Source organism: Microtus oregoni, unplaced genomic scaffold (assembly GCF_018167655.1).
Source record: "Microtus oregoni isolate MIOR12 unplaced genomic scaffold, Mior012 000032F_ref0000030, whole genome shotgun sequence".
In the NCBI taxonomy this organism is placed as follows: Eukaryota; Metazoa; Chordata; class Mammalia; order Rodentia; family Cricetidae; genus Microtus; species Microtus oregoni.
Genome location: NW_024543091.1, coordinates 12,298,871 through 12,370,589, shown reverse-complemented (window position 1 = coordinate 12,370,589; position 71,719 = coordinate 12,298,871). Strand labels below are relative to the sequence as shown.

At 46.7% G+C, this 71,719-nt stretch overlaps 1 protein-coding gene across 2 annotated transcripts; it reads left to right on the top strand.

The window, feature by feature from the left end:
• Positions 1-23,352: 23,352 nt before the first annotated feature.
• Onecut1 (one cut homeobox 1) lies at positions 23,353-59,366 on the top strand. 2 transcript variants are annotated; one of them, XM_041679347.1, is made up of 2 exons: positions 23,353-24,648; positions 52,175-59,366. In XM_041679347.1, exons 1-2 carry the CDS (start codon positions 23,544-23,546, stop codon positions 52,465-52,467), a joined length of 1,398 nt encoding a protein of 465 aa, XP_041535281.1. In that variant the 5' UTR covers positions 23,353-23,543; the 3' UTR covers positions 52,468-59,366. The 2 variants fall into 2 exon arrangements, with proteins under 2 accessions (XP_041535281.1, XP_041535282.1); XM_041679348.1 differs by lacking the exon at positions 52,175-59,366 and adding an exon at positions 27,559-27,679.
• The last annotated feature ends 12,353 nt before the right edge of the window (positions 59,367-71,719 follow it).

The window sequence follows — 71,719 nt, the reverse complement described above, 5'->3', positions numbered from 1 at the left end:
TGGTATTGTGTGTGATTGTGTGTGTGTGGCACATGTGCTTATGGGTATGCAGGTGTAAAGGCTGATGTGCACCTACAGTCCTGTTTATCACTGTCTGCCTTATTCCCTTAAATTGGGGTCTTCAGAAAATCCCAGCAATCTTCCTGTCTCCCACAGTGTTGAGGTCACAGTCATGTGCAGCCAAGCCTGGTATTTTTAATGTAGGATCTTGGGATTTGAACTCAGGTCCTTGGCTGCTTGTGCAGCAAATGCTTTTACTATCAGAGACATCTCCTCATACCCATGTTTATGAATTTCTATTGTGAATGTATCATGCAAACAACCAGCCCTAAGATAAAATGAGCCTGTATCCCCACAGACACAGTGAAAGACATCCACCAACCCATGGCATCCTTGTTAAACTGTGCTTAGGTGAGCAATAAACAGCAGTCTCTCCTCACAAAAGCATATTCCTCTTGTTTTCCAAGTATAAGCCTTTGTCTCCTGTAACAATATGATCAAATTGGCATATTAGAGCCCATCAACAAAATTCCCTTAAAACAATAAACAAATCCATTTAAATATAGTATCTTCCTTTAGCAAAATTAATTAGATGGGATATATTATATTATATATGAATTATATTATTTATATTATATTATTAATTATATTATATATATAAATTATATTTTTGCTTGAATGCTAAATGTAATGTTGTGAGTAGGGAGAAAGACAGAGTCTCATGTAGCTCAGGCTGGACTTGAACTCCAGATGAGTTTGTAGCTGAGGATGACCTTGAACTCTTGACCATCCTGCTTTTGCTTCCCAAGTGCAGGTGTTACATCATGAGCCACCATACCATGCTGGACACTGAGTCTCCGGGTTTTGTGCATGCTAGGCAAGCACTCTACCAACATTCCCAGCACAAAATGCAACTTTTGAAAGAGTATTTTTTTCTTCATTGTATTTATTTATTTATTGGTTAACAATCACAAATTTTTACATCTTGAATTTTGCAGGCAAATGGATGGAGCTAGAAAACATCATTGTGAGTGAGGTAACCCAGACCCAGAGAGACAATTATCACGTGTACTCACTCATGAGTGGTTTTTCAACATAAGGCAAAGAAAACCAGCCAACAAATTACAATCCCAGAGAACCTAGACAACAATAAGAACCCTAAGAAAGACATACATAGATCTAATCTACATGGGAAGTAGAAAAAGACAAGATCTCCTGAGTAAATTGGGAGCATGGGGACCTTGGGAGAGGGCTGAAGGGGAGGGGAGAGGCGGGGGGGGGGGAGCAGAAAAAAACGTAGAGCTCAACAAAAATATTTTTAAAAAATAGAAAAAAAGAGTTAAAGAAAAATCACAAATTTTCAAAAAATAATAATAATAGAGATTTAGGTTGCATACAGGTGCTGAAAATACTAACTGCTGTGCTTGCTTGAATTCAACAAAATGCCACTGCACAACTGACTCCTATGGCTTCCAGAAAAGAGTTCCCTACAAGACTAATTAATACCCAAAATGTGTGTGAGCAGGGAGAAGCTCAGTGCTCTGCCTACCAAACCCCATCCTCATCCAGTCCCCCTGAGAATCCAAGTTTCCAGGAGAGGCGTGCCACTGCCCACAGAAGTCCCTGGAACTTGACTCTTGTCCTGAAAATGATCAATTTCGTAACATAAATTTAAGTAGTGACATGTGTTAAATTTGGGTTTCTAACTTAAACAACTAGATACATGCCTCTAACCAAGTTGTCTATTGCTTTATATAGTTGATTCTGTTTTTATTCTATTTCTAGACTATAATTCTGGCTGGAGTTTTGAGTTTCAAGAACCCAAAGAGAAAGGCACGGCTATTTCAAGGGATAAAGTCGCTGTTTTCATGTAATTCAATCCTTTCATTTGAGCAGCCCAACTTTGTTTTAAATCGAGGGAGACCAGGAGATGCCATCGATGGGAAACGTGACTGGCGCCACTCAGGACACATCAGTAGTGATGGCCAAGCACTCTGGAACAGAAATAGCAACAAGAGGAAGAGGTGCATGGGCATATTTTTCCACATATTTAGGAATTTTACTGCTTATATCAAATCTGAGATGAATTACACTAATCACAACAGAAAGAAAATGATGCCATATGTTCCAGAGAGACGAGGATAAGTGAATCAGACTCGAGTGCAGGAGGAAACCCTACTGGTGTGCCTTTTGGCCAAGGTCATTCAGGGTGACCTTTCTACTGACCTTGTCTCATTCTTTCAGTGGAAGATCAAGTCTCCACCGCCATAAACTCCCCTGGAAGCAGGCCAGCCTCGAGAGTTGCTTGTCAGCCTGGGGAAGCAGATATTTTGCTATGGTTGGATCTGAAGAGCATCACCCAACACAATCTGAGTCAGCACATCCCCAGGTTGAGGCAGGACCGAGGCCTCCTGACAAAATTTCTTGACTCCTCACGGGAGCCTTACCCTCTCTGAGGAGCAGATGGAAGTGGGGTGAGGAAAAGGTGGGGGCAGTGGGAAGGGGAAACTGGGATTAGTATGTAAAAAAGAAAGAAAACCAAACTGACACTTTTGTGTCTTTTTAGGATCATGAAGTAACTTTGTTGACAGTGTAGCTTACAGATGCAGGTATCTCTCATGACTCCAACTATGGTGGCAAGGACAAAAGCAGTCTCTTATTTAAGAGTATGTATGTGCCCCTCGATGCAAATGTTCAGGCATGATGACACTGAGGACCTAGTGAGGTATTTGGAAGCTCCCAAAGATCAATAGTAAATCAACCTCATTTTAAAAAACATGAGAAAATCTAAAACCATTCCTAATGAGAAACCAATTGGGGGAAAAGTGACATAGAATAAAATTTTCGCAATTTTCATCTTGGCAACCAACAGATTCTGGGAGAGAGGGAGGCAGAGCATTCAATTGTGTGCCCACTGCTGAGCACCCCAGACTCCAATAAATAGTTTCAAACTGACGCCACTGTTAAAACTCAGTGGGACACACACACACACACACACACACACAAAACACCTCATACATACAGGAAAGAGGTTTACAGGGAAGAAGGAGAACTGGCAGGGGTGGGAGTGGGGTAAAAAAAAAGAAAGAAAAGCAATTGTAGTAATATTTTATAATTTTGTATTACTAACTTGGTACATCATATATATGTGTGAAGTCGTCAAAGGACAGAATTATAGTTCAGATAGGTAGTAAGAAATCATATATTCCTGTACATGATATACTAGAGAAAGGAAACCAACCAATATGCCTTGTGTATTACTCACTGGTCTCACTGCTGACCAAAGCAACTTACGGGAAGGAGAAGTCATCCCAGCTCGTGGTTCAAGGCTACCTTTGGTGGTGGCAAGAGCTGCTCACGCTGCGTCTGTAGTCTGGAAGCAGGTAAGTTGAACGCTGGAACTCAGCGCACTTTCTCTGTATTCTGTCCAGGACTCACAGCATGGACTTTCCTACCTCAGCTAACCGAGTCTAGAAACTCCCTCACAGGCATGCCCCGGGGGTGGGTTCACTGGGAAATAACACTCAGGAGTTTCTAGCACATTCCCAACCTTCTTCAAGGCTCTTGGGAGCGCTTTGTGTTTCACTGGGATATTGCCAGCCCACACTCTCAGGACCACATTGTCCATACTAAACAGGTAAATCAAGTGCATCAAAGAGTGAGAACAAGAGTCAGCAGATCTCTGGGAATTCAGAAACAGTTGATGAGTCCCAGGTCAGCCAGAGTTACAGTGAAACCTTAGCCTGCTTAACCACTCCTCTAAGGTCAACTTCTTTAAAATGGAGACCTGGGGATTGCAAAGATGGTGTCTTAGTTAGCGTTTCTATGGCTGTGAAGAGACCATGGCCACGGAAGCACATATAAAGAAAACATTTAATTGGGGTGGCTCGTTTACAGTGTATTACCATGGTGACAGGGAGCATGGCAGAGTGCATGCAGACATGGTGCTGGAGGACCTGAGAGTCCTACATCTTGCAGTCAGCGGGAAGGAGACTGTGACACTGATGGAACCTTAAGCAAGACTTCAAAGCCTGTCCCCACAGTGACGCACTTCCTCCAACAAGGCCGTAGCTACTCCAACAAAGCTACACAACCCAATAGCCCCACATCCCTTTAGGGACCATTTTCTTTCTTTCTTTTTTTTTTTTTGAGAATAATAAAAGGTTATTTATTTAGGGTAGACTCACAGATCACAGTCCTCTGCTTAAATGGGGAACAGCAACCAAATCCAGCAGCCTGGAAAGAGGCCAGATAAGTACTTTACATGGGCATATATAGTGTAAGAGGCCACACCCAAGTGGGTGGGTAACTTAAAGGCTACTGGGTAGGAATTCCTACAGCAGACAACGTTTGGGTGGAGGGGAGCATGAGCCAGAGTGGCAGGAGACAGGGTACAGGGAGACTGAGTTCTGAAGTCAGAAAAGGCAGAATATGAATGAAGATCAGTGGGCTTGGGCAGAACCTCACGTTGGCCTCTCTGCCCCCAAATGCTACCTCTGTACCTCTCGTGGGCGCAGCCTGTTGGTGGTAGATATGTTGGCAGGTTGTAGCCCTGGCATATGCTCTCCATGCCAGTGCTGTGGACTGACCATGGCCTGGAATTCAAATGTTGAGAAAATGGAGCCCTGATTGGGTCATGGTGTAGTCTCATGAATATTAAATGCCCCAGAGGGCTGGTCTGTAAGTCTACCAAGTAACCACTTGTTAAGAATGTGTCATCCACAAACCTGTGAGTTCTCATAAGACAAAAGCCTGTTTGTTAGGGACTATTTTCTTTCAAACCACCACAGAAGGCTTAATGGGTAAGAGCACTTGCTACTCTTGCAGAGGATCTGGGTTCAGTTCCCATCACCCACATGGACATTCACAACCACCTGACTCTAGTTCCAGGGGATTCAACACCATCTTCCGGCCTCCGTGCATACTACACACATGTGGTACACATACATACACACAGACAAACACAGATAACAGAATAAAATAAATCTTTTTTAACATGGAGATTTTTTTAAATCCCATTAACTGATAAAGGTTTTAAATATTAAAAGGTGTGAATAGGGGCTAGGTATGTAACTTAGTTGGTAGAGTGGTTACCCTAGCATGCATGAGACCCTGTGTTAGATCTCCCATAGGACATAAAACTGGGCATAGTGATACATGGCTATAATCCCAGTGATCTGGAGGTAGAACAGGAGGATCAAGAGTTCAAGATCATCCTTGTCTACATAGCAAATTCAGTACAAGCCTAGGCTAAGGAGACTCCGCCTTTTAAAAGAACAGAAGACATTTCTGCTGTCCAGGACCAGACTCTTGTCATCTTCAACTCAGAGCTCCTGCTTACTCTCTGCACCAGCCAGTCTTCCATCGCTTTCCCACTGGCCTTTCTCTCTGCGAACTTCCTATTAAAAGAAAAGAAAACAAAAAGGGAAATACAATTTGTACCAAAAAATTGAGAGTGTGTGACTTTACTGGGATATTTTCCCCACCTTAAACAAATATCTGTTGTGTCAGCACAAATGCATACATTACAATTGCACATGCTTATTTTGTGTTGACAAAAATAATAATTCTAGACTGCTATTTTCCAACATCCAATAAATCAATTCTGTTTTGTATCAAATTCTTTGACAGATGCTCTATGTGGGGTGACTCCCCAGTGTTCTGAACACTCCTGAGGTTTCTTTCTTTTCATGAATCTTCCCATCTCCAGGTTTTCCTGCCTGAGTCAGATCTTCCCAGGGAATTTTTAGTTTCTTGAGCCCTCGGTTTTGACCTGATTCCTGTTACCTAGGAAATGCAATGCCACTTCTGGAAACTTCCTAAACCACACGGGCTGTTGTATAAGGATATTTCAGTGGGTGGCAGCTTTCAAAGGCCTATATTCCAGTACCTGGTTTTGTGCTGCCTGTCAGTTTAAGCCTTCTAGTTTCTCCTGCTGCACATCCCAGAAACAAGGGACTTATGAGCCAGTCGCCATTTAGAACTGTAAAGTGCTGCTGGCAGGCAGAAGAGAGTGGGACTCCCTGGAGCTGGAGTTCCTGGTCATTGGGAGCTGGCCAGCATAGATGCTGGAAACTGAATTCCAGTCCTCTGGAAGATCATCTCTCTAGACTTAACCATCTCTATTTTAAAGGGGAAATTTAAGGCACTTAGGAAAGAGACTTACGTACCCAAGAGACCTCCTGCAAGTGAGTGCCATTGGACCGCAACTTGGATCCTTTGGGCTTCAGATTTCTTTTTAATACCACTCCCCACCAGAAAGACTAGCATAGTCCATGCTGGGAAGTTTATCACACATGATCTGTAATCTACGGTAGGATGTACCTTACTAAAATGTATACAAGGCCCTGGAGATATGGCTTAGTGCTTAGAGCACTTCCTGATCTTATAGATGACAAGGGGCCTTTCCCAGCACCTGCACGATGGCTTACAAGCATCCATAAATCCAATTCCATGGGATCGGACAATACCCTCTTTTGACCTCCATGGGCACCGTGCTCATGTATGGTACAAATATATATCCACAGGTTAAAAAAAAAAAGAACTCAGCCGGGCGGTGGTGGCGCATGCCTTTAATCCCAGCACTCGGGAGGCAGAGGCAGGCGGATCTCTGTGAGTTCGAGGCCAGCCTGGTCTACAAGAGCTAGTTCCAGGACAGGAACCAAAAGCTACGGAGAAACCCTGTCTCGAAAAATCAAAAAATCAAAAAAAAAATGAACTCATGTATATAAATATGAATAAATGAATAAAATTAAAACACATATAGTAAAATGTACATCCTAGTGCAGCCTCAAATGATTGACTTGCCTAGAAAAATGGAACAATCTGCCCTATTCTTAGCACAGTCGTATATAAAAACTAGACAAGGTAGAAGCCCCTGCCTGGTGAAGAGTGCTTAGTACCCCTCTCCTTTTGGGCTAAACAGAGCCTTTTCAGCAAGGAGGCTGTTAAGGTGGCATCGGGCTATTAATGGGGAAAGCATTTACTTTAGATCACTAACACTGTAAAGTAGATCGGAGGCCCTCTATGCCTGGCTATTAGAGATGTTAATTAAATATTTATAATATCTAAATTAGCATAGTGAAAGCTCAATTCATCAATTTGTTCTGGTCTGTTTGTAAGGGGGGAAAGAAATAACTCCAAATGTCCCTGAAGAAAGATGCTGTGTGGGTCAATAGGAAGATGACTGAACACTTGATTATGATTGTGGTAAACTTTTTATTTTGATTTTATTTAAAGGTACTTGTTGCAGCACCTCGCCTTAAATCATTTACCACAGTCGATAGACTGGAGTGCCATGCATTATTCATTACCTGGTGAAAAATTTGCTAAGGTACTTCCATGCTGAATGCCTGATTGACTAATTGATTACTTGATAGTTCTTTCCAAAAAATTGAGGCTAGATTTCATGCGGACAGTGGGACACTAGAGACTGGAGTCCTTGGTGTCCTCTACTGTTATCCAGGCTGCGGAAGACCTAGGTATTTCTACACCTTGCAATGGTACCTTGATAACAGAGCTGTTTTTAGGCTTCGTGGTTAGTAACTAAGAAGAGTAATTGGCTCTTCCATTGAATCTGTTAGGTAAGTGACTGCTTCTCCCTAGTCCTGTGTGGAGAAAACCAGTGTGAATGTCTAAATGCCCATGGCTTCTGGATGCTTAATGGGCATTATTCTTATGAAGAATACCAAGAATTCTTTATCTCATCTTTAGCAAACGGAATTTATTTATTTTTCTTTATTTGCCTGTCTGTATATGTGCATGTGAGTGTAGGTGTCCAAGGAAACCAGCAGGGGACATCAGATGCCCTAGAGCTGCAGTTCTAGCAGTTGTGAGCCACCTGACTCGGTATCCTCTAAGAGCAGCAAGTGCCCGTAAGTACTGAGCTAGTTCTTCAGCCCCTCTTTATCTCATTTAATTATGGGGAAGTCTAGAAAAGAAAGGCAACTGACATGTTTCCAAGTATAAAGGAGAGTCATTGCACAGGAGACCTCTTCACCAGAAGGAGCTGTCTGGCAAGCTGAGCTAATCTCCACTCATCCAGGTATGGGTAAACACAATTTAAAAGGAAGTTTGCAATTTTTACACACACACACGCGCGCACTGGTCTGACTGGATCACGATCATTTCATAGATATATTTCTTCTCTAAAATGAAAACTCTAATAAATAAGTAAAATAGTAAGACTTGGGGAGACCCTTGAGTTAGTCTGCTTTAGTGATTATTAATCTCTCTTCTAGGTATGTCGTTTGCACTTCCTCCAGATTAGTGAGCAGATCCCTTTATAGGACTACATCTGTCTCTCTCTCCCCACAATCTGTCCTACCCTAGGGGGAGGGCTGGCGGGAAAGGGTTAAAGGTTCTCTGGTCGAAATAGCCCAACAGAAGGGGCCCCAGCCCAGAGCTGAAATCTAAGTCTAATGACCGCTGCCCTTCACCTCGCTGCTGTCCACAGGCCGGACCTGCGGCCCGGTGGGGGCCCGGACCAGGACAGGACACAATGTTCTGCGTTTAACATTTGAACTTCTCCTATCCGAGGCAGCAGGCCGTTTTGTCCTGGGGTCGCTGACCCTCGCTCCCCCATCAGCTGCCCTGAAACCTTAATTGAATGACAGATGGTCATTTTCGGGGGCGCCAGAAGCTGCACAGGCCAGTGGAGGGGCTCAGGACGGGGCGGCCTTGCTCGGGCTCTGCCTGCCGGGGGGGTGGGCGGCCAAGGCAGCCGGTGGCCAGCGGGGCCTGAGGGCTCAGTGTGGATCTCAGCGGCTGCAGTCGTTGGCTAGCCCCTGCTCTAGGAAGAGGCCGCGGCCTCAGGGGCCGCTTAACCGGGTCCTAGCGCCCCTGTCTGCCTGCCAAGCTCCACGCAGTCCAATACTGGTTGGGCCTCTGGCCCTCCATTTCTAGGCCAAAGTCTGGCGTCCTGGGTCCTCTGTAGACAAGATCTGGCACGTGTGCACCCCAGGCTCAGTTCCAGGGCCAAGAGGCTCAGGCCAACCTGACTCAACCCGGATGAGATCTGCAGAAAGACTGACCCTGAGCTGTCTTCTCTGCGAACCTACCTCCAGATTTGCCAACCCCATGCAGAAACCACGAAGGCGTGGCAAGTCCCGGGTGGGGTTCAAGGCCTGGTAAAGCCCGGGTAGGGCTCCACCCTATTGTAGAGAGCTCTCGGAATTCTCTGGTTTGACGAGGTAGGTAGGTAGTTAGGTAGGTAGGTAGGTAGATAGATAGATAGATAGATAGATAGATAGATAGCCCCAAAGACTCCTGGAGGCACCACAATCCAACCCCAGAGCCTCCACCGCCCGCCCGCGACCTAGTGTCCTATTTCTTTAAAATAAAAGCTGCGAGCCCTACAATTACTGGGATTACAGTGAGCGGGTATTGATCTGCAGCCTGCATTGTAGGATAAAGCAGACTGGCGGAGGCAGACGTGCAGCCCAGCCACCACCACCCCTCCACCTCCTGGTCCCTCAAAGCTCTTTAAATACATGTGTGTGTGCAAGTGCGAGTGTGTGTGTGTGCGTTTCTAAACGTTTGATTTCAGACACACTATTAACACCTGCAGGGGAAAAAAAGGAGGTGGGGAAAGGAAAGGAAAGAAAAGAAAAGGGTCCAGTCGCCACACCTCCCTGGGGTGCCCTTGGGACTCTCAGGCCTGAGCCGGCTAGACAACCACCTTCAGCCTCTTTTTCTTTTTAATGCTTTTTTTTTAATTACTAGAAAAAATATACACATAAGCAAAAAAAAAAAAATCCTCCCGACAGGCGCGAGCGGGGGTGGCGAGCAGGCCGGGGAAGGCGGTAACGTAAGACTAATGCACAGATAGCTGACATCAACTTCCGTCAGGCAGCTCCGGGAGATCGAACCTTTCGATTGTAACTGGGACAATTTGCATAGTGATTCCCTTTCAGAGCTTTCTAGGGTCCGTAACAAGCGCAGGCAGCTATTCAAATGCAAGTTGCGTCCCCAAAAGCGCTGCTGGCCTGAGCAAAAGGAGCGGCTCGACGCTGGGCGAGCCGAGACCAGCGCTGGGGTTCTGGGTCACCTCTTTCCTCCCGGTTTCTTCCTCGCTCTTCGGTTCCTGAATTAGCTGTTTGTTTATGACTACAAACGCGTGTGAGCTAGAGAGACAGCGCACGAGGGAGGGAATTGATGTTTACCCGGACTCAAAGCTGAAGCCGAAGGAGTGCAGGGGATTTGGGGTTCTGAGTGGGATTCAGACCCTGGGTTCCGATGGGGAGCCAGTGGGCTTTCTTGCCCGCTACCCTAATCACCGCGACCTTGCAGGAATCCTCAGGACTGCGAGCAGCTTTGGAGAAAGTGATGGCCGCTGCGTCCCAGTCTTTAAAATGAACGCAAAGAAAGGTACCTGTGACGAACACTGGTTACTTTTTCCGGTTCTGCACCGGGGAGGGTGAGGGGTGATTTACAGGTGAGGGGTGGGATTGGGGGCTTAAAATGGGGCTCCTCGTTTCTTCGCTTCTCATTTGAAATTATGCAAATTGACTCGGGTTTCCCTCTCTCCTAGGAGGCAAAGCTGAAACCTGGTCGCGTGTCAGAGCCACCTGCCATGAAATCCACTAATGCGCACAGACTCGCCCTCCGCGGTAAGCCAGCCTCGTAGGTCTACGCCGCAGTGGACTAAGAACGGGGAGTCAGCGCAGCCAGGTGCTCGAGTGTGTGCCACGCGGGTCCTTTGCTGAGCTCGTGGCCACGCAAATAGGGTGGGAGCCGGGGGCGGAGGGCACTGCCCGCGTCACGCCCGGGGGAAAGGGGGCGCTCCCCTCCCAGACTGTCTGCCCGCCACCGTGGGTAACAGGTCCTCCCCCACGAGTTTAAAGCAGCAAATGAGAACCGAGAGCTGGCCTCGGAGCGGGGTGTAAACGCGGGTGGCGGGTACGCGAGCGCGCTGCTGAGCTTTGCACGCGGTTCTGTTCCCGAGCAGCGCGCCGCGGCCCCGTGCACCTGCTTTGTGCGTTTTGTACAAACGGAGTGGGCAAGATACACACTCCTTGGAGCGGACCCCCAACTAGAATCTGTCTATTCTTCCCCACTTCTAGTTGACGTTTCTACACCGCCCAGGTTACTCCGTTGTTCCTCGGGAATCTAACCCAACCCTTCTAAAGATAACCCAGCCAGTGACCTTGACACTCAGAATGTTGTGGCAAAAAATCACCTCATTCACTTCAGCAGTGGCTAAATTTATATTGTTTTGATTTGTTTTAAGACTGAAGGGGGGACGTAGGTTATTTAAACCTGCAGCATAGCTAAACACATTTTCAAATATTCTTCTCATATTGCTTCAGTGCTGAGAGCGGGCAGGGAGCTTAATGGTCCCTGCTTTATGCAGGATGCACGGAATATTTTTCTTGGTTTTTTGTTTGCTTGTTTGTTTGTTTTGATAGCTTTGAAAAAACGTAGACTGTTTCTCTGTTCTTTTCCTAACCGATTCTTAGGAATCTAAAACAGTAAAAGTAAACGTCTGTTTGAAATTGAACGTCGAGAAAAGCAGACAAGTTGGAGCAAATAAATTCAACATAAATTAAAAGCAAATTGGACATAGCAAGCGAAACTATGAAAAAGATATGAGCAATTAATATCTATGGGGGAAGCAGGTTTAAAGCTGAAATCTCTAGGTTTTACTCCCAACGCAAACGAAGCCAAAGGAATTGAATACATTGGCTTGCCCTTGTGCATCTAACTGAAGACAAGAGGCCTGCCCAAAGCCATCTTGATCAAGTGTACACTCCGAGGATGTTAAAAGACGGATTCACTGCGAGACACTTGCATACATTTTTAGTAAACTACAACCAATTAGGGGACCTTTAGTTCTGGCGGGAAACTATTTTAATTTTATATCTGCCTTTGGGGGAGAAGAAAAGCCTGGCAGTTATTACTCGTTCCTGAGGAGTTAATTTAATGCAAATAGTCAGTAGAAGCCCCGGGGGTCAGGAAGGGCCAGTCAGGTGGTGGAGAAGCCTAGCGGCTCTGGGGAAACAGACAGGAGACTCGGAACCAGCGTTGGGTTGGTTGCTTCTCTCCCTCTCCTAAAACTGTAACTCAAGATGTAAGTAAAAGTGTTTTCATTTTTTATTGATCCCACTAACATCTTTCATTATCCAGCATGTAGCCACAGCAAATTATTGCTCATTTGATACCCAGAATTCTATTGACCATGGCTTTCGTCGGGAGGGAGAATTCTAACTCCTGATGGCCCTGAGCTCAGAGCTGAGGCTGGAAACGCATAAATCCAGCTCTGACCTGCAGGAATTGATGGACGTGTGTGGGTGACATGGATCCACGTGGGCATGCATAGAAACCTGCTTTTTACTCTGCTGGCCTTGCCCCCATTCCGGCAAAAGGTCAGTCCCTTTGGAATAGACAGGGCTACTTGCAAGGCTGGGTATTCGTTGGTAAGTTCTTTCCAGCTCTAGCCAGCCCGGGGAAGAAAATGAGACAATGGAAGATTTCTCTTCTGGCTTTTGGGCGAAGCTAGCCCACAACAGAAATACATAAAGAAGCATTAAACCATTCCCCCTCAACAAAAGGTTCTTGATTTTTACATAAGAATATTATTTTTTTTTTAAATTTCATCCTCCTCCCACTCTTTCAAGACCCTACAACATTACAGAGAGGCTAGCATGGACTGAGCGATCTGCGATGAGTCTGGTTAGCCGTGGGCACCCATCCTCCATGACAGGAACCATGGCTGCAATGCCCAACTACGGTAAAGAAGGAACCTCTGCCTGACCTTTGACCCTGAAACTCACCGCCCCAGGTTGCTAGAGAGAGGCTCATCCCAAAATGAGGCCTGAGAAGAGGGCCTTGAGGGCAGTGGGGAAGGAAGCTGGATTTGGAATATGCCTACCAGATCTCCAGGAACTGATGCCACTCTGAATCAGGAGACCCGAAGACTTGACCTACCAAAGGCTGCCTGCCCATCTCCTTTATAGCCTAGTGAGGGACCTCCTCACTGCCTCCAAGTAGGGGAAAGTAACAATTGGATCCCTCCACAGAGCCTGTCCTATTTCCAAGGAACAAGCAATCTGATCCATACCCTTCTCCTTCAGCCCTGACACCTAGAGGGACCAAGGAAGAAGCATTCATTTCTACAAGTACCAGGAGCTACGCCCTCCAGGCTGATTTCGAGAAGGGCAACAATGTAAAGAAGCAATTAAAGGTTTTCTAAAAGAGCCCCAGCACGTGCGATACCTCCAAAGAGCTCTGATGCAAAACCTGAAGGTGCATTTAAGGGTGCTAAGGGACCTGGCCCCGGGATATTGTGAAAAGTGTGTGAAGCCACTGTCAAGAGGCCCTGTTGTTCCCGAACAAGGCAGTGAAAATGAAGGAGTGGGCACTGCAGACCACATGCAGAGCAGGGGGTGAAAGCGAAGAGACTCCCGAGGATTCTGATGCTCAGCTTGAGAATTTGGGGAGTGTAGAGGGAAATACACACTGTAGGCTCTTTTGTTTTTCTTTTAAAACACTTAAAAACGAACAGAACCCGGCTGTTGATGTAATTATGAGATGTTCAATGCAGTATATTCCTCACGGGTACCCCCAGCCACTACACTTATATCTACTAGCCTAGGCTGGTGTGGAAAGCAAGTAAGCAAACAAACATATACTTTGCCAATTCCAGCAGCTCTGAAAGCCCAGACAAACAAACAAACAATCACACACAGAGACCTAGGGGGAAGAGGCAGACTTCAAACAGTTGTTCCTCTACCTGTGGCTGGCTGAGTTCTGGAGCTGTGGAGTTCCAAAAAAGCAAAGTAGATCATCCTTAAAGCAGAAGTTACCTTGGGAAACAAAACTAGAGACCTGGGTTTGAGGTCACGTTGGGGTCACCCATCATTTCTTTGGAGCAAGACAGAACTGAGAGTTTTTCAATGGGACACAATTGCTTTGGATCTGAAATTGAGAAATGTCTTTTAGGAACCGCAGCAATGACTTGTGGGGGGGGGGGGAGTTAAAAAGTGCTCTTGCCTCTCCTCAGAGGACTCCTGACTGGGGCACTACACTTCCCAACTGCCTTATCAGCCCCCTCAGGGCTTTCCCAGGCAAATGAAACTCAAAGAACTCAATAGTAAATTATTTTGTTCAGCCTTCTGTCTTTTTATGAAAATAAAAGCCAACACTTTGTCATTTTTAATCGCATAAGCAGACAATAAATCTAATTTGGATATTGATTTTTTTCCAGAATCGAGTGTGTTTTTTTTCTTTTGCAGTCTGTTGTGTTTCTGAAAACACTCTTTGCTTGTGGACCTTGTGGGAATGAGGCCCGTGCATTCAATGTGTGTGTGGAGGGTGTTTCTATGAGACATGAACCTGACTGTGGACTTTTCTCCGTGGCAGGAAGTTCGGGGTTGTTTTAACCATCCGGAAACCGGTTTCAACTTAGCCACTCTTATGTTCTGAAATAGAGCTAAGGTTCAACTGTTGATTTTAGTGGTTATAACCTCTGCGACTAATTTTGATATCCTCCTTTATCTAATAAAATAAAGTAAAAGAAAAGCAAGCAGCACACAGAAGTCTTGCTAGTGTCGGGAGGTCGGCAAGGCATCGCAACTCTTCCCGACAAGTCCAGGCTCCAGCCAGATGAACCTTGGCAGCAACTAAAACCTAGCAGAGAAGCTTACAGCAAGGGACCACCGAAGAGCAGGTGATCCCTTTGCTCACCTGCCCTTCCTTCTTCAAAAACAAGATTCCTTAATGTTGGTGCTAAATGGAACTGGAGCCTTTCCTATGAAAGTCTAGAGGTGAGGACTGTAGCAGACCCCAGAAGAGGGGTAGTGAATAAAGCTAGAGGCACCAAATAAGACTAGGGTGGGAGGGAAGAAAAGTGGAGGAAGGACGGGGGCGGGAGGGGGTGGTTACAAGAAAGAAAATGGGAGAAGTTTAAGGGATGAGAAGGACTAAAGAATGATGGTGTTGGAAAGGAAAGAGGGAGAAAACAGAGGGAGGGAGTCTGATAGGCAAAAATATAAAATCACCCATATTTTCGGGGGCGAACATGATAGCCCCCACTCTCCCAGCACTGGGCGTCCTCTAGTCTCTTTCGGGGGCCACAGTAAACGTTCCAACAGCCCACTCTAACCTGAAACACTTGTCAGGACACGCTCCAGAACCGCGGCCAGGCCTGCCTGCCAGCAGGGACCCGCAGCCTCTGCACAGTCCTTCGGGTAGCTGTCAGGGTCACCACGACCTCCGCCCCCAGAGGCGGGTCTTCGTGCTGGAGGAGGGGACGAGGCGGCAGAGCGCCCAGCAAAGGGGGAGGGGACCACGGGCCTGCTACGGTCCCTCGGGCGCTGACCTTTTCCGCGCCCCCGCCGGGTCAAGACGTAACCTTTCGCGTCCCCGCTACACGCGTCCTCTCTTGCTGTGGCGTCGGCTAGGGGACAGTGAGAGGGACCGATGCTGGGACTGGCAGCCTCGGTGACCACAGAGGACACGATGTGGGTGAAGACCCGAGCCCGCCGGCTCTGCAGGCCAAGCATCATAGAGCAGACGCAGGCCAAGCCCCGTTAACCAGGCGGATGGCAGAGAGAGGAGGGTGCGAGGCCTGAGCTTCCTGCGGGGTCTCAGTTTTCCCGTCACTCAGGCAAGGGCGAGCCGGGCGCCACAGCCTTGTTCAGAGGGCCATGGGCCCCCGCGAGGCCGCAGCTTTTGATCCCCTCTTTGGTGACTGGTGCCAAGCCAACCAGAGGTAAAACCCAGGCCAAAGTCCCGACCGTAGAGGTTCGGCACCCGCCTCACGCCAATCCCCCTCCCACCCACTTCCAGAAGCTTCTGTCTTCGGCGCCTCCACCTGGCTCTCCCAGCGGGGAACCGAGCAGAGGGGCTGCACACCGGAGGCTAAGGCTGCTGCAGCGCACCTAGCTCCCCAGCTCTCCACTGCTTGGGGTTTTCGCGGTCTCCACAGCTGGAGCCAGGGCCGCCAGAAGCCAAGAGCTTTAAGTTCAAATGCATCTAGGTTCCGAAGTCGTTTATCCGGGTTTCATAAATAATTTTCTTCTTACACTTAAGACCGATTCCTGCCCCCTTCCCATTTTTATTGCGGGGGGTTTCAGTGGCTAAAAAGTTTCCAAGGGGGGTGGGCGGTTATTCCCCTTTTTCCATCATTAATGTCATTACTACGAACTATCAATAACCTTGTCGTTGGGAGCCGAGTTTCACGGTATTGATCCACGCAGCTATTCATCTCTGCCATGCAAGACACGGAATAATTTTCGCATTACAGTAGCTTGGATTTGCTTTTAATTCATATTTAAAGCTGCAACCGGCTCAGTGGAGCGCTCTGTGAAAGACTAGAGGCGCCTAATTAATAATAAGTCAGAAACGAAGGAAGGCACCGGCGAATAAATAATTAATACAGACATCTATGTCTCTTTGAATATTGCTCCTTTAAAAATTTAGACTTACCAGGACCATACTGTAAGTCTGCCATTTATATTGCGGGGATGATTTAAGAAAGCTATTTTTTCCCTTGAAATACAATAATAAATTATTTACGGTGTTTTTGCAAACCTAAGTTCCTTCATTAGCCAGCCCCTCTAGTTTGTTTCCTCCTGGTGAAAAACTCCAGATTTTAAAAATAATAATTACAATAAACTCCCAACAAGAACCACCAGCTAACGTTAGGTTCAGATAGTAAGGACAGGCACAAAAACGTGTGGGATCCCCGCTCTGGGAAGATGCTGGAATCTGCTACCTATGGGGTTTTGTCCAGGAGAGAAAAAGAAAACCCAGAATATTGTCCAGTGACCTTAGGCATTCACCTGGTGGCCAATGAGACAGGATTAAGAGAACTTGAGGTTCTGGAATAGCTTCAGAATAGAGGTGGCCAGGCTATAGAGTGCCTTCAGTGCCTCTCCCCATATATACCCATGTTAAAAGACTGGGGGAGGATGGGATTTTAGAGACCAGTATTGAAAAAGTTAGGGTTGATTTCCACAGCAGTCGGGACCTATTGGTATCCCCAGAGATTAACAAATTCAGGGGGATAGGAGTGGTTGAAAATCTGAGGTTTTTGTGTGAGATGGACTAGAATTTGTTTGCAATGTTGTTAGCAATATTGATTTTTTGTTCCTTGGATTAATGTATGTTAAACAGGAAAATACGGGCATTAGTCAAGCACATTCTAATCATTTATTTTTGAAAAGAAGATTCCTCTAGTGCTTTTGGAACCTGGGGCGCCAGGCATTTCCAAACAGGTGGTAACACTCTGGAGTGTTTGGGGCCTCTGGCAAGGTGGCAGGAAGGTAGACTCACCTGCAGTTTCATCTCCCACCTATGCCCTGCTTGTAGAGTTGCAGCCTTACATTTAACAAAACCAGCAACCTAGGTGCATCGGCTCCACTGTGGTTGCAAGTATTTGGGCAGCCTGGGTCTTCCAAAGTTTCTCACCTGCATGGACATATTCCCACAGGCCCTACTGACATCCTTCAGTGGTCTGGGACCTCATCTCGGGTGTAGGGAAACACATTAGTGTATCTAACCAGCTACACACACACACACAGAGAAGAATCCACATGTGAAATCTGTAAACAACTCAAGGTCAAGGCACAAGAAAGAGTCTGGAGACCTTCCAGACGGATTCATAGACCTTGGGATGGCCCTGGCCTAGAGAAGCCTGCCTCTGATAGGCAGTACCCTGTACCTTAACAATCCTCTGGCTTGGCTCTTCTTCAGTCCCACCGGCTGGCATACCCTATTTACCAGTCGGGTAGTGATGGGGTAATGGATGTGGACCAAAGCTTTTCTACTTTTCCTTTTTCCCTTTAGGAGAGGAGAGGAGAGGAGAGAGAGAGAGAGAGAGAGAGAGAGAGAGAGAGAGAGAGATCTGTGGAGCAAGACCCCTAAGGCATGCAAGACCCATGCCCTGGCCAAGGTCTTTCCCCAACTCCATAGAAACTGAAGGTCAAGCACGAGACACCTTGTGTCTTGGACAGGTTCTGAAAGGCGCGTGAGGGCCGAGGTATGGAGACTGGGGTGGACCAGCGGACTGACAGTGGTCCACTCCATAATACTACACCATCAGGCAAAAGGGCCAGGGCACAGAGTCTCTGGGTCAGAGATCGTCGAGGATGGGGACACACCGATAAGGTGACTGATTTGTGAAGGGCCAAGTCGGAAATGGGGGAGGGTGAAGTAGGAAAGTGAAGGACAAAGAAAAATATGAGTCCCTCCGCCGCGCCCCACCCCCACCCCCGTCTTGGTAAAACCAAAAGTCAAACCCAGCGCCCAGCGGAGCAGGCCGAGGAGGGAGGTGCAGGCAACAGGGCAGGCGCTCAGAACACCTGCGTTTTATTTTTAAATCTTCTAGGTGTCTGCGGGTCAAATAAAGACAAGGGCAGTAACGATTATTCTGTTAAATCTATGGTACTTGACTGCGCAAACACTAATTGATTAGACACCAAAATGATTTGTTTAAAGAGTTTTCCTCCTTCCCAAGTGCAGCTGTTCTGGGCCTGCGTCGGCGGCGTTGCTGGGCGACGGTGGAGTTCGCCAAGTGGGCGCGCGTCGGGCCGGGCTTGGGTTAGGTTGGCTGCTCCAAGCCCTGGGCTGCGTCTGAGGCTCCCGGCTGGGTGGTGGCTGGTGACTTCTGCTCTTTAGTAATTATCTCCAACGTCGGAGAAAAATATTGTTCTAGAGAGCGTTGCTAATACAATTGGCGCTTGGTCCACCCTCTGAGTTTTCCTTACTTTGAGTGGCTTTGAATGACATCAACAGGAGGGTCCTCACTTTAACCCTGCCTTTTCAGTTCCCAGCTTTGACACTCTCCACCATCAGACGGCCCACTGCTAATCCGTCGCGGACTTCCAAAAGACGAGGGCTGGAAAAGTGGTGTTCACCGCTGCCCAAAATCTGAAAAGTTCTGTCGTCTCCTCACCGGCTCCCTCACAATCTTGGTCAGGGTTCTTCCTCCATTAATATAGAATTCTAACCAAAAGAGAAAACCCACTGAAAGTCAGACTACAGAAAACCAATTTCCAGTGAGTGAGGCTAACCTTGTCCAGCGCTGGGCCCTGCCACCTGTCACCCAGGAGTTAGAAGCTTCTCCCTCAGTCCCAGGGCCAGTGTGACACCTCTTCAGCGTTCTTGGCTTGAAGACGTGCAGAGCCTTTACCAAAGTAGGCGACTCCCAGAAAGAGTTTCAACCGAGAAGAATCCGTTGATAGTTCACCCAGGGTCCCAGGAGAGCGGGTGGTTTTCTTCCTTGCCCAGGAAGTAACCAGAGATGCTCTCGCGTGGTCAGTTCTCCGACCGCCACCAAGGCGGCTCTAAGCAATTCCTGGAACTCCATGTAAGCTGGGGTTAGAGGGAGCTGACAGCCCTTCCTCGGCCATCTTCTTTGGGACTATGAGGGGACAGGAGATGAAAGAACGGGTGGCGCAAAAAAAAAAAAATGCTGAGTTTAAAATCATTTTCATGTGCAACACAATATTTAGGAAGGAAAAAGAGGAGTGAGGTTAGCCGGAGAGATGAACAAAAACCATATAGACAATAAATACAGGAACAAAGTTTGAAGAGAGACGCTAGAATCATTGGTTCCCACGTCCTCCACCCCAATGAGAAGTCACTATTTTCCCCCTGTGGAGCGGGGGCGGGATTGGGGAGGGTGTGTCACATCGCATGGAACTGGAAATTAATTTGTTGTTTTAATTTTTTCAATAATGCAGCACCAGACCACTTATTCTAAAATTCTCGTCTTTTCGAAGCACAAACAGCAATTTTCTGAATAAATTTTCTCCAGAGATGAAAAGACTCTAGAGGAAGACAGTAGAACCCTGCTGGAAGTGTCTGTAGTCAAATCCTTCACCCCATTTATCAAGGGTTCTGCTGTAACCAGATGCTGCCCACAGGTCCCTCCGCAGGAGTTTCATGCTAGCCACGCAAGCTTCAGAAATGCTGGAGGCTTCAGAAGCTGTAACCAAGGGTCTCTCACCCTGAAGCAGGGGATGGGAATATTTGCTGAACCCCAGGACTGCCAGACACCAAACAGAAACCGAGCACTTGATGGTCCGGAGAGCCTAGAAACGTGTCTTTGGAATGGTCCATATGTTATATCTCCACTACTCTCGAAGAAAAGTAAGCCATTGACTGCATAGCATGGACTCTTCTTAGAGAATCTTGTGTGGCCTTTTCCCCCAAGTCTGAGGGTGTTTCCTGCAAACTGAAGTCTATTTAGCAGAGGACAAATTTCATTTACCTACCTCTCCCAGGCACTTAAGACATTTACAAAATAAACATCAGTGATAGTCTTTGTCCAGCTCAAGGCCCTAAGTTCAGTCCTCAGTAGAAAAAAAAACTGATTTCCAACATGAAAATACATGTAACAAGCATCTAGTTGAGCCTTTAGTTCCTGTTTTTAAAACACGTATGTTTTAATATAATTTTGGGCATTGTTTTTTTCCTTTAATTCTCCTGCAGTTGCTTGGGATCGAAGCCCTTTCCTTCCCCTCACACGTGTATCGCTCCAGTTTCAAGGAATTCTTCTGCAGACTCTTGCTCTCTCTTTCCTTGGAGTACACCTAAGGGAGCCAAGCTTTGTGCTGGGCACTCTGAGAAGAGGAAACAAGGTAACAAAAGATAACCCAGTCTCCTGGCATTTGACAATCTCTCAGAGGCCAGAGGAGAAAGCATGCTTTCTCCACACCATACTCAGCGACAGGAAATGCTTCTGAGAGGTTAAAAGACACGGCGCTTCTGACTCAGCAACTACAGGAAAACGATGCGTCATTAATAGGTGTGAAATGGAAGAGGAGGGAGAGGGAGATTCGGGAACCAAGTCCTGCAGTGCGAGATTCAGGTCCCTTTGTAAGGAGTGCGGTGTCAAACACTGAAGTGAGCAAGGCCAAGAGACCCTTCCAGAACTCCCTTTCTCCCTTGGGAACCAAAGCTGAAACAACCCACCTTTTTGATGAAGCCCCTTGCTACCTGAGCAGAGTTGAGCTCCCACGATCCCACCCTTCTTCAGGTGGGCTCCAGGACCTCAGCCAGGAGTCTTCATGAAGGAGGACTTCTAAGATTAAGTCTCTAACGGACTGGAGGATGAACAATTTGTATAGTAATTTCTTTAATTTTTTAAACGAACTGTCTTTCAGGAAGAGATGGTCATAAGGGCAGAACAATCATTTCAATGAAATTAAAATGTGACGGCAGAAACAGTTGAGCCGAGATTGCTTTAATTCATCCTTTGGTCTTATATGAGAGGCAAGTACTATATACTACAGGAAGGGGGCTCAAAAATAATAAGGCAATGTGGATTTGGCTTCTGAAGCTGATTTACTAGAGAGAAAATATTTTACCCTTGAATGTGTCTGAAGAGATGATTTAAAAATAAATTAGTGAATTTTAGTTTTAGCCAGTGTATCCTCCCCCCCCCCAAAGACTTTTTCCTGGGTGGGGGGTAACTCCAGATTCCTAAATGATCATGGCCAAATAGACAAAAATTAGAATCTTCGGGAGTTATTTGGATCAGATGGAGGCTTTCTGATGATGAGACCCAGCAAATTAAGTCCCAGAGCCCAGTGTTCTAGGAAGTCTTACTGTACCCACTGACCTTGACTGGCCTGAAGTGGTCTTGGGCTGTTGGTGGCAGGGACCTAGGCTAAGAGATGAGCCCCTGTGTGCCTTAGCTGATGGGATTTCGGCCGCAGGATTCACCATATACCAAATTTTCCTCACAGACACCACCTCCACGACTCAGTCCTAGCCTCTGAAAAACAGTTTATAGGCAATGGGCTCTCTGTTTGGCACATAGCAGGCCTCAGACACTTTGTTTAGTAGCTGAGCCCTGAAAGCCTGGCTCTGAGGCTATCCTTATTGTGAACACCGCTAGCCCCGGGCTGAGGCTCGGCGCTGACCCGGCCATAACTGCCAAGGGCCTGACAATGGGCACATCTGTCCTTTCTCCAAGGGATAAAAGCACCTAAGCAGACAAGGCTCTGCCTTTTGTTACAGACTTTTTTCTTTCTTTCTTTTGTAAATAAAAGAAAGCCGCGGCATGTGGCGGCCGGGTGTGTGTCCCACACTGGGGGCCTCCCCACGCGTCCCCACCAGGCTAAAGGCCCGGGTTCAATTCCGGATTGGAGCGTGACTGTGACAGGGGCGCAATTATGCCCAGAGCTGAATTGATTTTCAAATCTGGAGGCTTCTTGCAGGGACGCCGAGAAGAGGAGAGCGTCCCTGCGGGCCAAGCAGAGACCAGCGCGGCTGCGTGCACTCTGCCTGCGTGGGTTCTCCTCCAGAGTAGCAGCAACCTCTAGGTGCTTTTCTATGAATGCTGTAGAGTAACTAAAAGACCAACCCCTGATGTTAACCAGGGAGCCCATGCAGGCACTCTCTTTAGTCCACCTCACGATCCTCCAAGCAGAGTTAACAGAAGTGGAGAGCCGCCTTAATTGGGAGCATAATGGAAGACCTCCTCTGAAGTCTGGGAGAGCGAGGTGTGGCCTCGATCTGGACTCAAGGCACTGTACGATCTTCTGCCCTTGGCTCAGATGGGGAAAGGTGGATCTAGGAGTACCCAGGAGGTTCGTAGGTGCCAGTTCAACTGTGGCCACGCTGACATAGGCCTTTAAGGTATACACCTCTCAGGGCCCGTAGCCCAGGCATTTAAGGATGGGGAATGAGCTCGTCTCCAGAGACCTTCCAGGGAATAAAGCCCGGGGGGGAGGGGGCGAGTGGAAGAGTCGGCGAGGGCCATGGCACAATTCCCGGCCCCTCGCGGGTAACCTGCACAGACAAACAGCCACTCAGACCCAGGAACTTTAACTCTCTAATCTAGCTGACCCACTGTGACAGAAGCCAGGCAACAGAATCTGGGACTGGGAAGCGAGAGGGAGGCAGGGAGGAAGACCAGGGGGAAAGCAAGCCTCCCGGGACTGTGGCAGCGGCTCCAGGTCGCGCTCTGCGCGCGTCCCGTGCACGTGCGCACCGCTCCGGGGCCGTCCGGCGCCACCGAGAAAGCTCTCCGCCCCCCCCCCCCTCCCGTTCATTTGTACTGGGACGTCACGGAGCCCTTGCTCTGGGACCGCGGGGGCGGGGTCTAGAAGCGCGCATGCGTGCTGCGCCCGGCGGGCGTGAGGGCGGGCAGCGGCGGCAGCGGCGGCTACCGAATCGCGGCCACAGTCTGCAACAGTAACCGAGCCATGGCTCGAGCTGGCGGGCGGCGCAGGCAAATAGCAGCCGCGGCAGGCGCACGGGCTGCGTTAAGGGAGCCGGGGGCAGCACGATTCTAAGGAGAGGGGCGAGAGGGGGCCAGGCTGGGCAGGCTAGGGGGCACCGCGCTCTCCCAACAGCGCGGATCCTTTTTGGAGATTAATATTAAAAAAAAAAAAAAAAAGCAGAAGGGAAGGTGGGAGCAAGCGAGAAGGAGAGACACACAGAGAAAGAGAGAGAGACACAGATCCCCACAGTGAGAGAAAGAAAGGCCACAGTCGCCGGCAGCCGATGTGAAGACTGGACTCCTTGTGCCCCTCGCCGCCTCTGCCCGGCCACATCGATGTTGCAGCCCGCTCGCCCGCATCACGATGAACGCGCAGCTGACCATGGAGGCGATCGGCGAGCTGCACGGGGTGAGCCATGAGCCGGTGCCCGCCCCTGCCGACCTGCTGGGCGGCAGCCCTCACGCGCGCAGCTCCGTGGGGCACCGCGGCAGCCACCTGCCTCCGGCTCACCCGCGTTCCATGGGCATGGCGTCCCTGCTGGACGGCGGCAGCGGAGGCAGCGATTACCACCACCACCACCGCGCCACTGAGCACAGCCTGGCTGGCCCCCTGCACCCCACCATGACCATGGCCTGTGAAACTCCCCCAGGTATGAGCATGCCCACCACCTACACCACCTTAACCCCTCTGCAGCCGCTGCCGCCCATCTCCACTGTGTCCGACAAGTTCCCTCACCACCATCACCACCACCATCACCACCACCACCCACACCACCACCAGCGCCTGGCGGGCAACGTGAGTGGTAGTTTCACTCTTATGCGGGATGAGCGCGGGCTAGCCTCCATGAATAACCTCTATACCCCTTACCACAAGGACGTGGCTGGCATGGGCCAGAGCCTCTCGCCCCTCTCTGGCTCCGGTCTGGGCAGCATTCACAACTCCCAGCAAGGGCTTCCCCACTATGCTCATCCCGGAGCGACTATGCCCACCGACAAGATGCTTACCCCAAATGGCTTTGAAGCCCACCACCCTGCCATGCTCGGTCGCCACGGAGAGCAGCACCTCACGCCCACCTCGGCCGGCATGGTGCCCATCAACGGCCTTCCTCCGCACCATCCCCATGCCCACCTGAATGCCCAGGGCCACGGACAGCTCCTGGGCACAGCCCGGGAGCCCAACCCCTCGGTGACCGGCTCGCAGGTCAGCAATGGAAGTAATTCAGGGCAGATGGAAGAGATCAATACCAAAGAGGTGGCTCAGCGTATCACCACCGAGCTCAAACGTTACAGCATCCCACAGGCCATCTTCGCGCAGAGGGTGCTCTGCCGTTCCCAGGGGACCCTTTCGGACCTGCTGCGAAACCCCAAGCCCTGGAGCAAACTCAAGTCCGGCCGGGAGACCTTCCGGAGAATGTGGAAGTGGCTGCAGGAGCCGGAGTTCCAGCGCATGTCCGCGCTCCGCTTAGCAGGTGAGCCGACGGGCGCGTGGGCGAGATAAGGGACTGAAGGTGGGAGGGAATGAGAGAAGGCTGGGCGCGCTTCGTCCCGCTCCGCCTCCCCTTTCTTTCCTAGACCTGGAAGAGCCAGCTTAGGCAACCGACCTTCTCCTCCAGGGGCTCAGTGCATTGGGCTGTGGGAACAAGGCGGCCACGGTGGCTTCGGGGTCGCATTTGTGCTCGGGGACAGAACTGCAGGGTTTTGAGCCTCAGGCCGAGAGACTCTTAGAACCTGGTGGAACACTGGTTGTGTGGTTCTCAGAGGAACATAGCGGGTTTAGGAAGGGACGAAGAAAACCTAAAACTACTCCGGTTGCACAAGGCACATACCCGGCGCGGGACTGGCGCTACTCACGCTGCCGGTCAATATTTGGCTGAGCTGGCTGCGGCCACTCACTCTTGCCCCATTTTATTGGCGCCGCACGTCCGGGGAGCAACACTTCGGTAGGGTGTGTACACAGATTCCAAACCTGGCTTCGCCAAGGTTACCACACATGGGCTGCGCGTGTAACCGGCTGTGGAAAGGAGAGGGACAGAGACAGACAGTGACCAGGTCCCCAGGAACTTCCCGTTGAGCCCAGGGATCACCGCTGACAACTCGTTTTTTCGTTTTCGTGATTTTTCATCTAAGTCTCTGTGCTCTTGGGTGGGAGTATGTAAATGTTCCCCAAATCAGCAAGCCGGGCTCCCAGTTCCAAACCCCTAGCAGGTTGTTTGATTTTGAGTACTGAAAGACTCAGCTGCCAAGAGCAGGCACATACCTGACTCCCGTAGTGGGCCAGGAGACCTAGTGGACAGCTGAGCCCAGATGATGAACCGCACCAGGGATTCAGACACACTCGGCGACCCTTGAAGAGGCGAGAAGAGGGCAGCCTAGGGGCGGACTGTGTTCATGAGACCTGGGTGGAGGTTACCGCGTTGATTGACTCCTGTGTCCAAGTCCCCCCACCCCACCCCACCCCCACCGGGCCTCAAGACACATACAGCCTCATCTGAGCCCTGCGCCCAGGTCTGAGTCTTGGTGAAGAGAAAGGTAAACGCTGGAATGAGGGTTTGTTAATTAACTGATCGTTCTCCATTAATTCGTCCCTAGAGAACCAGAGACAGTCAATCCGCTCTGAGCCGAGGGCACTGAGCCGTTTCACCGACTAAAATCAAAGCATGCGGCCGATCCCCCTCCCCCACCCGGTGCCTACCAATGAGAAGCCGGGGAAAGGCAGGTGCGGACTAGCCTGGAATCCTAGCCCGCGCGGGCTACCCTAGTGTTCCCTGCATCTGGGCTCTAGAGGCCTTCGGTGGTAGGTGCCACGCTGCTTCAGCCTCTGGCCGCCCAGAATTTCCAGGCTAACTAAAGTTCCCAAGGCAGGCTAGGGTTATTACTCCCAGGAGTGAGTGAGGCAAAGGACAAGGCGACCCTGGCCTGGCCGAGGGCCGACCGAATGCCTAAGCCTCACGGTTCCACTATGACTTTATGTGGCGTTGGAGCCCCTGGTGGGCCCATTGAGTCCCCGCGGTGCAGCTGATCTTGCTGCTCTCCCATTGTTCCCTCAGAACCTTCCATAGCACCCTCGTCTGAAACCAGGGCTCCCGACTTCCAGGCAGGTAGGGAGGGCTCTGAGGCTAGCCTGTGTGGGGCACGGAAATGTGGATAAAAAAGCCGTACTCTCTCGCGAAAGTCCCATCCCACCACTTGGTGAAGACACTCCAGACATCAGCGGCACCCCACATGGTCTTCTGTCACACCCTGGAAGGAGGGACTGGTAGGTCCTGTGCTGAGTGCCTCCTCCTGGAAACCTAGCGTGTCTATTCTGTGCAAAGCCCCCTGACTTCCAGATAAGAAAGCTGAGTTGGGGAGGGGCTGGTGCTTGGTGCTGGGGAGCCCAGTGAATGAAAACTAAGTTCTAGAACCTGCACACTAAAGGCATGAGTTGGGTGCTGAGCAGGTGCTCGTGGGACCCAGAAGGTCACCAAAGAGTGTCTGTACACTAGGTCCAAATGAGTAGCTCTGTTATTCTTGGCTCCAAGCATGTGGCCTTTTCCTAGAATGTGTGGAAAGTAGGAGGCTCGAGCTGACACGGATCCCAAGGACACTGGGTGTCCTGAGACGGATTGGAGCACCACCTCTTTCATTTTTGTTTCTGGAACATAAAGGGGTGAGAAGACTGGAATCTAAGTCTGCTATGAGGGGCAGGATGCACATGCAAGAAACCCAGAATCATCCACTCTGCCTGGAAATCAAGGCCCTTCTTCTTCTTCTTCTGCTTCTGCTTCTGCTTCTGCTTCTGCTTCTGCTTCTTCTTCTTCCCTTCTTAAGAGAAGCTTCTGATCCTTGGGAAGGTGACCAGCAGGCCTCAGTGATGGAGTCTAAGGACTGATAGTCTGATGCTTTGCCTAGACAGCCGCAGGAACTCAGGGCTGGCTCCCCATCACCAGCCACTGCAGTTTTGCTAACTGTAGCCCTTAAGACTAAACCCTCATCTTTTCTCTAGCCCTTTGTAAGGCCTGACCGAGTTCCCTCACTCCTGGGGGGAGGGGGGAAGAGTGGTTTCTTCAGTCCTCTCTGGGACCCACGTTCCAAGCAGCGTGTTTGGAGGGTCAGAGTCCTCTGCACGTGGCAGTATGTTTGGGGAGGCGCCAGAAGAATGTATAAATTACAAGCGCTGGTGAAAGACTGGAGGAAATTCTCACCAAATTAACTACCTTTTAAAAATCAATATATGTTGCCTCAACGTAATGCTTGCTGCTGCTCATTAAAACGCAGCGTGACCAGACACACGCCGCTTCTGGTCCTGAGTGGGGTGGGGAAGCTAAGCTGGGTGCCCCGCCTCTGACGTGGGCGTCTATCAAGACAGTAGGAGATTAGCTTCCAATTAAATATTCCAGAAGGCTTTGGCCCCTCGGCGGCAGCTGGCAGCGCGGGGAAAAGACTGCAAGAGACACCCACAAGTGAGTGCGACTAACACTGTGCACCCGGAAGGTGGTGTTGGCTCAGGTCCTCAGCCCAGGCAAGGATGTGTGCTGGGCACTCAGCCCTGCCAGAGGTGAGGAGACCTCCAGAGCCCAACGTGAAGATGGTCTGCTCTTCGGCACCCGGTACTTCGCCCCCTTACGGTCGGGTATTTGCTCCTTTGTGCTAGAGGCAGATCTAAACTAGGAGGTGGGGGGGGGGGTGCTCTACCTGGAAGTAGCCCTGAGAAAGTCTTGCCCAACCCAACCTGGGCCGTGTTTGCTGTGAGTGGCCTTGCGGCCTGGTTGATTGATAACTGGCTCTGCACACGTCCATTTGCTTTTGTGTTAATATTTATCCCGACCAGTGACGTTTCAAGTGTCCGGTGCTGCCCCGGCAGCGAGAGCCAGGCAGGAGAGCCAGACTGGCCCCGAAGAACCGCAGTGGTTCAATCCCAGAAGAATTCTGGGTGGAGAGACTGGTGGGGGCGGGGGGGGGCGGGACTGGGCATGAGAGATGCCAGGACTCGAAGAGCTCCTGGGCTCCAGAGTGGGAAGGGAAAGCGGCACCGCCACGCCGATTCCCTGGCCCCCTGCACTGTGACTCTCCCGTGGTGCAGCTGCTCCTAGCCCTCTGCCGCTTGAACAAAGGGCCGGCAGGGCGCGACCGACCGTGTCCGCCTTGGAGGCTGGGGTCAAGGCCTGGGATTGCTTTCTCTCAGCGTGGCTAAGGGATAACCCGTTATCAGAAGGCAACCGAGAGTCCCAGAGCCTCCAGGGATGAATGGTGGGGGTGAACTGGGGTAATCGGAACACACACACACACACACACACACACACCCTAAGCGGATGTAAAGTCAAAAGGACTTGGGGACAGTCACCAGAAGGCTCTGAGCGACATCTTTCTTACAGACTATCTGTCCCCTCAGTGGGACAATAGTTGCCTTTGTGCGTTTTTTTGTTGGTGGCAACGGCATCCCATGAGGAGAAGAAGTGCAGCGAGGTTGATGGGTGCCTGTGGCGATAATTAGCGATTGTAGTTTTTGTACCGGGTTAAGCCTGCTTTCTGAGGCTGAAGGAGACCTGGTGGCTGCGGTGTGGTGATTTTGTGGCCGGCAAAGAAGGACGCCCACCAGAAACAAACCCCATGGCATGTTCAAAAGGTGCCGACCTATCACTCCCACTCCAGGATGCAACCCAGAGATCCTTGGATAATTCGAGTGTCATCCCAAAGACCCAGGGTCAACGTACTGCGATCACTTCAGACCCAATCACTTAAAACTACAATAGTACAGGTAGATCGTAGCAGTAAAGCCATTCCAAAACCTAAAATGTGACTATCTTTGACGTTTTTTGCCCCCTGCGAGCTCAGCAGAGTCAGGGGTGAACTGGCTTTGCTCTGGGACTTCGGAACCTAGGTTAGCTTTGCTGCAGCTGGGGTGACAGCGCAGAGGACGCTGCGCGCGCCCCCTAGTGACCGCCTGGAGAGGGAACAGGAGATAGACATTAGGCTGGCCGAGGCTTTGTTTTTAGAGCATCCTTGTCCTAAAGATTTTTTTAAGCAGTATTTTGGTAGTAAGAAGGCGTGGAGGAGGAAGAGGATGCCTATCAAAGGCCCCCATCAAGGAAGACACGATTACCTTCCCTACCAATTACACCCCGAACTCTAACCTACCCAGAAAGGGTGACTATTTCGGTTCCATGCCGGAATTATGCTCTCTGACATATTTTTACCTAAGAGGAACGATGAGTGCAGGGGTGACCCTGGCAGTCTGAAGTCGGAAGCTGGGACCAATATAGTCCGCACAGATTAACAGTTCCTTTGTTTGGCTTGCTTCCCAGCTAACTGGCCAGAGTGAGTCAGAACGCAGCCCCCAGGCCTTAAGCTTGGAAGCCTTTGTTTTCCTCTCCCGTGGGGTGAGTGAAAGGGCTGTCGGAGCCTGCAGGCATGAAACCCTGGCCCAGAGTCAGGACCCTGGACAGATCCCCACCGCCTCGCAGCCTAAGGCTGGGCTCCATCTCTAAAGAGGCAACTGGGAAGATACAGGATTCCACGCTGCAGCAAAGAAACATTAATAGCTAATATTTAGAAGTTTTTGAGAGCGGGAGGCCCCTCCAAGAATAAACACTGGCCCTGTCGGGTCGTCAAAAAGATCAAAACCGTCGTCAAAGATCAGGGGCTGATTGGTTTGTCCCCACGTGGCGTGGCACGTGCACACCAGCATATAAAATCGGAATTTGCGTCCCTATGGGTGTGACAAGAGTTGGATCATTAAGCTAAAACGTTCAATTCAGTCCCTTTGATCCGTGCTGGGGAAAAATCTATAGTCATCTCTAATCTACCAGGTCTTTAAGGAGGTTGTTACACTAGCTGTTTGATGTCATCATCTTCCACATCCGTGGCAAATTCAGCTAATCAAACACGCTGGTCCCCGAAGTTCTCCCAAGCAACAGTTCTTACAGAGCATACTGGTAAAAATCCATTCTTGGTTTTCTTGTCAAGAAGAGGAAATATTCAACTCTAATGGCTGTAGGTAATTTAGAAGGAAGTTCCCAGGTGTCTCACTCCTGGGCTTCCATAATCAGTGGCAGCCACGTCCTTGAAGTGGCAATGCCCAGTGTTCTCTGTAAACTGCATATAATGAAGTATTTAAACACACGCTCGTTTTTGTAACTCAACCCCAGTGGCTCAAAAGTGAAATAACTGGTTTCATTTCAGACCCTAATTAAGTAATAAGATTTCCACACTTTGGTAAAATTGAATGCCCCCCCCAACCAAAGGTTGCTACAGAAAAAGAATCTCATGAAGTTATGTTTGTCATTGAACATATTTATAATAAAAAATTAAATCCATAGGCATCACAGATTATTTTCTGTGTGTCGACATTTGAATAAGACAAGTGAGCACCTTCAGAAGATAGCCACATTCTGTCTATATGGAAAACATCAGTCTCACAGTCCGCAAAGAAGGAAGGTCTTATTTCAAATGTAAATTAGCTTAGTACACAGTCTTCCATTCCTATCTCACCCACTTTACAGGCTTTTATTTTAAAACTATTATATTCCCTATGATAAAGCTTACTTTCTTGCTGATGTGACAGGTGACTAGGCCAGCCATGTGACAATGTGACCATTTGATACAATCTTACAATTATTTATCAAGGTCTTAATGTTCTATCGGCAACATGGGTTTCTTCCCAAAGATGTTACAATGGAACAAATAGCTTCTAGAACATTTCCATCCCTCTAATGTGTAGATTTAATAAGACAACAGCTAAGCAGAGCCCAACCCTAGAAGACAATTCGTCAGCTCTGTCATACCAATGAAAAAGGAGAGAATTTAAGCTGGTTGTTCACCTTCTACTTATTGCATGCTGCGGTAGGTAGACATTGCCATTTAATACTCTGTCTGTGTCAATGGCTCATAAGTCTTACTGCACATAGAAATCACTTAAAGACTTAAACAACTACTGTCTGGCTGCAACCCCAGATATTCCAGTCTAATTGAGTGAGGTGTGACCTGGGCTCCCAGGTGACCTTAATGTGTGTGGGGGTCTGGGAATCTATATGGGGTGTGGTAGTTTCCTTTGCTTTCTCCAGTGTTCTCTGTAGTGGGTTGAAATAATGTGTCTCTGATCGCTTCACTGAGGTATACTGATGCCCTGGACTCATTTTCCCCAAGGCACTGGCCAAGCATGTTCTCCACCACTGGCCTCTGTGGACAGTTCCAGACCACAGTCAATGCACTCAGAATGTGGACATCTGACTTGCTGTCCTCTCTCTCTCTCTCTCTCTCTCTCTCTCTCTCTCTCTCGATCGGTTTTTGATTTCTTGTTTTTTTTTTTCCAAGACAGGATTTCTCTATGTATCCTTCGCTGTCTTGGAACTCACTCTGTAGACCAGGCTGACCTAGAGCTCACAGAGATCTGCCTGCCTTTGCCTCCTGAGTGCTGGGTTTAAAGGCGTGGGCCACCACAGGCCAGCCTAACCTCTAAAGTGTCCATTTAACAAGGTCCATGCATCATAAAGCTCTTGAAATTAGAGAGTAAATCTTTCTTCTTGGGCTCTCAAGGAAAAATTTTGAAACATTCTTTCTTCTCAGATGTATAGGCAAGATTTCTCTTAATTGCTCTGCTCCAAGGAAGCAGCCAGAATGGTTGGTAACAGACATGAATCTCCTCTCTCTCTCTCTCTCTCTCTCTCTCTCTCTCTCTCTCTCTCCTTGTTCACTTAAACAATTATTGATGGGAAAGGCCCATCTCATTAGATATGCTCTACGGGCAAGCTTGGCCCTCTGGGACCCATGCCTGGAGGAAGGCCCAAAGGCCCAAGACCACCCATGCTTCCGAGGCCGATGTTCTCATCTGCCTTGGGCTCTGTTCTAACAACACCTGCCTATTATCCATACGTTACGACTACACGTACACACACACACACACACACACACACACACAAAGCAAACTGACAGAAAGCTCTGCATGTATGTTGGTAATTGAGAGCAGCTCAGTTTCCGTCAGCACCCGTGCACCCGCCGCCCTTCATTCTTTGCATAAGTCCCAGGGTACCGAGTATGGACAGTTTCTGCCATAAGTCCTTTCTTTTAACATGATGATTTCATAGTCTCAAAGAGAGGTTGTCAGAGGAACACAACAAGCGATGAGCTTCACACTTTCTTTTCCTCTTGCCTTCTTAAGCAGAGGATTGGGGGACGGGGGGGGGGGGGGGGGGGGGGGGTGCTAAATGCGCAAGCGAGTGAAGCACGCCACCTAGTGACAGTGGCGCTCATCGCAGGCATCTTGGTGAGTGGCTGAGGAGCAGCTACCGTGATTCCAGTATTGATGAAGTCACAAAAATCGTTCATTAAGGCAATTTAATCTTTGCTATTAAATGTCCTTTCAATTCATTTGGGGTAATTAAGATGCAGTTAAAGTGATTAAATTCTAATTACTTATGCTAGAGAAAGACATATTTGTCACGCTAATGCTGTTAGACGAAGGACTCAGAAAGAAAGTTAAACGTTTACTCCAAATGATGCAGCTGGAAAAATCAGTTCCTCTTTTCATCATCAATCTGGCGAGCGGGGTGATTATGTAATGGCTCTACATGCGCATTAAATAGGAGAAGTGCTGATTAAAATGGCTGCCAGGAGGAAAACTTGAGCAAGGAGTAACTCAGTATGGTATAGTCAGCACTCTTGGGCAAAATCAGTAGGTGTTCTTTCCCTCCAAGCCCTCGCCCCAAAGTAATGAACACCTGGTGAGCTTTATTCTATCATTGAAAGGGGGGTGGCACACAGAAGGCTTTTATTATCAAACCAAAGACATTGTTAAATGTAAACATTCCCCCCGAAAAAGAAGGCAGCAGTATCTTATGTAGCCTAGACCAGTCTTGAATTCATTGTGTAACCAAGGATGCCCTTGAACTTCTCATCCTCCTGTCTCCACTTCCTGGGTGCTGGGGTATGCCACCGTGCCCAGTTTATGCAGCGCTGAGGATCCAATCCAGGTCGTTCAAGCGTTTGAGGCAAGCACAAGACCCAGTCAGCGCCACCTCCAGCCCTAAAGAAATGTTCTTCAAAGGAGAATGGCTCCTTGAAGTAGAGAGGAACGAGGCGGGTGAGCAGGAGTGGGGAAGCAGAGGAATCCCATCTGGACGGGAACAGTTCCCATGGTAAACATGAGTGAGCATTTCCCCTGTAGGCTGCAGGGGCCGCTTCCTGTGCAGATTCCTAGCGCTTCCCTCAGTGCTGAACCTCCCCTCCCCAGCTGGACTCTTTTCTCTGTAGTGAGGGAGTCAGAGATGCCTGCACTGGGTTACAAGCATGATCCATTATTATGCTCACTCTGAAGAGCACTAAGTATCTCCTCCAAATTGGTCCCTTTTCAATGAGTTTTCTGTGTCCCGTTGTAAAGTAATCTCACACTATAAAGCAGAAGTTCACTGAGACTGCCCTGCCATAATCTCACGGCCCCCAGTCTCCTAGGAGATAGCTAAATTAGGTTCATAAAAGAGAGTTTAATTGAAACTTAAGAATTTGAAGTTTGCTTCTCTCTCTCTCTCTCTCTCTCTCTCTCTCTCTCCCTCCCTCCCTCCTTTTAAGGAGGTGCCTTCACATTTTCCTGAGAACGTTATCCAAGAATAAGAATCATCAATAAGTTAATTGGGGATTATTTTATTTTCCTCAAGAGACCCGTGTCTCTTAGTACAGTTAACTTTGCGTATTGAAACCATAATTGAGGTTGTCTCTTTCTTCCGCTCATCCCATTGAATATCACTCCAGTGCACACCATAAGCAAAGAAGTGTGCATGACCAAATTCTTCAGTCATTAAGTTAAACAATTACCTTTAAAAATAGATCGGTTATTTGAATATTTAAGATCATTATGAATCACGTCATGCTGCCTTTGGAATATAATATTTTATTCATTCTTTGAGAAATTCATCCATGACATCATGCTGTCTTAAATTACTAAAAGTATGCAACTCTGGATTAAGAATCAAGTGTCGGGCTGGAGAGATGGCTCAGTGGTTAAGAGCACTGGCTGTTCTTCCAGAGTCCTGAGTTCAATTCCCAGCAATCATATAGTAGCTCACAACCATATGTGATAGGATCTAGTGCCCTCTTCTGGCCTGCGGGCAGAATACTGTATACATAATAAATAAAAAAACTTTAAAAAAAAAAAGCCGGGCGATGGTGGCGCACGCCTTTAATCCCAGCACTCGGGAGGCAGAGGCAGGCGGATCTCTGTGAGTTCGAGACCAGCCTGGTCTATAAAGCTAGTTCCAGGACAGGCTCCGAAGCCACAGAGAAACCCTGTCTCGAAAAACCAAAAAAAAAAAAAAAAGAAAAAGAAAAAAAGAAAGGAGAGGTTCATGCAGTAATTAGTTCTTAGACCTTGTCAAGTAATTTAACCTTTGTGAGCCTCCGTCTCCTTAAATGGAAAATGAAGGATTTGGCCGTCAAGTCCCTTCCAGGTCTCATTTTGCCGTTGATTACCTCCTATCATGACTGTGGGACCATGGCCAAGCCCAGTGGACACCTTCATCTCTTATCTCCATTTAGTGTCCTGTCCACCTCGGTTAGGATGAGACAGATGTGGGCCACAGTGCTCAGTCTGGATGGTAGTCTCTGGCTCACCTCTCTCTTCAGGTGCTTGGGAGCTAACAGCCCATGCAGTCAAGAGCATTGTCTCTTGGCACAGAAGTGCTGCAGTGTAACATTCTACTGCCTGTGTTCCGGGGATACAAGCTGACAGGGAAAACATGGATTCTCATGAACACATATCACTACCTATATGTTACCATGGGCGTGTAAATTAGCATCTTTGCTACAACAGATTTGTCATCATCATATACCCATGGGTCCACACGTATCTAGTAATTTCACTCTTTGTGTAATTCTAAACTCACAGCATTCCTGGAAATGTGAAAAGACAACTGCTGGAACCTTTACTCTGAAGAGATAAAAAAAAGCACAACAGTCCAATATAAGATGTGCACATATGAAGCAGAATGTTCTTACATAAGGCAAAACTCAAAAGCAAGCAAGGCTAAACAGCTATGTTTAGAGATTTGTGGATATGTGATGCAGACTATTTTTTAAACATAGATAGAAGATAAATAGGTGTATGGGTAAATAGATAGGTATGTAGATGGTAGAGAGAAGATGGTAAATGAATGATAGGCAATAAATGATAGGTGGATAGATGAGATAGATAGATAGATAGATAGATAGATAGGTGATAGATAGATAGATAGATAGATAGACAGATAGATAAACAATAGAAGATAGATAGGTGATAGATAGATAGATAGATGATAGATAATAGATAGATAAACAATAGAAGATAGATAGATAATAGATAGATAAACAACAAAAGATAGATGATAGATAGATAGATAGACAGACAGACAGACAGACAGACAATGGGCATAGATGTAGCTTAGTAGTGGAGTGCTTATTCAAGCACTTTGGTTGTATCCCTGGCATCACAAAAAGAAAAACAAATTCCCTGTGTCTTTATACAACAGAGGTGTTTAAATTCTCCTGTTGCATTGTTCAGTGCTGTGTGAGTTTAAGAGCTCATTTTGGGGCTGGAGAGATAGCTCAGAAATTAAGAGCACTGGCTGCTCTTCCAGAGGTCCTGAGTTCAATTCCCAGCATCCACATGGTGACTCACAGCCATCTATAATGAGATCTGGTGTCCTCTTCTGACATGCATGCAGACATCCATGCAGTTAGAACACTGTATACATAATAAATAAATAAATAAATCTTTTTTTAAAAGAGCTTATTTTGTAGCTTTTTCAGATGCTATATACATGATACATAGTCTTTTTGAAAACTTTTAGTATTAAATAGTTTAAACATTGGGGAAGAAGAAGGTGGTTTGGAGAGTTTGTTTGTTTGGGGTGGTTTTTTGGTCTGACCACTCAACCTACTTTTTCTCAAATACATCCTGAGCATTCTGTTTTGTCATTTTTTTCAGGACTTGATTCTTACTAGATACCAGTTTTGTCAGGAAAAGGTAGTCCATTGTGGGCAGAGTGTAGAGAGAGACAGACGCTCTGGGAAGAATTGCTGAATTCCTGAGTCTCTGCTCTAGTGCAGACTGCTCAAGGAAGACCCAAAGGCACTGCACGCTTGTCCAGAAAATAGGACTGGTGGAGAGAGACAACAGGCTGTTCATATGCTTCTTCCAGGAGCTGAGGGTGTTCAGTTCAATGTGTCTTGCAGGAAGAAGTCTAGGTGTAGTGAAAGGAAACTTCTAAAGACCTAGAGAGTGTGATGGGATTAAGTCTGAAGTCAGGACAGCAGGAACAGAATGCATGGAGCCTGAGCTAAAATCCCTCTGTAGTTGTTGTTCGTTTGTTTTTAAAATAATTTTCTCTCATGTAGCCCAGGCTGATCTCTGGCTCACTCTGTAGCCCAGGCTGGCCTTGAGCCTCTCATCTTCCTACCTTCACCTCCCCAGTGCTGAAACTACAGGCATGAGTTGCCCATACCTTTTGTTCTCTGCAGATTTCTTGGATCTGAATTATTATAAAGCTGGCAGCTTCTCTCTTCCCCCAGCTCAGCAACACCTTCCCGTCAGCAACAAAAGCATCTTCCAGTCTCTGACTTCAGTAATGGAGAACAAAGTACCATACATCTCACATTTCTCCAGGGGAAAATATCAGATTGGTGGAGAAGTAGAGGAAAGGAGAGATTCCCAGGTGCAGCATGATGTAGCGATGCGCGTCTGTATCCCCTGCAGTCTAAGCCTCAGGCAAGAGGACCAGGGAGAAGTTCAAGGCCAGTCGAGCTATGTAAGACCCTGATTTTTAAAAAGTTGGTCCTGCGAATTTAATACCAAGTGGCTTCTATTTATTCTCTTACTTCTGGAATAGCCCATAGCCTTGTTTGGTGTGCGCAGGGACTGCATATAAAATCTCTAACTTCTTTTCATCTCTTTCAATTCTAAAGTACACTCATGATTTCAAGATCCCTGTAGGAAGAGTTAATTCCAAATGCACACTCTTCCAGCTTGAAAGCTATCCTGATTCTGTGCATCCTTTCTTCTCTGGGTGAGTCTGAGAAACCAGCAGCATCACCTAGGAACTCTGGGGTTAGCCCTGATCTCCTGCATCTAAGTCTGTATTTTCACAGGGTCCCCAGCAGGTTCCTATATGTGTACGGTCTGAGAAGGACTATAGAAAAGCCTTCAGCGTGTCCCTATTCCTTTATTTGCCCAAACACTGACTGGCTAGAGACACTCATGCACCAGGCACTGGACAAAATACAGACACACAAAAGAGGAACCTTGAAAGTACTGATCGAGACCTTGTGTGTCTGTACAAGGTCAGGGGCCTCTGGGAGCCGGGTCTAAAGGCAGCTGTGGCCAGTTGTGAAATGAAATGATCATGTTCGCGATTTTGAAAGCATCCTGGAATGGAGGGGGCAGATGAACAGCTGAGTAGTAGCTGAGAGACATGGGCTGCAAACATGGGGGTGGGAGTAAAGTCTGAGAGCTACATCTAAAGTAAGACGGAACAGGCATCCTGAGTGCGGGTCTGGTGGGGAGTAACTCCTGTGACCCTGCCTTGGGAAGATGGGCATTTGGGTACCTTTACCCACAGAACAACTGTGATGGTGTGTTAGCCAGTCCTTCCCACCCCAGCCAATTGCTGCCTCCGACGACATAGGGCTCTTAGAGAACCAATGCAAGGGATCGGACACACCCACCCCTGTTGTTAGAGGAACAAAAGTAACCCTAAGAACAGGGCACCAATCTGTCAGCAAAGACTACATATGTGTGTGCGGTGAGCAATTGCTGGCGAGTCTTGGTTGAGTTGTGAGTCACCCTGTGGTGGGAACAGCACTCTAAACACAAGCAATATTTCATCAGAAAGAGAATTCTGCTTTTCTTTAATCTGGTTGTCTTAGTTTGCTTTCTACTGCTGTGATAAAATACTGTCCAGAACCAAACTGGGACAGGCATGGTGGTGCACACCTTTAATCCCAGCACCCGGAAGGCAGAGGCAGTCAGATCTCTTGTGAGTTCCAGGCCAGCCCACCCTTATTAAAATACAAAACAAACTTGGGGGAGAAAAGAGTTTGTATTACAGCTTCCAGTGCATCATGAAGGAAAGAAAGTCAAGGGAGGAATTAGAGGCAGAGAAGGAAGCAGAAACTAAGGAGGGAATGAGGCTCACTGCTTACCATCACTAACTCATAGATTGCTCAGCCTGCTTTCTTACACAACCAGGACCACCTGGCCAGGGGTGCTCACGATGGGCTGAGCCCTCCCACTATTAGTCAAGAGAATTTCCCTTGGACTCGTCTCTGGGCCAGTCTGATAGAGGAATTTTCTCCAGAGATTCTTTCTCCCAGATCACCCTGGCTTATGTCTAGTTCACAAAACTACCCAGTACCTGAGTTACTTGCATGATTGTCCCACGAGCCCCAAAATGAAAGAATTGTTTCCAATTAATAAATATGCATTTTCATTTATGTCTTATAATGATAATTTTTAAAAAGTTAAACATAAATAGGCATTTAAAGTTTTCTTCCTAACCCGTTCTCCTGTTATTAAGGTTGTTTCTATACTTTTGTGTGTTTTCAAGTACTCCGTACTAAAGCTAATAATATAACACTTTAAATTTCGGTATGTATCATCCCATCAGGAAGAGCTGGAAGGATATTCACACACCAAAACGGTTGGTTATCTGTACAGGGATGCGGGGTCAGGCGGGGACTTCTGAACCTGATTCTTCTGTGCTCTCCAAAGAGAACGTGTGTGTGTGTGTGTGTGTGTGTGTGTGTGTGTGCACGTGCATGTGTGTATGTGTGTGTATGTGTTTGTGTGTGTGTAGGATGGGTGGTCTTCTTTGTAAATAATTAAAGGCTTCTTCATTCCTCAAACTAGAAGTTTCTAGGGGAAGTGGAGAATGCATCTTGTTTTAATTCTTTTGACTGACTTTTAATTATTTCGACATTTCTAGAAATGTTTATTTCCACATCAGGCAGGGTCCTAATGCAGCAGGGTGAGTGACAAAGTAGTGAAGCGGTGCAAGGTGACCATGCTCGGGGGAGGTGGAAAGTGGTCCCAACTTCAACAGGGTTTCCTCTATTCCAGGTTATCTTTGAAAAACCATGCTCTGGGGAGGTGGAAAGTGGTCCCAACTTCAACAGGGTTTCCTCTATTCCAGGTTATCTTTGAAAAGCCACCCAGGGGCTAGAGAGACGGCTCACAGGCTCCAGCACCCATGTCAACTGACTCACAATCACCTGTAACTCTAGCTCTAGGGAATCTAATGCCCTCTTCTGGCCTCCACAGGTACTGCATCCACATGCACACACACATAGAGACACAGAGGCATACACAGAATTAAATATAAAAATTATGAATAAAAATGTCTCGTGTTATTACATTTACAGTGGAATATTTTAGAACACATGAAAGAATAACAGAGGACATAATAATCCCTAGTAATTCCACCATTTCCCTTTCCCAAACTAATATGAGTAGCATTCACTTATTCATTCATTGAATAGCTATGTAAAGATAAGGATGCTCACAATCAGCAAGACCACACAGCACACATTCTGCCTTTGCTCTCAGAGAGCTTAATGCCAGAAAACATTTATGAATCTTCTATTTTATAGTTGTGATATAATTTATTTAATCAATCTCCTATTTTTAGACACTTACATTGGTCTATAAACTGCTCAGGGAAATAAAGTTTTATGGTTTTATATTTTAGAAGTATCATAATTCACATGTCCTTGCCAACAACCATCCCTATCCTTGAATATTTCACTGTATTTGGGGCTTTCGCATTATCGAATGACACAGCAGCCTGCAGTATTATAGATAAAGTTTTACCAAAGATTTGATTTTCAAGATGTTTTTCCCTCTAAGCATTTGATGCCCATATTGAAACTTTAGAAAATATAAGATTATAACAAAGAAACAGGGCAAAATTGTTCATTATTCTAAAACCAAGAGAGAATACCTTTCTATATATTGGATTCGTTCTTTCTTGCTTGAAAAAGCTGTAACACTGTTGTTAATTCTTTGAGAATTTCCTACACTGGATTTCAATCATATCACCCACACCCACTTCTCCTAACTCCTCCCAGATTTTCCTTACCCTCCAAACTTCATGGCCTCTATTAAAAAAAAAAAACCCACTGAGTCCAATTTATGCTGCCCACAATCTCATGGGTGTGAGGCCATCTACTAGAAATAGCAACCCAACCAAGGACCCCACGCTTAAAGGAAACTAACTGTCCCTCCCCCAGAAGCTGTCAACAGTTCATAGCTCCTCAGTTAGGGGTGGGGGATTGGGAACCCCTTCCCAGGCCATGCTGGAGTGTTGGCTGGTTGGACTTAAGCAGGTTTTCTCTTGGCAGCCATAGCTGCCGTGAGTGCGTGAGTGCAGGGGTCCTGCCACGTCCACAAGACGCTGTTTTGCTCCAGTCCTCCCTGACCTCTGGAGCCTACAATCTTTCCTTCTAGCTTTTTAATGGCACGTGTGTAAATGGGCATTTGCCACGGGTCGGATTACCTGAGTTCAATCTCCTGGACCCTCATGGTGGGAGGAGAAAACCAACTTCCCTAGTTTTCCTCTGACCTCTACCTGCTTTCTCTCTCTCTCTCTCTCTCTCTCTCTCTCTCTCTCTCTCACACACACACACACACACACACACACACATACACACACACAAATATAATACAATAAAAATAAAAGTCATATATAAGATATACCTTAAGTTTTTTTTTTTTTTTTTTTTTTTAAATTATTTATTTATTTATTTATTACATATACAATATTCTGTCTGTATGCCTACAGGCCAGAAGAGGGCATCAGACCCCATTATAGATGATTGTGAGCCACCATATGGTTGCTGGGAATTGAACTCAGGACCTTTGTAAGAGCAGGCAATGCTCTTAACCTCTGAGCCATCTCTCCAGATCCCTTAAGTTTTTATTTTACTACAAAATTAACTTGATAGAGTATTCACAATCAAACATGCCTCGGTGTCATTACATACCATTCAGGAGCACAGAAGCTGTTTAAATCTTCATTTGAAACTCACTCCAAATTATGAAAATCTGCAAAGATATATAGAACAAAGGCTATCAGGGTTCCCTCCTCACCAGTGAACACTGACCAGTGGTTAGTGTCCAAATTGCTTCATGTTTGCTCTCTTCCCATGTAGGTTTATTTTCCTTGAAGGCAGGCTACATCCATCATGGCCCCTTACCTCAAAATACCTAAGTGTTTTCCTAAGGACAGGAATATTCTCAAGTTCGGTCACTACTCAACTTTGTCGGGTGATTCTGTGATGTCCTTAGAGCATGGTTCTCCAGCACAGAATTCCATCTCGGATTCTGCTGCCACAGCACTTTTGCTTCCTTTACTGTCAAATGCTCCTCTTCCATCTTCCTCTATCTTTTACCAAGCTTGCACGTTTGAGGAATGCAATTCTCCTTTAAATTTTTATGTTTTGTTTGCATTCATTCGTTTGTCTGTTTGTAGGTGTGTATGCATGTGTGTGTGTTGGGGTGCGAGCATGCCAGAGCACCTACGTGGAGGCCAGAGGACAATTTGCAGAAGTTGGGTCTCTCTTTCCAACATGTGGGTCCCAGAAATTGAACTCCGGTCAAGTTACCTTTATTATCAGCCCCCTTAGAATTTGCTCATTCTCCTGTGTGTGCTTCTGTTTCCTTGTGTTCCATTGAGCTTCTGCTCTCTTACCCAGAAAGCGGCATGGGTGGCAGTGTGCCTTCTCTGAGGATCACATCTGGAGGCCCCCAACTGTCTGTTCCCCACTTACCTGGTGAGTGTGTTTTCTTTACCCAAAGTCTTGTCTAATTCCTTTACTGTGTAATCACTGGACCTTTTTCCCTTCTTTCCAATTAAAAAAAAAAAATCCATGGGTGATATTTTAAGCCAGTGCATTAGTCTACTTTTCCTCAGAATTCTCTATCTAGAGCCGGGCGGTGGTGGTGCACGCCTTTAATCCCAGCACTCGGGAGGCAGAGGCAGGTGGATCTCTGTGAGTTCAAGGCCAGCCTGGTCTAGTTCCAGCTAGTTCCAGGATAGGAACCAAAAAAAAAAAAAAAAAAGCTACAGAGAAACCCTGTCTTGAAAATCAAAAAAAAAAAAAAAAAAAAAAGAATTCTCTATCTATTTAGCACCTGCTGAGCTTTGCCTGGTCTAACTTTCCTCAGCATTTCTGCACATTGGGCAGGCAGTCCTCAGCCTTCTCTCTCTCTCTCTCTCTCTCTCTCTCTCTCTCTCTCCCGTTTACTGTTGGTGTGGACTCACACGTTCCTTTTTTTAATCAACCATTTGCAATGTGTTACTTGCTTTTAATTATTTTGGAGCTCAAGCTTTCCCAGATGTGACTGATAGGAGTCCCTTTAACATCTTTGGATGATGTGAGCCCTTTCTATGTTCTGTGACATGTTCTCATTATTTTTTGAAAACTTTCCAACATAAAAAAATATATTCCAAGATCATCTAGTACCCTCCTTTCTCCAAGCTTTGGATTCGCCCCTTCTCTGATGAACCGTGGCTTATGCTGGCTGATAAGGCGTTAGCGACTGAGAAGAGCTGAGTACTATGTATGCATGAGCTTTTAGCATGGCTTTGTTTCTCCACTCTCTCAGGTAAAGCTGGGAAGAATATATACACATAGCTATGCATAGACGCATTCATGAATACCATTAACATTTATATTTGTGTTACATTCATTTATTTTATGTGTATATGCTTGTACTCATGAACATACGTACATGATATGACTTGGGTAAAGTTCAGAGGACAACGTATAGTAGCCAGTTCTCTCCTTCCACCATGTGGGTCCTGGAGATGAAACTAAGGTTTTCAGACTTGATGACATGCTCATTTACCCTTTGAGCCATCTTAATGGCTCTGTGTGTGTGTGTGTGTGTGTGTGTGTGTGTAAAATCATAAATTTATATCAATATCTGCACCCACACATTTGTGAGATATTCCCATGAATTTTTTGCTGTTCCTCATGCCCTATTTATATATCCTTCAGTCTACAGTCAGAAGTCTGACACCCAATTATCAATTATCATTATATTCCTCTCATATGTGTTTGTGTGCATTGTGCTCATGTGTGCGTGTGCATGCACGCACACTCACACACACACACACACACACACACACACACACACACACAATGTTTGTTTGATCCTGTAGCAGGTTTGTTTCCACGCCTGTTTTTTGATAGGAGTAACTCTCAGCTCTTCCATCAAGCGTACCCACTGCATCACTTGGCTTCTTCTAAACCCCACTGAACCATATAAGTGCTGTCCACAAGCACGATTCCAATTCTTGGTCTAAAGATGTGCTGACCCAGAGTAAAGATAACACTAAAGACTTAGGGGTGAGGAAATGAAAGGGGCTTTTTTTTTCCCATTAGGGGCTTTTCCATCGAGTTCTTAGAGAAGAAATCTCCTTGGCAAAACTTGTCAGAATGAAACCTGAAGAAAATGGGAGGCTGGGAGGAGGAGGAAATTTTTTTCTTCAATAAAAAAAATAAAAAAATAAAAAGATATGGCTCTGTTGGTAGAGTTTCCCCCAGCAGTGCACAAACTGGACATCGTAATTCCAACACTTGGGAGGTACAGGCAGAAGGATCAGAAGTTCTGGCTCGTTTTCAGATACATAGCAAGCTTAAGGTCAAACTAAGCTACAAAAGACCCTGTTTAGGAGGGAAAAAATCCAATTGTTTTCTTTTGTACCCTTAACTAGGCATATATTCATCGTTACACTCCAGACTTAGCAAAGCCGATCATAGTGTATCTTAGCCTTCTGGGGTTAGGAGCCTCAACTTGCACACACTGTCTGTGGTTACTTTACTCTCAACTCCTTTGGGGTCACAGACCAGCTTAATTCCTCTGCACTTTCTGCCTCTCCAGCTCCATCCTGCCCACTTGCTCCCTGCCTGCCCTCGAACTGCCTTCTGATTCAGGGCATCTCAACTTTCTTCTCCACAAGGACTCAGCTGACTTTTACTGATTTCTTTTCCCTTATTTCTTTTTGGATTTATTTGTTTTATTAGCTTATGTGTAAGAGTGTTTTCCCTGCGCACATGTGTGCACGTGCGTGCATGCATGTCTGTGTGTGTGTGTGTGTGTGTGTGTGTGTGTGTGTGTGTGTGTACACTTGGTGCCTGCAGAGGCCAGAAGAGGGTAGTGAATCAGAGGGGACTGGAGTTACAGTTTTGTCACCACTGGGGTGCTGGGATTCAAATGCAGGTCCTCTGCAAGAGCAACATGTGCTCTTGACCACTGAGCTGACTCTCCAGCCCTCCGCTGATTCTTCTAGTACCACTTTAGAAATAGCTCCTCAGTAATGGTAACCTGTTTCAAGGGGAACTGCACAGGAAAAAGATTTTAGAAATTTGATACTAAATTTTGTCTCAAGTGTCTCTACTTTATACAGGCCCACATCAAGCTCATTTATATAACAAGAATGCCAAAAAATTAAAATCTGTGGTTCTAGCCTTTTGATTTTTCTCTTTCTTTCTTTTTTCTTCTTCTTCTTTTCCTCCCCCTCCTCCTCCTCCTTCTCCTCCTCCTCGTTCTTCTTCTTCTATATATAACAGATTGTGTCCACTCTAGTGGGAGAGATTGATGTGAGGTTCTCTGTTATCACAGGAATCAACAATTTTCCCTGGGACAGAGAAGGCATAGAAGAAAGGGAAATGCTGGAATTTGGTCTTAGCTGTATAAGGAATTCTTTCTATGGGAAGAAGGGAAACAAGCATCCTGGCTGGAGGAAACAGTGTAGACAAAGGTGTAGAAGCGCGAATGTGCTTAGTGCATCTAGGCACAGCCTCCAAGCAGTGCAGCAGGCATGGTGGGTATGGTGGGCGTGGGCCTGGTGGACATGGTGGGCAGTGAGTGGGTGGACAATAGGAGAGAAAGATGAAGAGTAGTTGAGGTCCGAGTATCAAGATGCTTGGACACTGAGGTAGAGCAGTCATTGTGCTTTCTTCTTGTGCTTCAGGAGACTTGGGTGAAGTTCATTTTTCGTGCGCATTATTGGCATATTATAGACATTTGCAGTGTGGATATATAGGCGTCTTTCCAGAAATACAAACAAGGCAGACTTCACTTGTTTGAAATTAACTATAGGAGATTATTTTAATTAAAACTTTTGCGTATATGTCGTATACATTTATGTACACAACAGTGCACAGCCATGCTGTCTGTACTCAGAGGCCAGAGGAAGACATCAGATGCCCAGCTCCGTCACTCTTTACTCCCTTGAGACAGTCTCTCACTGAACCTGGAGCTAGACTGGCAACCAGTAAGTCCCAGCAATTCCCTTGCCTCCACAGCACTGGGGTTACAGGCATATACTGTCACATCCATCTTTTTGAGTGAATGTTGGGGATTCAAGCTCAGGTCCCCATGCTTGTAGAGCAAAAGTTCTTACCTGCTGAGTCATCTCCCTTCCCGGGAAAGTGTAGTTTTTATAGTTCTGTGTGTGTGTGTGTGTGTGTGTGTGTGTGTGTCACTTTTAGTTGTTATGAATACTACAAAATATATAGTACTAATTATGAAAAGCAAATCAATAAATTTTACAATTCACAATAGGCCTACGTGAGCTAAAATGCAAAGTAAGCATGTGGTTCATCAGGTCAGCTGTATATCTTAACTGATTTGTAGAACAAACATCGTAACTGTAGAACCACACCAATTACTGAATTCCCAGTGATAGAAAGGCTTTTTTAATATTTTTAAATTATGTGTCTGTATGTGGACATAAAATCCTCAGTTTCCCCATCTCTCCTCTTCCACGTGGATGCTAAAAAGCCTTCTTTTCCTAGTATGCCCCACGTCACACTCCTCTCTGCTTACAGGACTAAGGCTGAGGTTGAGGTACGTGAACAGTGAGACAGGGACTAGGGAACAGAAAGGCTGACCAGCGGATCCAAGAAATGGCAGTTCAACTCATACTTCTTGAGTTCATTCTTTTCTGGGTTGGGGAGAGGGTTGAGACAGGATCTTGTAATGTAACCTGGGCAGGCCGCCCTCAACGATCCCCACAACCCAACTTCCTAAGTATTGTCTGTCTTTCCAGGCGTGTGCCGCCAGGCTGGGCTCAAGCTGTCCATACCTTACACAGAGATCTGTCAGTATGTGACAGGCTCTGCCCTGCCTGCCATGCCCCACGGTCATGGTGGTTGCTGGTATTATCAGTTAACGGAGTGACATTTCACTTTTTCCCTGGAAGAACTTGGCCCAGGTTGGTAGAAGGATTTTCTTAGCTCTGCAGCAGAATTGAGGCTTCTGGCACAGGCGTGGTTTTCTTGCGATGGGCCCTCCCAGACCCCTCTGAATTTACAGCACATACACCCTGAAAAAGAGCTTCTCCCTATCCACAACTCTGCTGTGTTCCAGCCAACCCTGGGACAGATATATTAAGGACACCAACCAGCTCATTCAAACAGTCGGTCTACAACTGTAAGGCAAAAGTAGAAACTCAGCTTCAAAGAGCAAGGACACACGGTAACGCATGTGTGTGCGCACAGATACTTTAAGATTTGGTTTGACTCGTGCCGGGCGATGGTGGCGCACGCCTTTAATCCCAGCACTCGGGAGGCAAAGGCAGGCGGATCTCTGTGAGTTCGAGACCAGCCTGGTCTACAAGAGCTAGTTCCAGGACAGGCTCCAAAACCACAGAGAAACCCTGTCTCGAAAAACCAAAAAAAAAAAAAAAAAAAAAAAAAAAAGATTTGGTTTGACTACTCTTAATTAGATTTATGTGGATGTCTATGTGTAGGTGTGCATGCGTGCAGTTGCCTTTGAGCAAAGCTTACAGGTGCCCCAGAGGTAAACGTACAGAGGTGAGCCACCTGACACGGGCTCTGGGAATCAAACTCAGGTCCCCGACAAGAGCGGCATGAGCCTTCAACTGCTGACTCATCCCTCCAGCCTCTATTTTTAATGGCTCAGCAGTCTAGAAGACATAATGTTGAGCTGTTAATGGAGCCTGTGGTGCTTGTCATTCTATTGTTTTCATGATTCATGAGGCGCAAGCGTTTGCCTTACAACCTTCATCTGCATGAGACTGAATCTGGACTAGCTGATTGCAGAGCCGTCTTTGGCTTATTTTGTTGTTGCTATTGTTATTCGTTCTTTGGAGGAGGACAGGATCTCCCTTTGTGGCCCAGTATGGCCTTGGACAGATTGTAGGTGTGTACCACTTGACTCATGGCTTATTTGCTCTTCTCCAAAAACCGCAAAGGAGTCTAGGGATGCAGTCAGTGGGCAAAGTGCTTTTGCGGCATGCATAAAGCTAGGATCGATCCCCAGAACTACACAAATGGGATGTGGTGGCACATATTCCTGGGAACCCCAAACTTGAAAGATAGAAAGAAGCAGGAGAATCTCCAATCCTCACTCTCAGTTACACGGTGAGTCCCAGATCAGCCTAAGAAATTAAATCCTGTCCCAAACAAGCAAGCAAACAATAGGAACAAGGAATTGAAAATCCATACAGGTCGTAGATGGTACAATGAAAGTCGTAGGAGGAGCTATCCACCCTGACAGAGAGAAGGATGACCTTGGACATTATTTAATTAAGGTCATAATAGACTTTGGGAAGCAGAAGAGGAGCTTCAGCTCTGAGTGGTTGTCCCAGGGTCCTCAGAGGCCTTGCCATGCTCTCTGCTCAGTGAAAGAGGTCTCCAGGGTCTGTTGGGTTCATAACAGAAGCTCAGGTCAGCAAAGACGTGAGCCCAGTGTCTAGCACGCTGACTAAAGGAGGAAGGAGCTGGGCAGTGGTGGCGCACGCCTTTAATCCCAGCACTTGGGAGGCAGAGGCAGGCGGATCTCTGTGAGTTCGAGACCAGCCTGGTCTACAAGAGCTAGTTCCAGGACAGGCTCCCAAAACCACAAAGAAACCCTGTCTCGAAAAACAAAACAAAGATAGATAGATAGATAGATAGATAGATAGATAGATAGATAGATAGATGAGGAAGGAAAGCATGGTAAATTCATATGCAAAAGAATTTAGTGATGGGGATTGAACTCAGGGCCCTGTGTTTGCTAATTTGCAAACTTCTGCACTACTTAAGAGCTCAAGGTTTTAATCACATCTACGCATTTGTTCTTATTTAAAACTGATGATCAGCCGGGCGGTGGTGGTGCACGCCTTTAATCCCAGCACTTGGGAGGCAGAGGCAGGCGGATCTCTGTGAGTTCGAGACCAGCCTGGTCTACAAGAGCTAGTTCCAGGACAGGCTCCAAAACCACAGAGAAACCCTGTCTCGAAAAACCAAAAAAAAAAAAAAAAACTGATTATCATCCTGGGAAGTAAGAAACCCACTGTAAACAAGGACATTAGGCTAAAAGAACAATAAGGGACCTGCACAGAATTGCATCTTTAGTGGCCCAGGACTAGCCACTGTATCTTCTGAGACCAGGTTTATCTAACAAGTATTCCATGTCCATCTGGCTTTGTTTTGTTTTGTTTTATTTTTTGTTTTTCGAGACAGAGTTTCTCTGTGGAGCTTTGGTGCCTGTCCTGGAACTAGCTCTTGTAGACCAGGCTGGCATTGAACTCCCAGGTGCTGGGATTAAAGGCATGCGCCCCCATCACCTGGCTCCCCATCTGACTTTGTAAATGTCCCCCCAGGCCAAGATATCCATGGCCACAGATTCCCAGACAGATTCCTGGTAAACTTTTACACAACTCAGCCAACACTTCAGACTTACTTTATGTTTAATGTATGTGTTTGTATGCGTGTCTTGTGTGGGTATACACGCTCGAATACGGTGCCTGCAGAGGCCCAAAGAGGGTATCCGATCTCCTGGAGATGGAGTTAGAGGCAACTGTGAGTCAACGAATGTGAGCTGAGAGCCAGCTCCCAGCCCCTGTGAGAGCACTAGGAGCTCTTAATGCTGAGCCATCTCCAGCCCCATCAGTCAACACTTTCCAGGCTCAATAGGGCTTTGGGTCCTTAAGGAAGGAAAATAGACAAGGTGGTGTTAAGACACAGGCCCCGAGTTAGTTCTGGGGTGCCGTTACACATCATGCTCATAAACTGTGTTCCAGGGAAAAGCGCCTTAAAGTCTAGGTAGTAAGGAAGTGCGTGTGTCTTATCCCTGCATTTCTAGAATATGGGAAAAAATAACTGGGAGGAACACACTCAACACTCATGCTTGAATATCCCAACAATGTCAAGCATCTATAAACGGTCCTTCCTGGCCACTCCCAGTTTCCTGCCTTGATCTTGTAGGTCAGCGACAGCTCATAGACTAGCTCAAAGGCAGCCAACCACATTGAGAAGCACTCCTCCAAGGGAAACAAGTCCTAAAATTCCCTGCAGAGAGGGCTTCCTGACAGCGTGAGCTGGGCACATTCCCATGTTACAGGCTTGGGGTAGTGGTGGCGTCCAAATTAAATAACAGCCGCACTTGATTATTTAGCATTTTCAAACTGACCTGACCTCACAACTCTGTTCACGGAAGACTCATATTTTTCAAAACATGTTTGGCTCTGCTTTGCATATTGTAGGCAAAGCAGCCATTACACCTCTGGCCTTTCCCCACCGTGAACTCCCACTCCTCCGACCTCCGTTCCCTGAGTGCTGTAATTACAGATGTGTGCTACCTGAACGTGGCTCTTTTCTCTTTCTTCCCAATGTGCACAATCCATGCCTACTTCCGCCTCCTGCACAGTGTTCATGTGAGTGACCACACCCTTGAAGATCAAAGCTAGCCGTGTGGCTGAGGCATCTCCCACTACAGTTTCCCACAGAATCCTGAAGACATGTTGGCTTGCCTCCTTCCTGGAGGGGACTCAAACTGGGACTTCGTGTATCTTCAGTAACCCCCGAACCCAGTTCTGCCCCCCTCCCACCGCCTGTGTCTATCTGGTGTGTGCCTTCCTATGGGAGTACTTCCCTGCACTGCAGTGTCCCTGGCCCCTTGTTCCTGGTTCATGCCCCACCCCCCATGCATGTGTGGCGACTCAGACCCCTAGCTGCAGTTTTCCTGCTTTGACCTGGGTCGTCTCTATGCCGCAATGTCTCCCAAAGTATTTCTCTCATTCATATGGTCTCTCAAGGACTCTGACAGTTATAATTCTACATAAGCTTCCAGAAGTATGACTATCTCTGCAGGTTGTTTCTCTTCTCCTCTGGTAACCTTATGATTCCACATGAGCTTGTCTGTTCTCTATTCTATTGGTACCACGACCTTCGTATTTGGCAATTCTGACTTTTGCTATGTTCTCTGTAGATAGATATAAGCACGCACACTTACAGGTACCATCTCTAATAACCCCACAGGCTCTTAGCTCCCCTTCCAGCCTGCACTTCTCAGGATGCCCTGGTGAGTGGGGGCGGTAAGAGGCTAGCCAGGTCCCTGCTCCGGCAGTGTTCCACCTCCCAGTCTCTGACCTTGCAATATCTACAGCTCTTGAAACCCTGGGGCAAAATATACTGACCCATGTCCCCCTGATGGGTAGCATATGATTTATGATTAGACATACTCCACCTCAAAGGGTTTGGGGTGAATGGCTCTGAGAAACAGATGGGCTAGCGCACATTGTGAGTCTTGGGGAAGAGGCTCTGTGGGTAAGGTTTCTTCTCTAAGTGCTCCTGACCTGTAAACCTTCCTTTCTCAGAACCTCAGTGGAAGAGGTTCTTGCAGCTCTGATACCACTTGGAAAACACTGGCTGTGGGTATCTTCAGTCCACAGAATCCTGCCAAGTACCCAGGACCTCTTCATGTCCTTCCAATGTGCTTCCTGGTTCACTGGAAGATGGACGTCTCTTTGTGAAGAGTTTCCTTAGCTCTGCCTTTTGAATGATAGATAATTTGAGGCTTTGCCCAATATTGTCATTTACTTTTCCATAAGCTTGTGTTGTATAATTTATCACCTGGAGCCCTAATGACTTCCAACGCTGGCTTTCTCACTCAGACCTCTCCCCCGAGCTCCAGGCTCCATACATCCTGCTGTCTACTGGACAACTACCTATTGGAGATCTTTAGCAGAATGCCCAGCCAGCACTTCCAACATGCTCTGTCCTACATACAAGTAATTACAGCCTCATAAAACTCCGTTTTATGTGCCCCACCATCTAACCAGAAACCTGGACGTATTTTAAACTTTTCCTCCTTAGCTCACCACTCCCCTGCCACCCGCCCCCCCACCCCCACCCCGGCCAGGTTGCCAGGATGTCCTCTGAATTCCATCTCTGGAGAAGTGCGTCCCACTCCTCAGTTGTCACTGTCTAACTTTAGGTCTTCCCTACAGATATTGTCACCTGGCTTCTGTCTCTGCTCAGGGTTTGTGGGAGACAGCCTTGGTGTTTCAGAGATTAACACACTGGGAGGAGATGGAGAGCCCCTCAGAGAATTACGACTGTGGGGGAAGGGTGAGCTTAGCCGAATGTGGTGGTGTTATACACACACGTGCACGCACACACACACACACACACACACACACACACATACACACAAATAAATAAATATAATTTTAAAAATAAAAAACTCTGATATTCAAATTAGGAGCTAAAGAAACAGCTAAGTGGTCGAGAACATCGGCTGGTCTTCCAGAGAACCCAAGTTCGGTTCCCAGAACCTGTGTCAAGTGGTCTGCCACCGCCTCTAACTCCAGCTCCAGGGGATCTGATGCCCTCACCTTGCCTCCATTGGCACCTGCCAATGTGTACATACCCAGACACAGACACACATATAATTTTTAAAGAATTAAATGTCCTTTTAGAAGAAAAACTCAAACCTACCAGTTCATTTAGTCAGAGGCCTGGTGGAGCTTCCTGGTCTACCTAAGACAGAGTGCAGAAACTGACCGATGCCAGGACCCACCCACAGTGTACAAAATTCCAGCTATACTTCAGCTCTCTGTACTTCTATTACACTTCTTCCCAGCCATCCTTGGTACTTTAGTCAGGGCTCAGCAGACCAAAAAGCAGGTTATGAGGAAAGGCTGGCCAATCCCCCCGAGGGACTTCGTTCTAAACATCTTCCATGTTTCTTTGCAGCTTGCAAAAGGAAAGAGCAAGAACACGGGAAGGATAGAGGCAACACCCCCAAAAAGCCCAGGCTGGTCTTCACAGACGTTCAACGTCGAACTCTACATGCAATATTCAAGGAAAATAAGCGTCCATCCAAAGAATTACAAATCACCATCTCCCAGCAGCTGGGATTGGAGCTGAGCACTGTCAGCAACTTCTTCATGAATGCGAGGAGGAGGAGTCTGGACAAGTGGCAGGACGAGGGCAGCTCCAGCTCAGGCAACTCATCATCGTCATCAAGCACTTGTACCAAAGCATGAAGGAAGAACCACGGACTCGAACCTCGGTGGAAAAGCTTTAAATTTAATTAAAAAAAAAAAGTTTTTAAAGACCAGGACCTCAAGATAGCAGGTTTATACTTAGAAATATTTGAAGAAATAAAAGTGGTATTTATAGTCCAAAGAAACCAAAGACTGAAGTTCACCTGCATTCTGACTTTGTTCCGAGAGACATACTTCAGCGGGGCAAGACTTGGCAAGAAAAACGATGATGGAAAAACATCGGATCTCACGCCTTCAACCCGAGCGCCTCACTGTGCGTGGCTGCTCCGTGGCTCGAAGCACAGTAATGTTTGAGCCGTCGAGCGGTCATCTTTTAAGATCAGACATTCTCATCTCTCCCACCACGCCACGAAGGTGTATAGTGTCTCAATATCTTGTGTTGGTGGGTGTGCGGGTCTCCGCCACCCACCAGTGGTTAGGGACTCAGGCAGGGCTGGTCTTCAGGAAGGGTTGCACCAGAGGAGTGTGACCAACACAGTGTGGGATTTCTAAATTCATTGGATGGAAGGTGTGATTTCTCTCATCTAGCCTAGTGTTTGAACCTGCCAGGCCCACAACCTAAATGCGGATTCAAACCCAGCAAAGAAAATTTGAATGGCGCCTAAACCAGTGCACTCTCTTTGTTTGTTAAGAAATGTTCAGATATTTTTTAAAAAAAAATGAAACAAGAGTCCATCCATTTAAAAAAAATATCACCCAGGTACCAAAGAACACACAATATTATAGTGCAGGTATTTTATTGCAATGATTTTAATAACCAAAGCTATTTTTACACAAGATACTATGTAAAGTTATACGTATGAACTGACCTACCTGTAATCCACATGTCACGTAGATTCAGGACTATTATGTATGACTCTTGAAGCATTTGAGATGTGAGTTTTCAGACTGGCAAGGAAGAATGTAGCTTCAGGGAAGCAGTTACCACCAAGGCAGAGAGGGCGGTGCGGTGCACATGGGATCTGGAAATGTCACCGACCCAGAGAAAAGATAAAATGCATAATCTACTCATAGCCAAGAAGATGTGAGGACCCTTTCAGAGTAGGTTCCCGTATAAACACTAAGAAACTAAGCTTAACAGGATAGATAACTAAATTTTAAAAATTGTCTAAAGTGATCATTTTTAGTAAAAGCCCTCCTTAAAAAAAAAAAAAACCTAGACTAATTTTGTTTAAATTGCTTTATGTACTTAGCACCAAATGCTTATTTTTAAATTCTTCCTAAACACTAATGAAGACAGCAGATCAATATTAATAACAATTAGTTATCCTGTATTTTGTAGCCATCCTGAAAAAGCTGACTTGATTGTCTGTTTCAGATGTTGTATCAGGCAGACGTCGGGAAAATAACAGGTGCCTCTGAGAAGCAGGAGCATAGGAGGCCTGCATAGAAAAAGCCAGAGCACCAGACTCACACAAGACTTGGTTCTTTCAGAATTAACAGATGCCATTTTACTAAGCATAGCATCCAAAGCATTTACATTCCTTTTCGCTATAAAACCCTGGAATTTTATCTCATGGCTTCTCCTCTCTGGCAGGGACCCTAAATTAAAACCTAAGCTTTCTAATCAAAGTTTTAAATTTTGACTTTTTCCAAATCATTTAACTGGGGCTGCACAGACCAAGGCAGGAAGCAAACACAAAGTTCTAGAAATCATTTGCCACTCAGAAACACTCTGTCTGAACTCGGCCGAACTACAACTGATGTGAGCAGACAGTCGCTGCACAGGGAAGTCAGGAATGGGGTTCCCTCAGTTAATATCACACCCAGCTAGATACGGAACACCGAAAGCTATACTAATAGTAAGCTGTCCATTGAAATTCACTAAAATGCCAAACGAATTTTAAAATGTAAACATTATATAACACAAAATCTCCCTCCTGGGGGCCAAGGGTCGGCCCCCAGAGAGAGGCGCCTAAGTCAACCAGCGAACCATCAGTCTCCTTTCCGGTCGCTGGCGATTGTGCAAAGGAAGTCAGCAGGCGCCTTGCTGTTTTGTCATAGTTCGCCCAAGATTGCAACTTGAAAGTTTTTCTTCTAAATATGGCACAATTCTAGTCCGATCATGAATAACCAGTACATTGCCACCCTTCGAGATTTGCCGAAGTTTTCAGTAGCATAAACAAAAGCTAAAAATAGAAATATTGTTTTCTCTCTTCATCGTGGAGTGAGCTGGGGAGTACATTTATAATTTAAGAGGGGGCATAGCCTTATTTACTTAAAACAAGGGAATTAAAAATTCAGGGGAAACCTAACTGTGGCTGCACAGTCTTACCAACTATCAATACTCCAAGAAAAAAAAATAGAAAAGAAAAAAAGATTCACTCAATCTGAGACTTAGCTTGGCTTTTACCGTGTTACTTCCATGATTAACCCAACTGCATGTTTCAATTTTTTCAAGCCAATCATTTTGGTACTGTGAAGGCACAGTCTTCAAAAAAAAAAATATGACTACGTTTTAAAAATCCCACCATGATGGTTATCTGAGAAATAACCAGTTACCCTACTTGCTGACACCAAAGATGACTTCATACCAGCATTAAATTTGCACCAATTACACAATTTCAGGGCCTAGAGATATATTTTCTCGTAAACAAGGGCACAAGTCAGAGCCTGAAGAGCAATTTTCTTACTTGACCGAGCATACTCCAAACTTTTGCTTCTTAGAAACCATAGCAGATACACTTAGCTTTCCTAAGCAATACCTTCTCACACCCTGTAGGAACAGCTCTTCCTTTGCTTTGGAATCAGTGTTCAGAGGTCATGTTTCCATTCCCGTTTTATGGCTCTGCTCATGTTCTCCAGAGCAGATCTTGTCACCTCTCAATCCTTTCTCACCATCCCCTCAAAAGCTCGTCCCTCATCACTACCCACAATGCAAACAGAACCAGACTTCAACTTCAAACACCTTCCTACTTTCTTCCTCTCTTTCTTTCTTTGTTTTGTTTTGTGTTTTTGGCCATATGTCATTCAGGTCCTCAAAAAACAGGAAGCTTTTGCTGAAAGCCAGCAGGAATGTTTGGAGTCTGGAGACTTTATAAAACTTGGATCTCAGTAACTGTCCAGACAGAGGAATTCTGGATGCCCCTGGGCTGAGTACTCCTGTCTCTGAGCATTCCAAAGACCAAAGAAAATGTGTGGGGAGATCCACAAGTTCTAACAGAACTTGCCACTCGTCACGCTCCTCAGTCCCCCAGAAACACGTAATTATTTTCCCAGAACAACATGAAAGCAATTGCTGCATTTGGACTCAGCCCTCTCCCGTTGCTCCCCCAGGTGAAGAACCGTCTTTGCAGGTTAACTATAACTTTGCTATACCAAAGAGTCTAAGGACACTTTCCTTCCGGTCCGTCCTCCCTCCTTTGTACAGACAGGATGAAACTATGCATTTAGCAAACAAAGAGAAAGCACGGCTCCCTTTTCTATCTAGTTGTTTAGGGTGCATTCAAATACCAGAGGCCGTTTGGGGGATGCACTTGGCCTTCTGGGTTATTACTGTGGTGTGGGTTTGCTCTACAGTGCATTGGGTAACTACTCCCCAAATAGTGTGGACAAAGAAGCAGAAGGTAAGAAATAGCTACTTCCATGTGTTTAAAAAAAAAAAAAAAAAGATTTTAAAAAAATGAAAAAAAAGAAAAAAGGAAAAAAAAAGAAAAAAAGTGTAAAGATCTACTATTTATAGTGTGAACCAAAGACGCTACCTCACTCAATTTCCATTGGTGATTTTAATCACATTGATATACCAAAGAATACCAAAGATATTTTCATGCACGGCCGTGGTCTGCAGAGGGAACTCCGCCCCGCCCCTTCCCCGCCTTCTCCCTCTTCACTCAGTGTGTAAAGTTGTCTTCATTCTTACTAACAACATGATACCGAGAACAACGACATTAGGAACGCCTACTCTTATTCCTGCTACTTCTGGAAATCTCTAGGCAAACACGTTGCAAAGTTTGTAAACTCCTAGGACGAGTGCCTTGCTTGAACCAAAGTGTTAAACCGCTGTTAACCTCTCTCACCTTATACTCTTTGAATACCTCAGCCTCTTAGAAAGGCCACTAATGAAAAAAAAAAAAAAGGAATAATTATTCACCGTGGTGCTTTTTCTGCGCAACCATGCAATGAAACTTTCTTTGATACCAAAGGATGACTTCCCCCACCCCCAATTCTTGCTGATAAACCAAAGCTCCTCCTCTTACTTCTCCCTGAGGCCCTCCCCGCCCCTTCCCGGAGTCCCTTCCCCAGGCAGGCCGTGCGTCACTTTTACCAATTCCTTCAAATACCTCATAGTAATAAAACGTTAGGGTTATGTTGTATAGAGAGTCTATGTGATAAGGCAGAACTTACTAGTTTGTTAATTGTTAAGGTTACTTTAAAGAAAAAAAAAACCTTTATAATTCTTATTTATTTTGTAGCTGTGTGTTTGGGTGTTCCCTCTCCCCTCCCACTTTGGTTTGGGGTTTGTTTTCTTGGCTGGACTTCTCAGTGGCTCAAGGAAGAGTTAATTTTTGGGAATGTTCCCCAAGTGGGTTAAAAGTTAAGGGTTGTGTAAAAATGCAAGAATGGAATAAGAAATGATTTTCATTTTGATCATTACTTATGAAAGTTTGTGTTTTGTAGAAAATTTGTTTCCACAGGGTAAAAAAAAATATATATATATATATATAATCTTTTTGTGAAACTGGTTCCTATTTTTCTCTATAACGTGCTGTGATTTGTTTTAATTTAATTACATTTTATATGAACTTATTTAATCACTTCGCTAATTTATGACTTGTAGTTTTTACGGTGTATATAGTACAATGAAATGGCCAAAACTTTATGTTACAATCTCTTTTGTTCTTGATGCTAAGCTGGAGAAAGCCTCTCTTGCCTTCGGAGTGTTAGCTTTAGTTTCTCCCTGTTGAGCACACCCGCTTGTGTTCTCAATACTGCCAGCTCCCCCTCGAAAACGTGTACATGCCAAATGAGTGTACCAAGGTAGAACGATAGAAGGCATTGCCTGCGGTTTCTCTTTAATTTATTATTATTTTTCAGAAGAAAAAAATTATTTTGCAGGTAAGACCTGAAACTTCCAAGAGCTTAAGACCTTCCCCGATGTCTCACAGTATCTGTGTTTGTGGGATACTTTGCTCCACCCTGCTTCTGTTCGTTTTTAGCTATCCAGGCATGGGTAGAAGAAGTCAAAGTATAAAAACCTAAAGAGACAAGCTAACTTGAATCTGGAAACTCTCTCAATGCTATTGTTTCTGCCCTTCTGGGTGACAACCTCTCCACCAAGACAACCTTCCCACCAAGCTGTCTTTAAGAAAAAGACGGGACTGGGGGCCACTAACTTCCCAGCAGCCCATGCAAGAAGCAAAACAAATTCACTTGGCTTAATGACCACCCTAATTTAAAAATACATTAAGAGTGCCACACCCCTGCTCCCCACAACTGCCCCATCCTTGCCTTCTTATGTGTACCCTACCCAGATGGGAAGGACTCTAGGATCCTGGGGGGAGACTGTTTTCTCACTCTCCATCTCCTAGACATGAGCCTTGGCCAGGCCCCTTAGCCAAGGCGGGTCTGGTCCTTGATCAGCACACACAGAACCCTCGAGGACCAGGGCCGCCCTCACAGGCGCCACGGCTCTGTAAGTCAGCTTTCCTGACGTAGTAGGTTGCTTAGAGGCATTGGTGTCCCCAACATCCCCCTCAACGCAGACATTTGGCCTTCTTTTCTTTCGCAGGCATGTTTGGGGTAGGGAAAGAGAGAGGAGGGTACAGGTTTCTGGTCAAGAGGAACCTTTTTATACTGATTGTGTATGTACATCGGTAATAAGTCCACTCTCAGCCCAGGCATCAGTGCCCCGGGAGTCACAATGCTGACAGAAGGTTTTGAAAGGTTGGCAGTGAACTTCAAAGCAGCATTATCTTTATAAGGTCACACTTCTATTTCTATGTTAGCGTTGATTATCTTTTATAGTATGTTCTGCATTTATTTCATAATCATTGTGGGCTCATTTTTGAATTGCCGTCTGAACCAACTGACAGTTAATAATAAGAATAAACTTGAAACCACTGCCTTCCACTTGTTTTGTTAGCTCTTTCATGCCTTGTCCCCCCCTCAGTTGCTGTCTCCCCCCAAGAACCAGCCCATCTGTCACTCACTGAGACCTGTCCCTTCCCCTTTTTCTATTTTCAGCACACGTTTGACCTCAGCTATTGGAAGAGGAGTGTGACTCAGTTTCCCTGTTCAAGTTAGCTTGATGGTTTATTATATAAGGAGGGTGCCTAAGACAATCATCAGGTAAAAATTAAATAGAAGATCAGTAGAGTAGAAAGTCTTCCAAGGGCAGGGGGAGTTCTTCCTTAGCAATGAATAAAAAAAAAAAACCAACTGAAAAGCTAAATACATGATTATTTAACTACACACCTAACCATGAGGGGCTTAGGAGATTTTTGATAGAAGACAAATGTTACTGTCCTTTTCTCTGTCAATTAGAAAACGGTGGTAGTTTCTACACTGCATCAACGCGTCGGATGAAACGATTATTGTACCTGGTCACAGTCATTTGCTGAGACTTTGTCTTTCTCTCTGTTGACGCTTCTTCTGTATTTTTCGTGCGTAGCGACAAAATGCGTTGTGTGTTAGGCATTCTTCTGGTTTGTACTGCATTAAGGTTTCTTTCTTTTCTTTTTTTTTTTAATTTTTTTTGAGCTTCAATACTGTTCTCTCTTTATGCCGTGCAATATCATCTGCTGTGTTTGCTAAAGAAAAAGAAAAAGAAAAAAAAAAAGCAAGTGGTGATGTCATCACGCTTCCAGTGTTCCGATGTTTCCGCGTTTGTGTAGTCGCCGAGATGTAGTGAATAAAATGTTGGGTTTCCCAGCACTTTACATGGAAACACTTCTTGCGTTCTTTGGTTTTATTCGGCCTGCAGCCCTGAGGAAGCAGCCCATGGATGTTCTTTGTGGGGTGGGGGGTGAGAGGGCAGCAGGGCCAAGAATGGGAGCCAGTGCTGTGGTTAAAGAAAGATTAAGGGTGGTGGTGCACTCCTTTAACCCAGCACTTAGGAGGCAGAGGCAGGCAGATCTCAGTGAGTCTAAGGCCAGCTTGGTCTACAAGGCAAGTTCCAGGACAGCCAGGACTGTTATACAGAGAAACCCTGTCTCGAAAAAAAAATTAAGAAAACAAAATTTTAAATGTATTTTTATTAATATTTTTGAGAATTCCACATAACATGTTTCAGTCCCATGCACGCCTTACTCCCCCATAACTCCTCCCAGAGCCACCCCACCCACCACTCCTTCATTTTTCTGTCAGCAGCCCACTGAGTCCAATTTGTGCTGTCCAGGGCTGTGAGCGTGGGCAAGTGATCCCCCAGGCTCAGTTTCCTCTCTGAATCATGGGCCTGCATTGCACAGTTGTTATGGGCTCACGCGGACTTTGGCATAGCATCTGGCGTGAAAATCCTCAATGGCTCTTGCTTACCTGGCAAAAGCAGATTTGGTTTGTCTTCTTGTTCCCAGTCAATCCCTGGCACAGCCACAATGAAAGCAACCGATTCTCAAGTGGGCTTCCTTTTTTAAAGTGTTCTATCACATTTCTATCAATTTCTTTTGTGTGTGCACATGCCACAGCATACAACTGGAGACCAGAGGACAACGTAGGGGGATCAGTTATCTCCTTCCACAGTAAGGACCCTAGGTATGGAACTCACAGTCATCCATGAGGCTCAGCAGCAGCTGTCTTTACCCTCTGAGTCAGCTCTTAGACCCAAGTTTCCAGATTTTAAACATAAGAACCGGATTGCTTTCTTAGGCATGATGGCTCACACCTTTAAATCCAGCACTTAGGAAGCCAGAGACAGGCAGATCTCTGTGAGTTCAAAGCCAACCTGGTCTACACAGTGAATTCTAGATCATCCAGGGCTACATAGTGAGACCCTGTCTGAAAAAAAGAAGTCCGAATAAAAATCAAAAACCTCTCAGGAATAGTTAGTGTGTCTCTGTTTAACCCACAGTATCAAAGTTCTGATTCCTCCAAACAAAACCATGGTCAGGTCTATCACAGCAATACGCCAGTCCCTGGTACCAACTTCTGTCTCAGTTAAGGTTTCTATTGCTGTGAAGAGATGCCATGACCATAGTAACTCTTTTTCTTTAAAGATTTTATTTATTTATTATGTATGCAGTGTTCTGTCTCATTACAAATGGTTACGAGCCACCATGTGGTTGCTGGGAATTGAACTCAGGACCTCTGGAAGAACAGCCAGTGTTCTTAACTGCTGAGCCATCTCTCCAGTTCCATAGCAACTCTTATAAAGGAAAATGTTGAATCGAGGTGGCAGTTTTCAGTTCAGAGGTTCAGCCCATTAGCATCAAGGCAGGGAGCATGGCAGCACCAGACATGTGCTGGCTACATCTTGATGAGAAGACAACAGGAAGTGGGTGTGGCACTGGGAGTAGTTTAAGCATAGGGGAGCTCAAAGTCCATCCCCACAGTAACACACTTCCTCCAACAAGGCCACACCTCCTAGTAGTACCACTTCCTTTGGGATTATGGGGGCCACAGTCTCCTATCTTTCTTTTTAAAACACTACATTTGCCGGGTGGTGGTGGCACACACCTTTAAACCCAGCACTCCGGAGGCAGAGGTAGGTGGATCTCTGAGAGGTTGAGGCCAGTCTAGTCTACAGAGTGAGTTCCAGGACAGCAAAGAGAAACCCTGTCTTGGGGGAAAAAGTTGTGTGTGTGTGTGTGTGTGTGTGTGTGTGTATGTGTGTCTTTATAACCCGATTGGGCATTCTCCAGCATGTGGACATGCCTGGGCCCTTAATCGTGTGCGTGTGTGTGTGTGTGTGAGTGTGTGTGTGTGTGTGTGTGTGTGTGTGTGTGTGTGTGTGTCTTTATAACCCGATTGGGCATTCTCCAGCATGTGGGGACATGCCTGGGCCCTTAATCTTTTCCAGGATTAGTTATATGTATTTTGGCCACTAGATGGCAGCACTTGACCACATGCCTATCAGCAAAACTGGGAAGGACCAGGGCTCAAAGAAAGAGCTTTAAAACAATGAGATAGCTCCTGCTCACAGTGGAGCAGGTGACGTCACTGTGTGATGTATATCACTACCGGAGCTGCCGTCTTTATGGACACTTAAGTGATGAGGTACGGACGAATGAGCCAGTAAACAGTGATGTAAAGTTCAGAGGCTAAACTATGCACTCCACCCTTTCCCACCCTCCTTCCTTCTGCTGCTTGCAGTGTCCTGAAGAAGTCCTAGGCAGGGTTCCTTCTCTGTGCTCAAGGAGGGCTCCCCAGGTGCACAAGGTCACATTGCTGAAAAGTAGCAAAGGTACTCCCAAATGTTTAGGTCCAAGAAACTGTACACCACCACATCATTTTTTTCTCATTTTTCCTTAAGTCATTTTAAAAACAAAATTATAAACAAATTAATGTAAGTTTGTATTTGTAATATATATATATATATATATGCCCTACATATACACTACACACACACACTTTTTCCCCCATAGTTGTACACCTGAGTTAGGTTCATTCAATTTTCTCCCAAACCTCGGATCTGCTCACTCAGTAAGCAGTTATTCAAGTCAGCACCCAGCCCTGGTGAGTTCAGCTCTTTGTTAGTCACCTCAGGGAAACCAAGGAATTTGTTTAAATACTAAGGCTCTCTGGGCTTGAGGTGCACACTGAAGACAGACAGGAGGATCAAGGCTAGGCTGGGATGCATGGTAGAACACTGTGTTTATGCCCCACCACCACCCACAAACCCTGCAAGTTAAGTGTCTGATGAAGGACTTAACTTAGTTGGGACCCTGAATAAATTTATTTATCCCTTGCAGGCTTTATTCAGGAGGCCCATGCTTTCCAGCTGTGAGCACCAAGGAGCCGAGTCGTGCCAGCTGAACTGAATTCTCCGGCGCCATAGCTGCGGGTCCCGTTTCTGTTTGTGGAGCCTGACATGGCGCCTGGAGCCTTATGCTTGCTGAACAAGTGCCCCCACCACTGAGCTACACTCTCGGCCCTAAAGTGCATTTTCCTAGGATTGCACGTGCTGACTTTACTGCGCTGATTCTTTCCGTTTCTCGGTTGTGTACCCCACCCTGCCAACCTTGCCCCCCCTCACTAAAGTGGAAGGGCGATGGTGGTGAAATCTAAGCCCAAAGCCTCTACCCAGAGCCTTCTCCTACGTCCCAAGCTTCTCCCAGAGTGACCTCCATCACCAAGCCTCAAACCAAACAAACAAAAAAGGCAATCTATTTAAAGACATCTTTTCTGCCACTCCTAATCCACAGGCTGCTGCTAACTGGTGGAGGGGCATCCCCGCCTGCTCCGAGAGCAACGGTGGAATACTCAGCTATTTCCTGCTCTCTTCCCACCATCATTAAAACATCCAACCCTCCCAGAAAAACCTTGAAGACCAGGCAGAAGACCCGGCCAGAACTCAGGTTAGCTGCCGCCCAAGCATGGGAGCCTTGAGGCCAGACTGGGGTTTTGTTTTTGTTGTTTTCATCTGAGACAGAGTCTCACAATATAGGCTAAAGTGGAACTCACTTTGCAAGCCTGAGTTGGCTTCCAATTCTGAGCTTTCCTGCCTTGGCCTCAGAGTGCTAGGATTTCAGGTGTGCTTGACCACAGGCAGCAGAGACGAGTCTTTTGGATTAGTTCTAATCAGTTGTTTCTTGGTTCGTGTTGAGAACATCCAGGGCCACTGGCTCTCTGTGAATCTCAAGGTTTGTTCCAAGCTGCACAGTCCAAGAAAACTGGGGCCCCAGTTCATATGCGCTCCTTCCTGAGGTGCTCATTAGAGGTGAAAGGCATAGCTCTGAGGTGGAGGAACTAAAGCCCCTAGAGACGTCATCTGCCTTCCCACCCACGCGTGAGGCCTTTGGTAATAGCAACTTCCTGCTACCTCTGAAGCCGGTCCCTGAAGGGAGAGGCCTTGCACACACGGTGCAAACAAGGATGGGCCTGCCTTTCGCGCTGTTTCAGAGTGTCTCACCATATCTCCAGTGAGTGTGGTAGAATGTGGGTAAGAGGGCTCCAAACTGTGGTGCAAGAAGCCTGGCTTTATGTAATGCAGGCTCTGCCTTGCTGACTTTGTAGAGCTCACTTCTCACAGAGGCCGCTCAGGAGAGGGGTGCGTGTGCATGCGTGTGTGCGTGTGTCCAGTTTGCTCATCTTTCTCCCCACAAACCTGTCCCCAGCGAGTCAGTCAACCACCTGCTTTCCAGTAGCCGGAGCGAAAATGAGACGGCAGCCATAGCTACTTCACTTTGTCACTTTGTCACCTCCTTTTCAAAGGCTGAGAATTCCAGGGAAAGGGAAAAAAAGTCGTTTTTTAAAAGTCAGTGCACATCTTTTAGAAATAAAAGCACTTTTAGGGCCAAAATATCACCTCTCACAGTTAACCAAATTAAATTGTGTAATTATATCCTCAATACTATATAATTTGCAGTAAATACTAAAATTTCCCAAATTGTCTCTAAAAATGTTCTTTATAGTGCATTTATGAAAACTAGGATCCATACGAGATCATACAATGTGCCTGATTTTTTATATGCCTATAAACCTTTATGTCCATCTCAAACCACAAAGCTCCTTTAGACCCGCCCAGACTCCTGGGACAGGGTCAACTGATCCAAAGGGTGCCAGGCCACTTGGTTGTGTCCACTGGCTTCTCTGTTGATTTCCTGCATGCTGGAAGTTACGTCTACACATGAATAAATATTTATATAAATAAATATATATAAATAAAATTAAATATTTCTGAAGTTCTAGAATTTTAAGCCTTTAGACAGAGTCTCATGTATCCCAGGCTGGGAAAACTTACCACACAGCCAAGGCTGACCTTGAATTTTCGATCTTCTTGTCTCCACCTCCTGAGTGCTAGGATTACGGGAGTACATCATCACACTTAGTTTCTGGGGTGCCGTGGGTCAAACCCAGGGCCCCCTGTGCTCAAGAGAAACACTCCTCGCTCCCTCTAAGGCTGTTTCAGGAGTAGAAAAAAGTACTACACAGAAAAGCTGACCCCATAAAGGCAAATCCACACATCATGTAAAGTATCACACATGCACATTCTGCTCAGGGAGAGTCTGGGAAACGGAAAACCTTTTGCGTACTTTACGCAAGAGGGGGCTACTTAAAACTACGTTCAGAATATAGCAAGTCACAATTATGGTCTGATGTGATTTGGAAGAAATCTATACAAAAGCTACCAGAATATTTAAAACCATCTACAAGAGCCCTCCTGCTTTTTCTTATTTATTTGTTTGTTTGTTCTTTTATTAAGTAGACTTTTTTTTTTTTCCTGGTTTTTCGAAACAGGGTTTCTCTGTAGCTTTGGTGCCCGTCCCGGAACTAGCTCTTGTAGACCAGGCTGGCCTCGAACTCCCAGAGATCCGCCTGTCTCTGCCTCCCAAGTGCTGGGATTAAAGGTGTGCGCCACCACCGCCCGGCTTATTAAGTAGACTTTTATCTCAAACAAAGGGATTTATAGAATGTCTCCTTTTTTTAAAAAAAAAATATTTATTTATTTATTTATTTATTTATTTATTTATTATGTATACAATATTCTGTCTGTGTGTATGCCTGCAGGCCAGAAGAGGGCACCGGACCTCGTCACAGATGGTTGCTGGGAATTGAACTCAGGACCTTTGGAAGAGCAGGCAATGCTTTTAACCTCTGAGCCATCTCTCCAGCCCTAGAATGTCTCCTTTTAAAGTTTATTTTATGTAATTGGTGTTTTGCCTGTATATCTGTGTGAAGACATTGGATCCTGGAGTTACAGACAGTTGTGAGCTGCCATGTGGGTGTTGGAAATTGAACCCAGGTCCATCTGGAAGAGCAGTCAGTGCTCTTAACCACTGAGCCAACTCTCCAGCCTCCCCCAACCCTGGCTTTTTCTTGGATTCAACTCTGTGTGTGTGTGTATGTGTCTGTCCGCCTGCCTGTCTGTCTAGCTGTCTGTGTGTATGTGTTTCTGTGTGTATGTGTTTCTGTGTGTATGTGTTTCTGTGTGTATGTGTTTCTGTGTGTATGTGTTTCTGTGTGAGGAGGTAGATGTGGATGTGAATCTTTTTATTTTTTCAATACCAGGGATTGGCACACATGCAAGGCAACTGCTCTGCTACTGAGCTACAGCCCCAGCCCTTGGTGTCTGCTTTTTGACTCACAGCCTTGACTCCACTTATAGTACTGCAGTACCCCTCCAGTGGCCACAAACGTCTCAGGCAACTTCCTGTTGCCTGCAAGACGCAGCACTCTCAGCTGCAGCACCGTGTCTGCCTGCATGCCGCCATGCTCCCCACCATGATGATAACGGGCTGAACCTCTGAAACCCTAAGTGAGCCACCCCAATTAAATGTTTTCTTTTTAAGAGTTTTCATGGCCTGGCGGTGGTGGCGCACACCTTTAATCCCAGCCTTTGGGAGGCAGAGGCAGGTGGATCTCTGTGAGTTCAAGGCCAGCCTGATCTACAGAGTGAGTGTTCCTGGACAGACTCCAAAGCTACACAGAGAAACCCTGCCTTGAAACAAAACAAAACAAAGCCAAAAGATTTGCTGTGGTGATGGTGTCCCTTCACAGCAATAGTAACCCTAACTAAGACAGAAGTTATACCTCATTCCCCAGGTTTACAAAGTTTCTAGTGTCTTTCTTCTTTGGGTGACACTGGAAGTAAAAGCACCAGGGCTTTGCACACACTATGCACACACTAAGCACACACTCTGCCACAGAGCTACATGCATGGCTCCAATAGCCTCTAATTCCCAAGCTTAGTCTGAACCCAGTTATAAACATTTGACCGCGTTTTAGGGAATAATCAATCTGTTCCGTGAGCTTGTATCTCTCCTAACACAGGCCACCTGCTAGTGCTGCCAAGGCTCAGCATTCTGGAGCACAAAGGCTGGAAAACCCCTTTGTTTCCAGAGCGTGGGGTATAGCCCTCCCAGTCATCCTTGAGCCAGGCCAGCTCTGGGCTCTGCAGTGGTGAGCAGGGAACCAGACAATGCCAGAGGCCCCAGCACACAGTGTCTTTGGAGCAAACGGAACTTCGAAGGCAAGCAAGGAAATAAAGATTGGTGGGGTGGGCGCGAGGGGTTTCAGAATCTTGTCACACATGGACTAAACAGGGAGGGCTGTGGCAGTGGATATGTGCCATCCATGTGCCTAAATATGTGTACAATGTTTCTGGGAGTGGGCTGGGGGATGACTGTGGCTTGCATATAGTTTCAGGTACTCTCTATGACGTGATATGAGGAAGAAAGCTGTGGGGGCCGGCAGGGTGGGGAGGAGGCGGTGACAGGTCAACTCATTGCCCAACCTCTCAGTAAGCAGGTTATAAACCTTAGAGGATAGCTTTATGAGTAAGATTTATTTATTATGCTTGCCTGCAAGCACTCCCTTGTCCCCCGCCTGCCTGTGTGTGTGTGTGTGTGTGTGTGTGTTTATGTGTATTTATGTGTGTTTATGTGTGTTGAGAGATGGTCTCAGGTCACCCAGGAGGACCTTGAATGCACTATGTGACCAAGAAGGACTTTGATCCTCTTGCCTCCATCTCCTAAGTGCTGAGATTATACCCCACAATGCTGGAGACTTAACCCTGGGCTTTGTGCAAACTAGGGAAGCACTCCGCCACCTTGTGCAAACTAGGGAAGCACTCCGCCACCTGAGCCACACTCCCAGCCCCCTCTACAAGAAGTAGGAGTCTAAGTAACTAACCTCAGCCACGTCCCTACACGGGCAGAAACAGGAAAGTGACCTTGGTAACACCTGCCTCAGCTAGAGGAGGAAGAGAGACCAGACGTGGGCCTATTACCAAAAAAACCAGAATGGCAGGTCAGCTATTTAGGGCTTTGTAAGGTGTGCATTAGTCATAAGGCTGGCTGGCACGTGCCTGGGACAAACCAAATCAACAGGAAACTGATCACATTGTCACAAAATTGGGGCGTATACTGAAGCAGGTGTGCTGTACACAAAAGGTCTTTGGAGATTGGGGGGGCTAGTGATTTCTCTCCCCAAAACAGAATGAAGACTCTGAGTACGGTGACACACGCCTACAGTCCTAGCACGAAGATGGTGGAGGCAGGAGGATCAGGAATTCAAGACCAGTCTTAACTACAGACTGAATCTGAGGCCAGCCTGGGCTACATGAAACCCTGTCTCAAAAACCAGAGGGAAGGAAAGATGACTTTTCCATCGAGACAGGCGCTCACTATACTGCCCAGGCTGGCTGCGAATTCCTGAAAATGCTCTCCCAGCCTCAGCCTCCACAGCAGCTGGGTCTGTAGATGTGAACACCACACTCTGTTTTGAGAGTTCTGTTCCGGTACAGAAATAGCAAGCAAGTGTGTATCGCCACAAGACTCCTTCAGCCCATGTGCTGACCTAGAAAGTAACTTTAGTTTGTTCCCAGTCAGTAACAATTGTATTTTCTCTTAAGAGAACAACAGGGGCCAGGCGGTGGTGGCACACACCTTTAATCCCAGCACTCGGGAGGTTCTAGAGGCAGGTAGATCTCTGTGAGTTCGAGGCCAGCCTGGTCTAGTTCCTGGACAGGCTCTAAAACTACAGCGAAACCCTGTCTCTAACGTCCCTGCAAAAAAAAAAAAAAAAAAAAAAATGCATAGAGACAAACAGGGGCTGGCTTTGATTCAAAAAAGAAATACCACAAAATCAATTTTGATTACAAAGTTATGTGACCCCTTAACTCAGCAGCTCTGTGTCTGTCTGTGTGTCTATGGGTCTGTGTGTGTGTGTTTATGTCTGTGTGTGTGTGTGTGTGTGTGTGTGTGTGTGTGTGTCTGCAGGGATGCGCCACGCAAGTGCAGTAGAGACCAAAAGAGAGCAATGGATCCCCTGGAGCTGTAGTTACATATTCTTGTGAGCCATGTGACTTGGGTGCTGGGAACCTAACAGCTGAGCCATCTCTCCAACCCCCTGGATTTTTTTTTTTTTTTAATACTTGTCTTGCTTTGTAGCCCGGGCTGCCGGCCTCACGTCTGAATTCCTCATGCTTCCTTCCACCCTTTACCTAGCTGGAGTTGCTGTCCCAGGCACTGCACTCAGCCAGTTCTAAGGCCCGACAGAAAACAGTCCATTCAAGAGTCTAACTCAAACTCCGTCCAGGTTTGGGGGTTGACATTGGCCTAAGAACAAGCTGACCTCTCCAAAATCTTCCACATAAACTGAGGGCTGGCTTCTGGACTGGACATATTACCTCTTCCCTGTTGCTGCCACACAGGGACGGGGACAGGTAAAACTCAGCTCGCGGTTCTCTCATTCCAGAGTCCGGTGCCTGGTTAAAGCCCCTCAGGATGCCCCTCAGGCTGGAGGGAGGAGGGCTGTTTCCACATTTCCAAGAACTCTCAGCTGCAGGCTCCTCTTTCAGACTTCTATTTGCCCACTCCCCCAGCTTCTGCCTTACTCAACCTCTCCCCAGCTGTGCTTTATCTGATAGTATCTTAGTCTGCAGGTCAAAGTCATGGGACTGCTCTGACCAGAGGCTGAATGACCACTGAACCACTGATTCTGTCACCTAAGTTCCTGTTTATTCCTGTAACAACATGAAGTGACTCGCTTATGTTCAGACTCCACAGCACAGTTCAGTAATTTTTGTTTTTTTTAATTTTAAAATTACATACAATAGCCGGGCGATGGTGGCACACACCTTTAATCCCAGCACTCGGGAGGCAGAGGCAGGCGGATCTCTGTGAGTTCGAGACCAGCCTGGTCTACAGAGCTAGTTCCAGGACAGGTTCCAAAGCCACAGAGAAACCCTGTCTCGAAAAACCAAAACTAAAATAAAATAAAATTACATATAATATATCATATACACAAACGATATATTATTTATATTATTCATATATAATTTTAAATATAATTAATACATAAAATATATTATATGTGTGTGTTGGGGTGTGTATGTGTGTGTGTGGAGAGAGAGACAGAGACAGAGAGAGAAAGAGAGAGAACCCTGAGGGTTGAGCAGCTGACCTCTCTTGAACTTTGGAATCCTCCTGCCTCTACGCCTGGTTAGCCAGCCGTGAGGATTGAGCCCAGGGCTGTGTGCTTGCTAGGCACTACCAGCGAAGCTGCATCCCCAGTCCCTGACCTAACCACTTTCAAAAATCAGAATTCATCTTCAGACGAAGTCCCCATGCTGGGAGTGACTTCATGGACTCAGGGTCTGAACACCTGTTACCCGACAGGCTCAACTAGACAATCTCTGTCCTTATGCTCAGCTTCTTAACTGGAGGGCAAACCTGGAAACCATTGACAGGCGGCCCGCGTGAGTCATAACAGGTGGCTGTGCTTTCCTTTCCGGGTGAGTCAATGCCTTGAGCTTCCATCCCCCGTGCTGTGTCTCAAGAAGACCAGGGCCTGTGAATGAGTTAGGATTCCCTGCCTCATCCGTGAGGTCCTTTCCTTCAGGAATGTTTCTGGCCAGAAAGGAAAGTGTTTCCCTTGCCTTTTCAGAGGCTCTCTGAAATGGGCCTGAGACGGGAGCTCCCTATTGTGGAAACGCCCCTAGCCCGCTTCATAGCCACAACCTACCCTGTGGCTCACGCAGCCTGGTGGACGACGCAATGCTGACAAGCAGCAGCTGTCTGGGGGTTAAACATGAAGTCAAGGCCCCCAGCAGCTGGCATTGTCTCATGGGCTGTGAGAAAAACTCTAAGAGTCGACCTCTGTTTCTCTGTTTTCACGGGAATGGTCGGTGGCTAATTCTCAGGAAGCCTAAATGGAAGCATATAATGTATGGCCAGGTCTAAGAGCATGGGGAAGGTAGGAGTCCCATGGGGAGATTACTCAGGCTGATATCACAAAGCTAGAACAACAACATGCTCACAGAGGCACCTGAGACAGCAGAGTATGCGATACTCAGATGCTTGTGAAACAGCAGGACCTGCCATAAAATCTGCTTTCTTGGGATCACTGGGCTGATAGAAGTTTCGGGAAAATTCTCAGGGATGCAGATGTGGAACATCAGGGCACAGGAAAACTGTGGTTAGTCAAAGATGGGAATCCCAGCAGCATGCTGGAGAGCCTCTGTCTGAACCACTGTTAGGAAGCTAATGCCTGGAATCCCAGCACTCGGGAGCCTGAGGCAGGAGGATTGACAAGAGTTTGCAGCCATTCTGGACTACAGATTGAGTTCTAGGACAAGAGGAAGAGGGGTAGGGGAAGGGAAAGAAGGGATGCAAAGAAAGGAGAATGTAAATAGTAAGGGCTTTTTTCCAATAGACCGAATTCAACCATCCGGGATGATGTAAGGAACCAACAGAAACCACTGTGTAAGGAGAGGCTGAGAGGGGCTCCAGGCAGCATGATCTTGCAGAGCAGCCAGCGCGGTGGGCACTGGCAGAAGACGGCTGGAGAGTCAAGAGGAAAAAGGATGGAGATGACCTAATATTGTCTTGTAGATCCAGGGCCCCAGTACCCTCCTAGCTCATAAATAATTTATTTTTGTGGCGCAGTTTTAACCCGGGCTTCATGTTACTAAGAACATGGTTTTGTGCCAATGGGACCCCTGAATATTTTTTTTAAGTATTTGTTATTCCTGGAAACAGCATTAATAGTTTAAGTATGAGCAGAAAAGTGGGTAACACTCCATTATTCTAAGCATCTCTCCATGCAGAAGATTGGTGTGTTTTGACATGGAATTTGAGGGGCCATCAAGGTTGATGAATGACACCTCACCAAGGTAAAGCAGACCCCAAGGAATCTGTGTTCATAAATCAGGATCGCTATTTTTCAGCCCCATGTCCCCATTATACAAGCACTTTTGCTGAAACCCAGCTTGGAAATTTCCATATGTTCTGATTCCAATCAGCAGTAATAGCATACTAATCAAAAATTTTAAAGGTTTTTCTTTTTGCAAATGAGCCTAGAACTCATTGAAAATTCTTCATCAGAATGTTTTGTTTTTTAAGCAAATTCTGTTTCTAAAATGAGTCCTACTGGGAGCTCCTTGTAGGCCTCTGTAGGAGGTATGAGGGGCTCGCAGTAGAGGTAGGTTGGGAATGAAGGTTGGCAGACAGAGTTGGCTCTGTTTGAGAGTAGGTGATCTTGGAAGCAGGGAAATCGAGAAGGGGATCGCAGTGCCTGGGTTGCTCAGTTCTTTTTTATTGCCAGCTACAGAAAGGCTCTTACCATGGCCAGCTTCCACTGTCAACTTGGCACAAGTAGAATTGCCTGGGAAAAGTCTCAGCGAGATACTGTC

Coding starts and splice junctions, on each gene's coding strand:
- Onecut1 (XM_041679347.1), top strand. CDS start 23,544: ATGAACGCGCAGCTGACCATGGAGGCGATCGGCGAGCTGCACGGGGTG. Junction 24,649..52,174: donor GTCCGCGCTCCGCTTAGCAG/GTGAGCCGACGG, acceptor GTTTCTTTGCAG/CTTGCAAAAGGAAAGAGCAA.